The following is a 53,890-nucleotide window of genomic DNA, read 5'->3' as shown; positions in this document are numbered from 1 at the left end:
ACACATGCACAGATACTCGCTCGCACTGCCACTAGCCTCCTTGGTCGAGTTGAACACACACGCATGCACTACGTTTTCGACTCCCCCTCTGCCCCACCACCTCCCTCCCGAACCAAAACTCTGTGTGTGTGTGTGTGTGTGTGTAGAGAGAGAGAAGAAACATGCAGAGAACGGGAGAAGGAATGGAGGAGAAGGTGGAACATGTAGAGAAGGTCGACATGAGCAGCGGAGGAAAAGAGGAGGTAGTGGCTTTGCATTAAGCAAAAGAATGAGACCCGATTTACTCCTTCATAGCAATAAGAACAGAGGAGGGAGAAGATGCATCACTAACCAAGAACAAAAGCAAAGAAAAGATCGACAGTGGCACCAAGAAAATGGACCCATGATCTGTATCTTAACATGATGGTACACGAAGAGTTTGAAGCAGGGAAGAATGGAGGGATCGAGGCGTGTTGAACGGTGAAGAAAACAAAAGCAGATGGCAAGTTGCAAAGAGAGGGAGAAGAGAGAGAGGATAAACATATAAAAACCTAACACGAGCTCATAAGTAATATTTTATAATTAAATGTTAAAAAATTTAAAATTAAGCCCACACTAACAAACATCAGGACAAGATAACATCAGTAAAAGAAAAAGTCTTTTATATCAAGAGGAAACAAATAATTTGAGTTTAAAATTATTTATAATATTTCGTGCATATAATTTTTAAATTTTAATTTTTTTAAATATAATTTTTTTAAAAATTTTTACTTAAATTCACCAAACCCAACTTCAAATGATTAAATCCATAAAAATAATAATACTTTAATATTTTTAAGTCATCCTCTAAATGTTTTATTGAACTAAAAAAATTTTAAAATTTATTAATTATATATAAAAATTTAATAAATTATCAACTTATATTTTAATAATATTTTTTAATATTTATTAAAGGATAAAAAAATTTATAATAAAAATTTAATGATGTGATTTATAAATAAAATAAAAAAAATTTTATTTTTATCTTATAAATGTCAAGCGAGTGTATATTTATGATGCTCCAGCAAGCACTTCGCACGCAAAAGTTTTATAATTTTTGAGGCGCGTATTATTATTCAATGAATTTCTGATAATGCCACGTGGCAGACAAGTCGGGAACGCCAAGGCGGAAAGCAAAGTCCAACGAACCAAACAAAGGCATCTATCACTCGAGGTAATTTCGTTCCAGGATAACTCTATCCGCCGTTTGTCCCAAGCTAGGGCTCTATCTCTTCCTCCTGTTTTTCTAAGGGTTGCTTGCCTTGCTATTCTTCGCCTCTGTTTGTTTTTGTAAGTCTCAATTTTCCACCGCCGTTGCTTTATCGACTCTCTTTCAATTATTTCATCTTCTATTTTTTATTTTTGCCCCCTCAGTATTTAGGTAAAGCTTGTATTTTCCCCCTTTCTTCCTCTTGCTCAGGTTCCCAAACAAAGATTTAAGATTCTGTCAAATATCACTGTCTTCGTCGCCCTAATTTTTGGAGCAGTCTGATGTTTAGGATACGAGTTTTGATTGTTATTCATGATCTCTTGCTCTGTCTTCCATTTGACTTCTGACATTGTCGCGTAATCAAAATCCAAAAGAAAAACAAACCTTAAATTTGTAATTTCCGGCGAGGGCTGTACTCATTAAGTTCACTCAAAACAGATCTAATTGAAGAAATTAAACTTTCCAACTGATCTGAAGGCTTTAATTTTCCTTTTCGTTGCTTCATTATCTTGCTTTTATACAGCAGGAATTGATGGGTTTGGATCAGATATTTTGATCGCATTTAGTTGAATCCATTTAGCTGTTGGGAGCTGGAATGAACTGTCTCCTTAAATGAGCTGATGTCCTTGTGGTTGTAGACCTATTTTTACGATATCGGTCAAACTGATTTTGGAACAGAACATGTTATCTTGATAATTTGACCAACCTAATAAACATGTGTTTGTCGTAAAATTTTGGATGTACATCTCCCTCCTTAATCTTCAATGATGTGGCAACTATGGTGTGCTTAGAGGATGGGCATTTGATAATCAAGTTTGTTTTTTGTTCTCTCTTTTCTGTACTGGGTAAAAAGAATAGCTAGCATTATTACAGCTATTGGTGGTAGAAAACAATGTAGTAAAAGGATTTTCTGGACAGTGATAATGCAAGTAGTTGATTAGGTTATGGTAAGTAAATAACGCTGTGCTTGCTTTTTATTTTTATTTTTGCCATGATGTTGTGCTTCTTTTTTCTTACAGGCGTATCCATTTGAATTGCCGGTGATGAAATGGAGGACTGCTTCAGGGCTAATTGGACCCCATCTCAGGACCAGTATTTTCTTGAGCTTATGCTGTCCCATGTGCGCAAAGGGAATAAAACTGCCAAGGCATTTAGTAGACAAGCCTGGGCAGACATGACTGAAAAATTTAACATCAAATTTGGTTTTAAGTATGACGTGGATGTCTTGAAGAACCGACTCAAACGATTCAGGAAGCAATACAATGAGATGAAAATGCTTCTCAGTCAAAGTGGTTTTCGGTGGGATGGAACATTAAACATGGTGATAGCTGATGATAAAACATGGGATGAACATATTAAGGTACAACACACTTTCATCAAACATTTGCAAAAAACGCTTATAAACTTGACGTTGCAATTAGCTTGTGAGTATATATGCAGGCCCATCCTGACTTGCAAGCTTACAGAACTAAAGTCGTGCCCTATTATAATGAATTGTGCATAGTTTGTGGCCATGCAGTTGCTGACGGAAGATATAGTCTTTCATGCTTTGATGTAGACTTCGAACATGAAGGTAGGAACAAATGCCTCAATGATGAATTATATGTCTGTTCTAAAAGAAATATTTCTTGTTCAGTTTTAAATTATTACTGTGAATCGCACTCAGTTTGAACTATTGTGATCTATCATCAGAAGCTTCAAAAGAAATGGATGACCAGAGTTCTCCAAGTAGAGTCGATGGCCAGACCAATCACACCAAAATTGACTGGTCTCCAGTGATGGACCAATTCTTTGTTGAACTTATGCTGGACCAGGTGCGGAAAGGGAGCAAGATTGGTCGTACATTCAAGAAGAAATCATGGACAGACATGATAGCACTTTTTAATGATAGATTTGAATGTCATTACGGTAAGGTGGTCCTAAAAAACCGTTTTAAACGTCCTGAGGAGGCATTACTGCTCCGTAAAGGTCCTCCTAGGCAAAGAAGGGTTTAGTTGGGACAAGACGCAACAGAAAGTGGTGGCTGATGATCAAGTTTGGCATAAATGCATCAAGGTACATGTTCCTTCGGTCATTGTTTCTGAGCTTACGTATTTCTTTTTTGAATGATTCTACTATGATTACCCAGTCACTGTTGCAGGCACATCACAACTTCCGGCTATACAAAATGAAAAGCATGCCCTTTTATCCTGCCATGTGCATCATATGCCAGAATGAAACTACTCTTCAAAATGGATTTTCCGAGGACAAGAATTCTACCAGAGATGCTCAACCGCAACCTAATGCAAATAAAGGAGAAGAGCATATAAATTGTGACAAGAACTTCAGACGAGAAACTCAGATGCTCTCTAAATCAGATAAACAAGCAACGCATTTAAGTGGTGAAAAGAACGTTCCTGGTCATCAAAAAAGGCATAAGCGGGAAATGCCTCGGAACTTGAGCGAGTCTAAGAAGGCAAGAAATTGTGATGGGAGCTTGCAAAATGCACTGAAACATCGGATGGTTGCGATCTCGGTCTCTTCACTAGCAAAGAAAACGAAGAAAGAGGACAAGTTTTCTATGGATAATGTAATCAGCGTGCTTCAGACTATACCAGACATGGATGACGATCTGATATTAGATGCCTGTGATTTCTTGGAAGATGAGAGAAGAGCGAGAATGTTTCTTGCCTTGGGTACTAATCTCAGGAAGAAATGGCTAATGAGAAAACTTCGTCCTGAGTAATTCATGAACTAAGCATTCGACGTCAGTTGCCAGTTTTCTTGAATCTTGTGAAACTTATGCAAAGTATGGGTAATAAATTATAAATCCATATTCCACTGGTGCTCAGTGACTGAGCATGGTGGAGTGATTCTTTTGCCTGACTAGAATTTGTATTGAACCATGAAAAAAAAATTAAATTTATTTCTGGTTGATAACCATCTTGACTGAACAGAAAGAATGATACATTTGAACCAACAATTTTCTTACTCATCTCATGGGTGTTTCATATTTCAATCGGAAATTCTATACATCTATAATCTATGTAAAATAGAAACTAATTAATTTTAATATTTGAGTCATGAACTATACAACTAATTTTTTAAAATCTAGTAAGTATAAATAAAATCTTTACTAATTTAATATTAAATATATAAAATCTTTACTAATTGAATATTAAATATATGATTTTTTTTTTCTGAATATAAGTTTAATCCCCCTCAAAACAATGTTGTGAATTTAAAGCTTGGTCTGTCCCCCGTGTAAAATTCACTTAAATATCATATGGTTGTGATCTTGGTTTCTTCAAATTCAAGCTAAGATAATTGAATAAAGGTGTAAATTTAGCCATCAACTATTTTTTAAAAAGCGTTTGTTAGCCTATACTACGAGGTAGTGCAAAATAAATCTTAAGCTTTCAAAAACAAAGCATCAGGGCCTCCTGTTAAGTGTCACTGGATGGATATTAGTTGACTATATTTTGACTCAATCTTGCCTTATGTGGTTATACATGTGGCATTGTTACTTGCGTTTCTCTCCTCCATATCCCTGTCTTTTTCTTCTTCTTTTGCCAACAAAAGTAGAGGCTAGAGTTGTCATCATTGAAGCCTCACTTGGCGCTTGATAAGATATATTATTTATACACTTTTCTTAGCTAATTAAGGTCATTTTACACATTCATACATGTCAAAATGCATCCATATTGCAATCATAGTAAAAATGTGCTTGAGTGTTGAGATTTCATATACAAGGGGTATTTTGGTTAAAAATGTACTTTTCAAAATTTATATGTAATGCATTAAAATTATGTTTTTGATGGAAGATGATTATTGGGATAATTATTTTTTATTAATTCAACTTAATTTGAGAGTAATTAAAAAAAAATACAATATTTAATATTGTCTCTCTAAGGAGTTTTTATTTTGGCCTAACTTTAGTGTTCTTTTATGTGCACTTACACACTTGCTTAATGTGAGGCCTTTATTTGAATTTATCCTTGACCATTTTCTCAAATAATTTGCATTAATATTATGCACTTTACCATTAATTAATGTCACACTATAGTGGACTGATTTTATATAAAGTGTGACATATGTAAAAGACATATGTGACATGAAGGCGTAGATCCAAGCAACTTCAATATGACCAAAAGGGGCTACAAGTGTCGTGAATTATAAGGCATTAAGGTGCAACACAAGTTATGAAGGGGTGTGAAGCATGTGATTAAAGGTACAAGCATTGGAATTATCACCATTCTCTCTAAAAATTCCTAACCAATTTGGCCAATTGCATGTGAAAGGAGAAGACCCAAATTTTTATTTTATTTTCTTGTATTTTTCATCTCACATAATTCAATCACACAGCCCTCATTCAAATCTCAACTCATTTTTCTCACTCATTCATAAATTTTTTTTCACTTTCTCTCATTTTCTCTCTCGTTCTTCATCTATCTCACTTAGCCTCAAATCATACACCATTTTCTTCCTCTCCTCAAGGCTGTCCCATCCCTTCCATTTTCTCAAAAATCCAAAGCTTAAATTTCCATTCTAATGGCTTCCATATTAGGTTAAGTCAAGCGAAGCAAGGAGCTCATAAAGATAAAGATGAGAGGCTAGACATCTTAAAGGAATCTCATATGGAGGGAGATGTAGAATGAATCACGCATCACTTAGCTAAGGTTTCCTAATTCCTAGCTCTTCTCTTTTGACTTGATGATTAGATTCCTTAGTTTAGAGTTTTATCATCATGACTATACAATTCTAGTTTGAATTGAGTAATTTTTTAAGGAGAAGAAGCTTATGTAATTGATTTCTCTCTTATTGACTATTAGTGAATTTATGCCACCTCTTGTTAAATACATACTATTGTGTTTTTCATTTAGTGATTGTCTTGCATTGATTTTGCATAGTCTTATAAAGTTGTTGCTTGGCACTTGAGAGGGCTTAACATAGTCTTGTAGCTTTCTCATTTAAACACGTGGCCGAGAGTCATAAGGGGAAATTAATTAACATACTTGATCAATACTTAAAATCAATCAGGGAAATCACCTAAAGACTTTAGTTTAAATTAAGATTTAGGGAATTGAACTAGCTAGGTTCAGTGGTTTAGAATAATCTTCTCGAGTCACTTTCAATTCGGTCAAGGGGATTTACTAAGCATTGAAGCCTCAATCAAGAAGAAGATAATGATTCTTTCATTAACCAAACTCTAAGGTTCCAATAATTCATAAGGGAATTTTTACTCAACTTATTTTAGTCTAGATCTTTTGTACTTATTTTGTAGGTTGCTAGAAATCACTCTCAAATACTTGGTTAACTTTTTTCACTAAGCAACCTCATAATTAGATTGAGCCACTCACTAGGAAAATGACATAAGTTTGACCCTTTGCTATATTAAGGTTAAAACTAAAACTATTTTGAAGGTTGGATGATAGCTCTCATTATTGCTTGGGTGACAGTGGGTAACACTAAATCTATTGACTGACGGTATATATTCTCCCTCTCCTTATCTTCTTCTTCTTCTTCTTCTTCTGCTGATGGTGGGTACTTTCATAGATGAATCACAGGATTGGGTAATGGTGGGTACCTTTAGATTTGTTCCTCGTTTAAAGACATCCAAACCCTCTGCCTCATCAAACCACCACAACCCTTCTCCTGTCATGTTCGCGAAGCCAATTCACCTGAATAGGACTAAGTGGAATGGGTAGTTTTAATTATGGATCTAAGTGGAATGTTCCATGACTTTATTTTTCTTTTTCATTTGTAATTTGTACTTGATTTTGGCTACTTTTTTATGGGCATCTATGCATAGTTCACTATCACTCTTCCTATATCTATTCTTTGTATTGCCAATCATTATAATGGTGGGTTGGAGACACTTATATTTCTACATGAAGGCTTTAATTGTGATGTTGTTTTGGGTTTGAGATCCTAGTTTTGGTTGTTTGTTTAGGTTCTTGAAATGATGGAAGAATATCCCCCTTATTAGTTTGTCTTTGCTAAATTGTCATATGGAGAGAGTTAGATGCTTGAACCAATAGGTGTTTCGAGTGAAAATGGACAAGCGGGATGTGTCAATGGACATGGTGTACATAAGGGAGTTGAAGTCAATTATGGGGGGTGAAGAAGGTGACACTGCTATACATGTTCATTGGCAGGAGATACATCGGTGACGGAAAGGAGGTGAGGCAACTAAACGAGATAGGCGAGCGGCTGGATTTGCTTGAGACATTAGGCAAATTAATTTCACCACATGTGTTGCCACATAGATGGAGATTGGATCAAATTATGGCCAAGTAACGTCCGTCCAATAAAAATTAATAGGAGGCGTTAATTAAAAATGATTTATAAAAAGATAGAATAGAGTAATATACTTGTACACCTCACTAGTTTCTAGTTAAGGAAGATTACTATCCCGATAAGGAAAGTGAGCCATCTTCAAATCATAGCTTTCGACAACAGTCTTCCACGCTCTCCTGCTAGTCAAATAAAGTTACTATCTTGTTTATTGAGATTGAGGCCAACTATGTTTGGTTTAAACCCAAATTTTAAACTCAAGGCAAGGGTAGAGCCTTTTTTTTTTTAATTATTATTATTGACTTTTATCTTTTATTACTTATTTATCAATTTATTTCAACTTTTTAAAATTTATAAATAATGTTTATTTTAATTATATATGGACTCTTATTTTAAAATAGTAATTCAAAGCTTGCTATTTTTCTTAAAGAGATCAAATTATGCAAATAAATATATAATAAAATTCATATCATTGCCTGTCATTATACATGGAAACATGTTTTGAAACAAGTTTTAATTTGTTAAACTAAGATTTTTTTAAAAAATTCCAAACACAAATCAAGTCTCAATAACTTAACTTCTATCCTGACTTTAATTTATAAAAACTATATTTTATATCCACGCGATATATGGGATATTAACTTTCAGTTTTAATATAAGAAGTAGAGAGAACAAAATATTTTAATGAGGTCAATTTCTAAAAATGAGTAAAAGAATAAAATTTTTAATATAGATAAAATGCAAAAGAAATAAGCAAATAAAATTACTTGCAAAATTTAAACCGCACTTATCTATACAATTATAAAAATTACTCAATATCCTACATTTTAAATTAAGTAAGATTTTTAGATAATATTTTATATTATGATTTGGAAAGAATATTTTTTATATTTATTTCATATTGACCACTCTTTTTTTTTTATTGTAAGTCTGGTACCCACCTTATTACAAAACTTTTATAATCTTTTATTTATATATATATATAAAGGTCAAATGGTTACTGTAGAACCACATTAACCATCTGGCTCAAAATACAATAGTGAGGAGATTTTAGTTGTGTAAATTTTAATTGGGTTAAGGTAAGCGCACCTTATATCCTAAAATATTTTTTACCCTAATGTTCTTTTATTCAGACACATTATCGCGTTTTCCCTTGGCTAGTTTGCCTGTTATCCTTGAAATTTTGACCACTTTCTGCTATCTTAGACTGCCACCTCATGTTCCACGTATGTGTGTGTAAAAAAAAAAAAGAAAAAGAAAAAGAAGAAAGCTCCACAGAAATCACTTCCCCTCCCCTTCATCGTTCCTATTCTTCACTTTCTCCTTCACCTGCCCTTCTGAATCCATTACTCTGAACCCTTCCCCCTTCCCCATCTTCTTTGTGCTGCTCTCTTCCCCTTCCACATCTTCCCTATCTTCTTTGTGCAAAGCTATGAGGGAAATGAGAACATAAGAGTACGTTCCTCCTCCTCCTTTGGCGTTGACGATGAGAACGAGGTCAAGGTTGAGGCGAGCTTCACCAACGATGAATCTGGGGTCCATTTCAAAGCTTCGCCCCCTTCGCCTTTTCCCTTCCTTGTCTTAGAATCGCTGTGGTGATGGCGAGCTCTTTGCAGCTCCTCTAGGACTTGGCTCTTCCGGCGGTGATGGTGGGTCTTCTAAAGCTGGAGAGAAGGGTCAAGGGCTTCTTGACCAATGCCGACGCTTGGGCTGCTCCGGTTCTCTTGGATCAAAGGTGAGTTGGGTTCTTTGACTTGGTCTTCGTCTCTAGATTTTGAACGATAACAGATAGCTCAATCAATTTCTTGAAACAGAGATCTCTGGATTGCACCCGGGATTGATTCTGATTCTGCTTCTGCTTCTGGGTGTTGATAAGTTGGGTCTCTACGATTTCTTTTTGGAGTTAGAGAAATGGGTCGAGGGAAGATTGAAATCAAAAGGATTGAGAAAGACAGTAGCCGTCAAGTGTAATTCTCCAAGAGGCGTAATGGATTGCTTAAGAAGCTCAGGAACTTGCTATTCTCTGTGACGTCGAGGTTGCTGTGATTATTTTCTCTAATACACGGAAAGCTTTTTGAGTTTTCTCTAATTCAAGTAAGCTTTTCGAGATTTCGAGTTCTGGGTATGCGTTTGAAATCGATATGTTGTTTTATTTTGTTTCTGATCCAAATTTGTTCTGGGTTTGTTTCAATTTTATCTAGGTTGTTGTAAGGTTCGTAACTAAGCCAATAATTACCACAATCTCCTTAGTAATCATGTGACTAATTCAAATTGATCACTCAGCCATGGATGACAATTTGAAACATTACAAAATCAAATTGTAAATTTTTCGAGATTTGGAATCCTAAATTTATCATTTCAAAAACAATTTAAATATAATTTTAATAAGTCTAAATCAATTTAAATATAATTTTAATAAATCTAAGTCAAGGTAAAATCAAGTACAAAAGCATGAAATATTATCTAAAAGTTAAAGCCTTTTAAAAGTCAGTTAGAAATAAATAGCACAAAAGAAACAAAGGGTGCGCCATAGTCTATCCTCTCTATCCCTCTTGCTATGGCGCGTTATACATTTTTGACAGCATTAGCATTATCATTTGATAATATAGGGATAGACTTTTAGCGTGCTTCATTTCTTCATTCGACGTTCAATTGAAGTGATTTAGATTTCTACAAAAAGCTCATAACATAAATTAGCTATTGACACTAGTTTCAATCTCAAATAATTTCACATAAAAAAGTTGGACACCTAAACACATTCAAATTACTTTTTAACAATTTAACACAAGAGTGTCCAAAACCCAAACTATGTGCTAAAAATTCAACCTAATACATAGACTGCATTCAATAGATCTAAAACTACATATGCAATATACCACCACAATAGTAAAGCACATAATTTACATTTTCAATCCTCGACCTCTTAATCTCGAAAATAAGAGGGGGAGGTCAATACATTGCATATATTCAAAATAGATATTCATGAGTCTATAACACTAAAACCATATTTAAACTAGTATTTTGACTTTTTGAAAATAATTCAATTACATAATCAAGACTTTAGGGTCTAAAATACACAACCCATTCACGTGTAATCATAATGCAAGTATAACAAAAATGCTTTCTTAGCTGACAATATCATTATAATTACACATATATCCAAAACAAAGTATAGAGGTTTTAGAGTAAGAATTGTAGATTCTTAAGCCTTAGAAAATTTCTCTTTTATCTTGATCCAAGCTAAAGCAAGTAATATATTGAGAGAGAGGGGTATGTACGATTACTCAGCGACCAAAGGTACATCTACTCTATACAAATGCATATTATTTGATATTTAAAAACATGTGACATACATAATAAAACATGCAAACCATGATATAATATCATGCAATTCATAATATCACCACATGCCAATTAACTCCAATGATCACAAGCTATCACGGTTCTCACAATTTATCACAAATATTCATTATCACAATATTAATAACTATATGACAATTACAATATTGAACAATTGAAGCTTGCCATAAACTTAGCAACCATGTGACAAGTATAATATTATGCACGATCAACTCTATCTTTATATCCTCTTGATACCTCCGATTGAAACCATGAGTTATTTAACCAAATAGGGCTTTATTCGTGTGAATGTACTATTCAGGTTCACCAATTATGATGAGTAATCTAGTCAAAGGTCACTACACTCACCCTTGAACCATGATCTTCCCTATTCTCAAATTCCTGAAGTGTTATGAATCCTATGCTAGTCTCTTTAATAAACAAGTGAAGACAAGCTAGGTTTAAATTCCTTGATAAACAGTGGGACAGTTCTTTAACAAACAGTGAGACAAAGGCTAGTCTTTGGTTATCGAAAGGCAGCCATACCACGTGGATTTACCTACTCCCCTCATTAGGCAAACTCCCGCCAATATAATCATGTAATGATTCATGCTTACAGATATAGCATGTTATACTTCACAATGTACTCATTAATCACTAGCATACAATAATCTACAATCATGTGAGGATCTCATATATCTCAACATTATCCCATCACCTATAATCACTTATCAATACATAATGCATTCTAAATCACATATACCAATCTTTTCATAATTCTCATTTAGTTGGGTTTCAAGGGACATATACACAATTAATTCATACTAAGTAATAACAATTCCTAATGAATTTCACCCTATTCTAGCCAATCATGGCAATCAATTATTCATATTAGCTTTTTTATCATATAACAAAATATATGCTTAATTAACCTGACCATAGTCAGGCAAAACCCTTATTCACCATTTCCTTATTTTATATATATATATATATATGTGCCATAATGTCAATTAGTTTACAACTAAATTTCACATGTAAAATACATATTTAAAATCATTATCAACTAACAAGCAAATGCACACAAGTAGATTTCTCCTAATTACTTTAAACTTTTGAGAGATCAAAGGTTTACCCTTCAATTATAACTTGCTTTCAAGGCTATTACCAAGCCTAATAGGAAAACAGATGATTACTTTACAATTAATAATACCAAACACTATTAATATCATCGTATATAGGTTTTCAACTTCCTATTTCAACACTTTAACAACCTTAACCTCACAACTACCCATAATTACTCACACCCATTGGGTATATTAACTTCCAACAATTTCAACCAACCTTATTAACTCATTTAAAACCATTAATGGCTGTTGTTACTTCCCAACAATCTCATTTATGGCTTTTCAAACACTACTTTTGTCTATATTTATAAGTCCAAGCTCATAGACACCTAAAATCATAAATGTTAGGTTTGAATATCCTAAACAATTCTTATTAACTCTATTTAAGTTAATAGATTCAGACTCATAGCTCTTATGGACTAAAAATCACTTTAAACAACAAATATTAACCCTAATATCTATCAAAATAGGAAAGGGAAGAAGATTAGGCTTGGAGAACTTATATTTTGTAACATCCTAGAACATTAAACAAGATTAAGTTAAGTTAATTGAGATTAAATTGTGAATTAATGTGGTATATGGTTAAAGCAATCTAATAGGTGTTTTTGGCTGTAATTTTAATCCTAAATTTAGGTTCAAAGTAAAGTTGGGTTACTCAAATATAAAAAATTGAGAAAATCTAAGGAAGGAAGCTCTATGCCACCTATCACTATGTGCACCTCTTTTGCCACAGCTCATATGTGGCAAGTCATGAAGAGCCGACCTTTATGCATCATATGCTACAGCGTATGGTTAGAGTTTTATAGTTATAAGATTGCATTAGAGTTTTAAAACAGAAGAAAAATAAAGAGGGAAATGAAGACATGCAATTTCTCTTTTAGGGCTAGCTATATTGGAGGTTTAGGGGCATTTTTTTTAAGCCAATAAACATTTAAGGTAAAGTTTATAAACCCATTTCCTCCATTTTTCTTTCATTTTCTTGAAGAGTTGAGTTAGAGTTAGAGTTGAGGAAGTGATTTTAAGTTCATAATGGCTATGGCCGAACCCATGGATTTAAATAAAATTAATAAAAGTTGTTTAGATTATTTAAATGTATTATTAACGATTTTGTAAGTATTTGGTTGGTAGAGGTCATTAATGGCCAAATTTGAGTCACAAATGAGGGTAGGTAGAGGTGTTAAATGCCATTAATGATTTATTAATGATAATGTGAGTCTAAGAAAGCTAGTAAACCCAATGAGTATATTAGGAAGTGTGATATTGTGTTTTTGTGAGTTAGAAGGGTTGAGTTAAAGTTGAAATTTACCTTAATAGGATATTAATGATTATCCTTGTGATTTAATTGTAGGCTAACCAAAATTGGCATCATTCAAGATATTGAGAAGCTTTAGAAGTGCATGTTTTAAGGGGTGAGTCTTTGACCTTTTAAAAGTTTGAGGTAACTAGGGAAGAATTTAGTTTGTATAATTGCTTGTTAATTAATTATTTGTTGAAATAAATTGTTTGAAACTTGGGTATTTGTAAACTCATTTGATGAAATTGTGGAAGTTATGTGATAAGTAAGAAAAATGCTTGAATCCATGAAAAATAAAATGTATGTTTATACATGTATGTTTGATGTTAGAGTAAGAGCATATACATATTTGAAAAACGAATAACATAAGATGTGTACATTGAGATATGTGGAATATGTTGGAGATGAATCGTGATGAGTAAGATATGATGTGATGGTTATTAATAGTTTTGCATACTATGTGTTAATGTATGCATGGCATGATCATTTATGATGGGAGTTTGATGAGAGAAAGGAGTAATGTTAAATCTACATAGTAATAGCGGCTTACTGTTGGAATTAGAAGCCAACCTGGTTGTCGACTGTTGGAATTAGAAGATAGCTATTATCTTATGATTGATAAGGGACTTCCCTACTTGTTCTTCAAGAAGCTCAAACCTAACTAGCATCCACCAGTTTATGAGGAGACTAACTTAACGATATAACATCTCATGATTGTTAGTATTAGAGGAAATCGTAACTCACAAGTGAGTGTAGTAGTCTCGACCGGGTAGCTTCTCATGAGTAGAAAGTTTTGTTAGTCTGTATTCATGGACATAACCACTAAATAGTTATCAGTTTCATGTCAGAGGTATCAGGAGGGTATAAGATTGGCATTGATCATACATTTTATTTTTTAGTCACATAGTTGTTATTATTATGGTCAAGTGTGATTGGATAAGGGGCATGTGATTGTTAGTATTATAACCCCATATGTGTTTTACTTGTTTAAATATAAGGTGAGATGATTTGTGTTTGTACTCGGTGATATGGTTGTTAGTATTTTTGTTGTGGCAACCTTTGAAAAGTAAATGGAGTATTTGAAAGATTTGTAATTTCTATTTATATATATAATTAATTTACATGCATTTGTATAGGCTATAGTAATATTAATTATTGAGTGGTTATACTCACCTTTCACTTTTCAATATTACATGGACTAGCTCATCGAATTAGGTTTTAGAAAAACTACTAAAGGTATAGGATTCTGTGAAAATTTTACTTGTAGACTCCATAGCTTATTTATGTGTATTTTTGTTAATAGTTTGCTAACTAGGTTATCATGTGATTTATTTTGACTACTTGCACTAACTGTGAATTGATTTGAAAGTGTATTTTATGCCTTGAGCAGTATGTGATGCTGTACCATTTAAATAGAATTAAAATACTAGTACAAGTAGGGAGATGTGTAAATGAATGAGCATGATGACTTATATGTTGATTTATGAGTATTTGGCTCCCTTTTATATTTTTATGATCAAGGGTTAAGCATTAAAATTGTGTTATATGTGTGATTGAGTTGTTATGGTGCATTGCACAAGTCTATTGTAGTCCATTAAATGTGATTTAAGGGTTGTTCTGAGCTTTTAGCACTTGAATTGTGTAATGGACGCCCAAGTTTTGTAATATTATGTAAAGGAGTGAGTTTGAAAATGGGTGTCCAACTTTTGACTGAAAAACGATTTGATTGTGAAATTAGTGTCATTAGCTAGAGTTAAGAGAGAGTTTTTTATAAACACCTAGATCACCTTAATCGGATATCGGATGGAGAAATAGGATATGTAAAGGATAGTTAGATTACTGTCAAGAAATGTGCAATGCACCACGACGCATCCCTGTGACTTGTGTAGAAATAATGTTTTTTTTTTTTCAAAATGCAAATGTTTGTTAAAAATAAATATCCTATGCTTTCATGAACATTCTGTACTTTGATTTGTGAATGATAAAAGTATATGGGAGTGTCTTGAACTTCAAAAACTTAGGATATCGTTCATGAAAATTTTACAAACTCAGTAATCCTCTTGAGATTATTCCTGCGATTACCTTTGATTTGAGAGTAAATTGTAAATTAGTAAAGGTAACCTTACACGTTTGGTGTTCAAAAACTCCAAAATACTCCCAATGCTAAGAAACTCTAAGCCTTAGCAGAGTAAATGTCGAGCTCCTTCATTCCTCTCACTTTCCTTTTTGTTTTTCAAGTTGTCTCACACTCTATCTTATTCAGAATATGAGCTATGCATCACAATGAATGGCACAAAGAGGAACTTCTTCCTTTGCTATGTAATGTATCGTGGCTCGTCAACACTTGATGCAGTGCATGGTACAGTAAGAGGACTCTAATGTTTTTTTCCTTTTTCAAAGCCTTTTTCAAAGCTTAGGTGGTTCAACTTTGTTTCGGGTCCGATTCTCAAGCGACAACTACAAGCCCAAAGGCCCATTGGACTTCTCTAACTATCCCCTAATATGAGTCCACTTAAATTTACTTAATTATCCCCATCTAGTTTAATTTAATTAAGGGTTAGATTTTAGGATATTACAGTTGTCGACTAATCTAATTACTTTTATTTTTCAGTTGTTGATTTTTGATTGATCCAGTTTATGGTTTATTGATTTGTCTATAATTTCTCTTAGATCTTATTTTTTTTTGGTTTTTTTTTAGGGTGGGTTCCACTTGGGCCTGTAATTGATCATGTAAAAGTTGGTGTCATTAACTTCTTTTTCAAGCAATGAAGATAGCCAAGAGAGTCAAGAGAAATGCTTCCGTTTGCAAGACATGGAAGAAGAGGATGAGGGTTCACAAAGAATATCTGGGTTTGGTTTGGGATTCCCAATCTAGGTTCAGAGAGAGGTGAGGTAGCAGACGTGGAGGCCGTGACATGCTAGCAAGGCAATTAACAATCAACTTGCCAATTCCTACTGGCAAATCAAGGTTATACTAAATTGAAAAATGTTGACACGAAATTGCACCAAAAAAAGAAAAAAAAACATCAAAGATATGAGGTGCGCTTGATTGAAAACATTGAAGGTATGTATGCTCTAACCCGTTTTAATTCCACACAGTGAATTTCAGTTTTGTAAAATTTACTCCAAACACGCCAAATTCCCCAGCATAACAATCCAATTTAAGAGTTGTTATCGGGAGTATTGTAGTGGAAAGCAAATCACCCGTCATTGTAACTCTCTTTCAGGATCTGCTCCGAAAAAATTGGTTCATATTCAAAAATGGTTTATGTCTATATACATGGTAGCAAAAAGATTTAATGATCAATGCTGACATAACAATAAATGAAAAAACTTTTTAAGAACTACCCCTTTCCCCTGTGGCTTCTAAAGTATGTACAAGACTATATCCATTTTTCTTCCTTGTACACTGGGTGAATCCCAACCTACGGGTTTCTAAACTTTTCTGTAGAAAAGAACGTATGCAGCAGAAGTCTTTGTCACATCCTCACTGGCAGGGACAACCCTGCTATCATCAAACTCGTACCATTTATCATGTCCATACTGCATCCAATCAAATGGTCAAATACAGTTGAATTAGAGCAATTTCAATGAATATACCAAAATGCCAAAAATAAATTTAACGTTGATAAGCAATATGCACAGATGATTCTATAGAGCCAACAGCACCAAATAATTAAGAGTGCCAGCAACAGCTTCAATTTATAGACTTTTTCTGAAAAAAAATTAAGGAAAACCAAGGGTGCCAAAGAAATAACTTGATATACAGCCCATGAGTAAGAACATTTAGCCAACTAGCATGACAATAGGTGACAATCAAAATAACATGAAGTGTTACTATTTCATTCAGAAACTGACGAGAAACAATTTATGTAACAAATTTTTGAACAAAACTAGTAAAACATATAAGCTATGCTGCAGAAACGTTCCACTTTTTGCAGTCATTACGTGCCACAGCATTCATTGTAATTGTCCAAGTCTTAAATATGTGATAGGCTAATGAATATTTAAGTTTGTTTTTTGGTAGGTAAACAATCAAAAACTTAATTAAAAATGAAGAGAAATAATGTTTTAAATTAAACGCCATCTCCAATAAAAAGGTACTTACACGAACAAACGCTGTATAATGACCTCCTCCCAAGCCTCCATAATGACAGCTGATTGCATACAACTCGTAATGGCAGGAAGAGGGGCTATTTCTGTGGGCAACATACGTTGAGAGGTCCAAATCATTGATTGGGAAATCAACGAATGTTTCTAACTTGTTCTTGAAGTATCGACTGAATGAAAACCTCTTCAAATGAACAACAAGAATTTCAGGTAATCTCCAAAGATCTAGTTTTTTAGTCGCTTGCTGAGGTTTTTGGCATTTAGGACAGTACCTATCAGCACACCATATTGCAATATAAAACATGAGACAAGCTGAATTACCATTGGCCTTTTGGGCATAATGAACAAAAATTAACATAAAAATTTTTATGCTTGAAAATTGAAATAACCTGTTATGTGAATTTTAAATGCCAATTAATCAGATTTGATTAATAAAATTAAAATTTCAGCCCGGCAGTTGTCATGTCAGAGATATAACAACTTAATTAAAAAAAAAAAGACAACACAATTTAACAATTATAAAAAGACATGATAAAAGGGTTGAACCCTACTGATATGTGAAAAAAAAAACATATGCATAAATAAAATAACAGTCTCGATTTATCTACTAACCACATGTCCTCTGGCCCAAGAGGCTCCTCTTTCAAGAATGCTTCCAGGCACTTGTAAACAGAAACAGATTCTTGTGTTTTCTTGGAGAATAACTGCGGCTTGAAAACCTCAGGCAATGAGCTAAGTAGGCATGTATCATATTTTTTTATCATCTTATCTGACCATAAGACAGCAACCTCCAGCTTTTTAGGTAACAGCGTGAACGGTAATGGTTCATTCATTTTTATCTCCATAGTCTCCATTCGGAGTGGTGATGTTAAGTAGAATCTAAAGTCAGCCTCTAAATCTGAATCAGAATCGCCTTCCAAGCACGCAGAGTTAGTGGCATCACCCAACTCATTATCTTCACTAACCTCAATATCATCTTTTTTGCCATCATCATACTCATATAATAAATCTTCAGAGGGCATCAGAAATGGATTAATTAACTTCAGAAACTCCCTACGAATGTCACATCCAGAAGCAATATTGGGCAACCTTGCCACAATGGGAATGCCAAACAGACTTTCTACCAGCTTCTCCCTCCCAAAATTGCATTGTCTGAAGATAAAAATTTGCCCAGAAAATAAAGCAGACTCCAAAGATCAGCAAGGAGCATGTAAATGACTAGCAGTAGAATATTACAAAAAATGCAATCATGTACCAGATAAACACACCAATGATTAAGGAGATTTATACAATATACTAGAAGAATCCTCCATTATTTTATTCTGTTTCACTTCATTCTATTTGAGACACAAGCAGCACACATTAGCTCTCAGAAAGAATACAATGGCATGTATGAGTAGGACAATGTAAAGAAAATATGGAAGGGTCCTAAGGTTATGTCTAATATGTGTTAAAATGTCTTCAAAAGTTGAGCGTTGAATATAAAAAAGCCGTTCTACTCAATTTTTAGGAGTATTGTACAAAGGTTTTAAAGTAACTAATTGAGCATTAATGTCTTGCACAAATACTTCCTCTCTTGAAAGATTGGTACTTCGCAAATCCATAATGAGCATAATGGAGAAATTAAGACGCAATCCCTCTGGGAATTGTTAACAAGTTCTAACTTAGTACAAGTCATTCATGTTACCATCCTAGGGCAACTTGTTAGATTCTTTGATCATCTAAAATAGTAAAATCCACAAACAAAGCAGAGTAGAACCTCGAGTTCTTCATTTCCAGACTTAGATTGGAGACAGACATACAAACATACAGTAGGAACAAAACTGACATAAGTTATAGTTAACTGAAACATCATTATTATGCTAAGAAAGCTTACTTCGTCACCTGCTGATGCATGAAAACAACCAAGAGGCCAGCCTCATCTTTTGGCAATCGATAAGCAACTAGTTTGTCCTCATCTCTAATCAAGGCCAATGAATCAGATGGTTCCTCCAACAGACGACAGATGCAATTCCTGTATATCTGTAGTAAGCAAGTCCTTGACAATTGTTAGCACTTGCCCAGTAAACTAAAGTATCTCAAATATGTTTCATTTCACCAGTGACGTAGTGATCCTCTAAAATCCGATTCTACTTTAAAAAATACCACTTCTTACCTCAGCTACCAAGAGGGTCTCATCATCTCTTAAGGAACATGCATCACCTAAGGCCTCAATAAGATCCTTCAAGAATCCACTCTTGGGTAATGTTATGGTAAATTTGGAAGGCGGGTTGATCCCATTAGTGTTAAGGACAGTCAAAGTAATCATCCTCATTGTTGTAGAAGGTAATGGCAAAGATAGGTACATAAAAGGGTCAAAAGTGATAGAAACCTTCTTGCAATCAGGGCAAACCAATGTTGAACGGAACTGACCCTATAAGTAAAAGGAACAAAATAAATTTAGTTTTAAAACAGGAAACTATCCCATGTAAAGGAGCTTAGTATCCAAAATCAACCATGAGATAAATAAAATTATCCTCAAATCAATGCTACATAGATTTCTGGAAAAGTCAAATCTTGATACGAATCACAGGCAATTATGCAGTTTTCAATAAATCACTTTAATACCACAAAAATTTCAGGAGTTGATGTTGAACCTATTAATAGGAAAATGTGGTTCAGTGTTAACTAATTGCCGGTTTTACATTGCCATAACTTCTTCCACTACACCCACCAACTTCATGAGCACTAATCCAACATATTGTACTGAAATACCCTGCTAGGGACAAATAGATGGATTTTTTCTATCAAGACTCTCAATTTACCATCTGTCCTGGATACAGAAACCTACATGCCATTGAACACTAAGGGACACATCAAAGCCAATGAGCAATCAAAGAGGATACGAGATTTTTCACATAACATAGATGAAACAATTAATGAAGACTCACTTGGAACAAATCAACTATTATGGAGTCATTGCGGGCAAGGTGATTACGCCAATATTCTTCTGCCACTTCTTCATCTGGACGGCCATCTTCATCTTTAACTTCGTGATATGGTTTGCGCTTTACACAATTAAGGTCTTCATGGAGTCCATCTAGCAAAAAAGCAAGAAGTTCCTGCACAAGAGATGCCTCACATTTTAAGAAGTTATTTTATCTTGAAAATTATCCAAAATTCATTGATGATGTGAGTTGGGGGAAAGTAACATTGTCATAACATGCAAATCACATGGTGTACAAAAGGTACTAACTTGAGAATCATGCTGGTTATAACCACTAAACTGAGGGGCAAAATTAGCAAGTTTCATCTTGAACATTCTTGGTGACACAGCCCTTGCTCCAGGAAACCACAACTTTCTAAGCAAGTCCCCAAAAGCTAAAGCAAGTTCTCCCTGAAGAATTTTTCAAATAGAAACAGAGAAACTTAGGGATGCCAAAAGGAAGATACTTAAAGGGGGTAAAAATGAGCATGTGAAGCCAATAAAGAAAATCTCTGACATACATTCATTCCCAAGGGATTTTCATAATTTATTTCTTTCCGGTAATCTCCCAGGAAATAGTCAACAAGCTTGGGGGTGTGAACCAAACATTGGATGGCACTGTTCATAAAACAAGTGTTTCCAAGATTCTGTAATCCTGTCAGGCCCAAAGAAACAACTGCTTTACAGCTACTCCTTCGAAAGGAGTTGATAGTTGTCACATTGGAATTCACATTGTGAGAGGTTCCATTCATCATAACAGAGCCACTGTGAGATGAGCATCCGATAGTAGATCTATCTACAAATAGCTCATTGCTTCCATTAACCTTTATCGAATCAGAAAGTCCATAAACTTGCAGCTCCAAGAGAACCTGCATGAATAAGACGAAGCATGAATGCTATGGAAAGACTGAATAAAAAGAGATTCCCTATTTTGCAAACTATCAATAAATTTAAAACAGATATCTGAACTTTTTTAAAAATCAAATGCCATAATATTGTTAGGGTTCATCTGAATTCATAATCAAAAACCCAAAGCATGCTCTGCAAAATAACCCGGGACATTGACCATTTTTTCTACAATAAATACCACTATCAAAATTTTTGGAACATAACAAGTCAGATAGATCATCAAGAAGTAAGTTAAGTTAACTCTCACATATTTCAGTCCTAGTTCTCAATAAACAGTAATTTATACTTGGATTATCTTGATTAAAATCAAGTTTTTTGGTTGAAATGGTCCATGACATGGTAACAAAGCCCTTAATAACCAAATGGTCTAGAGATCCATCATTGCCACCCCATTTACATTAGTTAAGAATAATTTTGCGCACAAAGTTCAATGGACTTGTGCTTTATGCACACTTTAACCTGAAGTGCTTGTTGACATTCAAAAACTGAAGTCATTTAGACAATTTTCCAAGCTTTTTGAGTCTTTATTGCTGGTACGATATTGTACAAATCACCTCAAACTCTATACAAAGGCACAGGCCCATAATAGCTGGGGAGGCTTTTTTTTTTGGGGGGGGGGGGGTGTGGGGGAGATGAGTCCACAACTTACCCCTTTTTCAAAGCTCTCAGAATACTCATTATCGTCTTTGAAAAACTGAATTGTTTGGCCTGAGAAGTCCAAAATTTGTACCTGCAAATTCCGTATTATAGAATAAAATTAACATGGGGACACGTACAACCTTTTGCAAAATTAAGTGTGGGATAACTCACCGGGTCATACTCAGAGATGAAAATTTTGCAAGCTTTCATGTAGACATAAGCCATATTTTCCTGATACCATGATGTCTATTATTAGCCTTTGGCAGCATAGAGCTACTCAGGAATACATAGAAAATCAAATGCCATCTGCAGGGCAAGTTCCATCTAGAAGAAGAAAACAAGAACAACACTAAAATCAAACCTTTTGGCTTATCTTTGCTACCAATGAATTTGTTTCCCATGAAACAAATATCCTCACTTGCAAGGAGAACAAATCTGGCAAACAATCATCTGTATAGAAGAGGCTCCCAAAATCCTTCACTGCATAATTAGAATCACTACACCTACAAGAAGAGTGAAATGGACCCAGACTCAGTTTCTCAAAAATATGTCATTGTGAAGGACAATTCAGAAAAATATTGTAACTTGTGATGAAAAGAAATTCATCATAAAATCCTCAGCAGATAAACACTAATTCTAAACTTCAGTAGAGAATTCAGATTAATATGCAGATAGTGTCTGGGAAGAGGACACATGGAGCTGTCTATAAAAAAATGGCGTTGCATAATTTCCATTAGGATACCAGAAAATGGGGGCTAGAGAATCTGGACATGAAAGCATTATGGCTTCCCATTCTAATGGGCCTGATGGTCAATGCATCAAGTATAGCACTATAGTTTTATAAAGGTGTGCGCACCGAGTGAGCTACTGCTATCAAGAAACCCAAGCTGTGATTGTATAATTCATTTTCTCCGATATTTCAGTTCTGAAATCTGCTGATCGTTACATTTCCTGTTTTTCCTGGCAGACGAAAGGGCACTTAAATGCAAAGTTAAGAATTTATTGAGGTAACGATGATGATAAAGTGCCTGTGCTTATTATTAACATTTTTACCGTTTCTTTTCAAAACAAATTAAACAAACAATTCAGAAGTTATAGAAGGTAACAGCTACAGCCTCCTTCTTTTATGGGAGGGATTTAATATTTGATTAGGTTCAGTTCAGTGCTCAGCATATGTAACATGTTTAGCAGTTAAATTTACGAATCAGCCAGGTAAAAAAATAAAAATAAATAAATAATAATAATAATAAGGCACAGTTTGTGGAATGTGTTCTGAGTAAAAAATGTTTCTTATATGTCATAATTTCGAAATCACACCTACTGCACAGTCTTACATTGGAAAATTACCGCCTTGAACACAGAAAGAAAGAAGGCCACGATGAAGGCACTCAATAAGTCGTCAACATTTTGCTTTTCAATAAACAGCGAACTGAAAATCAGTTCAAAGGGAAAAGGAGAGGCAGAATGTGCGCGCGCATGCACGTGTGTGATTTCAAGACTCACCGTTTAAGAGCACGCAACCACAAACCTTCAGGAACCAATGCATATTGACGGCCTGAAGATCCCACCTCACTTTTCATCGTTTCCTCCCGGTTGTCTTCCTTCCTCAACTGAAGCACAATTTCTGAGCCAGACTCGAAATCAGAGTTCGTTGACACTCTGTATAGGACATGTTCTTCTCGATCAGCATCCCCTTGTACTTCCTTCCACCACCTGCAATCCCGGGAAGGAAGCATAAATAGAATAGCACGATTGTAGTGCGAAAAAATCAATCTTCAAACGACAGTTGAAAAGGCTAAAAAAATAATTAGGGCAAGCAAAGGAACATCAATTACGAATTCGTTCAGCATTAAGTTTTCGCCGGCGACTGGTATTCCAGTTGCTTAAGGGACAAGGATCCCACATTGACCACGTCTTTATCGACACGGAGACCTGACTAAATCTCTCAGGATACCCTCCCTCCCAGAAGAACGTTAGAAAGGCGAGGCCGGCAATACAGCAAAACAACGGCATGGCATTTCAGTCCCTAATGATTTTCCAATGTAATTAATCCAATTCCTGGCAGTCATGCAATGAGGTGACGAGTATACAATAAAAAGGGAATCACCTGTAACGAACCAAGTAGAGGGGCTCATTCTCCAATTGAGGCTCTCGTTCTCGAACGAAGCGACGTTGGGGACGGGAATCGAGGTCCCAGAAGTAATCGTCGTGATCCGAGAATAAACTATCCATGGTGAGGAAGGAGAGGGTTTTGGAGAGTAGGGATCGGGCAAGGGACTTGCAGAGATCGAAGGTGGAGAGACAGAGGATAGTAAGCCTCTGAGAGAGAAAACGGGTCGGTTTGACGACCAGGGAAGAAAGGCGGATCTTCTCTGAGAAACGGGTCATAGCCTTTAAGCTCCGTTGCCTCGCAGGCCGCACGTTTAAGAACTCTGGTGCCCCAAAAAATTGGAAAAAAAAAAAATTAACTGGAGGAAAAATGGGACCCGCACGGCTCGAACTTGGGAGGTGGCGTGGAGATAGAGTAGCGTGCAATACGCGTGTGACGAGTGGGGGTGGATACGACAGGACAAATCTCATCTGGATGGTTCCAATGGTGGGTGTGGCCCTCCGGTTACAGATTTCACACACGCCTCGGGTCTGATGACTCTGTGGGCCGTTTATTTTCTGATTGGGTTAGTGGGCTTGATGCTTTTTGCCTAAACAGAAAAAGGCAATGGCCCTTTGTGCCCGGCCTATAACGAAAGAAGGAAACCAGGATCACTTTGAAAATGACCCTGACCAACAATAAATAAATAATGAGACGATGATTATTTCATGAATTAAGTTTCCACTGTTGATTTGGTCTTTTGAATTCAATTTTTATCAATAAATTTCTTAAATTTTTATAATTATACACAATTAATCTTTATGAATTCTGATATTGTTTTCTCTTCAAATCAAAATAATTAATTGTGTGTGTTTTTAAAACTTTAAAAGCCTGCATGATAAAGATTAAACATTAAAGATTAAGTCCCGAGACAAGTTGGATGGATCAAAAGTTTTATCATTCCTAGATAAATTGTCAACAAGACTAATCACTGCCAAACCATCAATTTAGCAATTATAATATTAGGTAAGATAACAGAGTGTGGACGTTTTTTAACCTTTTAAATTTATATTTTCATTGTCGATATGTAATTATTTGATATGAAATAATGCTGTACTGAATAGTTAAAATAGATTAATAATTTTTAATTCAATCAATATAATTTTTTATTGTCAGTAAATACAATAGATACGCTGAATTGAAGTTGCTTTTTGCCCAGATATGGGATCCGTTTTCAAAAAAAAACAAATACAAAATAATATGGGTTTTTTTTATAAAATCTTTACAAAATATATCTCTAAATTATTAAAAAATATTTTTATTTTAAACAATAAAGTGATACTTAATATATATATATATATTTGACTTTGACTCAAAATAATGAACAGTGATTAATATTTAATTATTTTTAAATTTTATAGCACTTTCATGTTTCTTTACATTTTTATAATATTATCTCTTATTTGCTATATTAAATTATTTTTAAAAATTATTTAAAGTAAATTATTAAAATAATCATGAATTTAATGTTTTTTATATTCTAGTTATTTATAAAAGTTCAAAAAAATCATAAAATTTGATAAAAGAATATTTTCTAAAACAATGAGTACTTTTCATGAGAAAAGTTTAAACAAGCAGTCCTATTAAAAGGTTTGATCCATCTCCTTTAGTTGCCAAAAAAAGGCAAATATTAATTACCTATTTTCCTTTTATTTGATAGCAAGAGCGGATATGAATTGGGATATTATTATTATTATTATTATATACTAACTTTATATATATATATATATATAAATTATTTGCTATGTCTTTTTGTTACATATTGTGCACAAATTTTTCACTACAAACAGGCTAAATATTTGGTCTGGGCTTTCAAAAAAAAAAGGGAGAGTGCTAAAACTGGGCCTGGATGCTCTTAATTCGATACCCAGCTAAAAAGCCAGAAAAGAGTAGAGGTCCTTACAAGGTCAAAAAACCCCCGAAGTGGTGCTCAAACTGTCAAGTCCATCACGTTATCCTTTTCTTGATGCCTTCAAAGTCTGGGCTTGACTCCCAGGTCCCAACCCAATCAACAAGCTTAGCTTCCCTGATTCTCTAGTCCACAACTATACAAAAAGGAACCGCTCATTCATACTCTAGACCCAAGTTTGAGTCAAACAATAGGGATAAGAAGTTCGATTTGTCCAGCACAGATTCGCTTAAAGCCACGTGTTCGCTCTTTAGTGAAGCAAATCTGATCACATGAGCACGATAGGAAAGAAGAGAAAATTGTGTTGATAATATTGCTGTTGGAGCAACAGGAGTGAATGTGATAATGATATAGTACAGGTCCATTTTTTTTTTTTTTGGGTAGAATTAGTACAGGTCCATTTTGTTAACGAGACAAGACTACTGCTAAAGCATGCTGGAGAGTAGATAGACTGAGACGTTGCATGTGTAGTGTGCAACATGCAGGTGTATTATCCCAAGTGGTGTGCGTGCCGCTTTATCATAACGTGTTCTGAAACTTGTTCGAATGCTCGCTGCCAATCATGACACCTAGGAAAACAAATTCATAAAGCTTATCATCAACGTTATTCATGGCCTTCCTTCATTCCTCCGCCTCCTTTCTAGTGTAAAGTTAAATCTCACTGTCACACAAAAACCATTGGTCAAGCTACTCAGCCCCGCTGACATAATTTTGCTGGTCTCTGATTGCTCCAAGAACCAAGCCCCACATGCAGATGCATATTGTGGATACATAGCTATTAACAAAGCTGATGTCGTACAGAGATAGAAGGAGAATGCAAATGGAGTGTGAAACAGGAAGAGCATGAAAGGAACATGTCGTTGATAGGGAGGGCATCGCTTCTGGGATTCCCTCGCAAAGTTTCTGTGTGGAAACTCAAAGTGGAACTTGTGGACCTGGCCATGCCTTCTCATTCTCCACCACACTTAATGGCAACTATCATCATGTCTCCGTTTGAATTTTGAATGTCCAAATTTCCACACCCTCGCATAACAGTTCCTCTCCATTCTCAATCCTTTACTTTAAGTTAATTACGTTCACTAATTACTTAATTAGTAATTGTTTGATTCACTTCTCCTCAACCATTGGATTACACGCACTAATATTGGTTTATCTGGCGTGCCTCTCGTGTGATATTAGTCACCGCATTAGCCATTCCCGGAGCTGGCAAGTTCTGTTCGGTTGGATTTTAACTTGTGACTCGCTTGGTGATCGATAATAAATACTACATATAACAGCATCCTCAATTTATAAAGTCAACAAACCTGTTAAATTGAACTTAACCGGTAAGTAACTTAATTAACTTTTCAACCAAACTTCCTTTACGTTTAAAAGTTCCTAGTGCGTGTTTGAAATGAGATTCATAATTGATTTAATTTTATCGTCATTATTATTTTTTTAATATATATTTAAAACAGTGAATTACATACGTTGAGAGCAACATTTTAGAAATCAAATCAAACCTGTTAAATCGAACTTAACTGGTAAGTAACTTATTAACTTTTCAACCAAACTTCCTTTATGTTTAAAAGTTCCCAGTGCGTGTGTGAAATGAGATTCATAATTAATTTAATTTTATCGTCATTATTATTTTTTAATATATATTTAAAATAGTGAATTATATACGTTGAGAGCAACATTTTAGAAATCAAATCAAATTAACCGACGTTTTAAAATGAAGGGAATTTAAGTGACCATATACATTTAAAATTTATTGACCTCACATTTGGCTAATGCAAATGCCGAATTTGCAACAAAATACAGAGCCCATTTAAAATTCTTAATTTAATTCAATACTTCTTGTCAAATTCATTCGGTTCGAACATATTTTTCATAGACTAGAGGCTTGTTTAAATTATTTTTATTTTATTATTTTCATAATTAATGTTTGTAGAATGTTGTAAAAATAAAAAATAATAAAAACAAATGTTTTTCACATTCTTTCTTATTTTCCAAAATAATAATCACAAAATATAAAAAAGATATTTTTGTTTTTTTATTCTCAAAAATACTTTTTAAAAATATCTTATCAAACAGTTTTTTGAAAAAAATTTTATTTTAAACAATAAAAAATTATTTTAAAAATAGGTTGCCAATCAAGCCTTGAAATTTTCAGTTGAATGCACAAATTCCGTCGGATTATTCAACACTTGGTGTTGAGGTATTAGTTGGCCTGCTGAGGGCCAATTACTTTAATGTTTTCTTATCACAACCGATGATGCTTGACATATATATACCTTAATCAATCATCAATACTTAATTAATATTGATTTGCAGACCGAATTTTAGGATGGGTGGGCAATAACATCGCAGTGTTTGGTTTGATGGCCTAAGATGGCAGACGGCCCAGGCCAGATTATGTATTATATAATGTAATCCTTTTATTTTAAATTATAAGACACTTTTAAAAAAATTCAAAATCTTAAAATAAAAAATATTTTGATAAAAATAAAATTTTATTTATGATATTTTTTTAATATTATCCTTCTCGTACATTTTCCCTCTTCAACAATCTTTTATCAATAAAATATGAAATACATAATATTTTTAAAAGTTTATATTTTTGATTTGAAAAAAATAAAGTTGTAAAATGTATTTAATGAGCTCTACTGATATGTGAAATTTTATTTAAAAGTGTTTTATAATTTAAAATGGAGAGAGTAACATATATTTGTTTATTATTGTTAAATTAATTGTTGCTTTATTGTTTAATTATTTTTCGGCCTGCCCTTTAATTAGGACTTCGTCCCTTTCTTTGGTTATTGGGTTCTCAATAAGACACCATTGGAATTGCATTATCCGTTGCTTTCAATATGTCTCTCACCTTTTCCATAAACACACGGACACGCACGCACTCTGTATTTTATAGAATTACGATCTCTACCTTAATAGCTTTAGCTTTTGCTACGCCTCGGCCTGACCATGGATAATGATTTGTCCTTTAATATAATTCGAATCCCTTCTCTGTTATTTGTAAAGCGAAAACAACAAAGTTTGCATGATAGTATCTTATTCAATTACTTATTTTTTATTTCATCTCCCCAAAACCTTTCAATCCCGTGCAGGAATAATATAGTGCACGTCTCTCTACGTTTTTATTTACAGGAGGAGGAGGAATTTGCATGTATCAGTCTAAATTAATGTCTAATGAATCATGAGAGGCGTATTCATTTTGACCATTTAAATTAAGATTCCCATCATTAAATTTGCGTTTGAAAAATGTTTTTAAAATATATCAAATCAATGTAAGGCTACGGTTTTGAAACCTCGCTAAGAATTAATATAATCAACATGTCACTTAGTTGAAATTAGTGAAATTGAAATTTAAGTACTCATTTCACCCAAAAAATAAATAAATATTTATGAATTTGTTCGACAAAAAAGGAATTTAGCTTGTTGTCCCTGGAAGGAAAACATAATATAAAGAGTACTCTGGTCTGGTAGTCTGGCTCAATCCAAAACTGTCAATTAGTAAGTCTTGGCTGAAAATTCATCATTAAAAGCGGAGATTCGTAATATGTTTGGCCACTAATTTGTTACAGCAACATTTTATTATATGACTACATTTTGAATGAGGCAGAATTGACCACTTAAGAATCTTGACCCTTAAATGCCAATAATTCTCACTCCAACTCTCGTCCCGGGTTCATTCCCCTATTCCTTCCGCTAGAATCACGGAAAAGTGAAAAGCACAGGAGATAGATTTTTTTTTTTTTCAGCGACCTTATAGTTCTTTTAATAATAAATACATGACGAAATTAATAATGGTTAAAGTTTGTTGAGCATAGTAAACATGTTTTTCAATTCTATTAAGACTTATTATTGCTGTATTATTTATATCGATTAAAAATTAATTCAATCGATGAAGAGCTATTGTCATTGTTAGGATATGTATAAAATTACTATTCAGTAAAATATTATTTTAGATTATACTAACGAGTACATTATAATCGTGGTGGATAATATTACAAGAATCAGTATTATGATATTATCCAGTTATTTTATTTTTATTTTTCAATATAGCCATATCAAATTAAAATATTTTGTACTTGAGCTCTTTCTTTCTTTTATTTACACTCGCACGCCTTCCTTTGCCCGCAATGAAGATAACTCACATTCACCGGACAAGTGACAACCCAAACAAGGTTTGAAGCGGCAAATGGGCACATGCACATAACATTTCTTGGATTCTGAGGCCATGAAAGAAATTAGGTGCCCTCACCAACTGTTGATTTGCTGCAAAGAATATTACTTTCCTTCACTCTATCCCTTTCTCTTCTTCCCCGTCCCCCGTACTTGTCACGTGCCTTCTTACTCTATTCCTCTCCCTCACATCATCCATGTTTCTTCCCTCAGAATTCCAATCCCCCCAGATTCACGCTTTTCTCCTCCCTCATTATTTTATTCCCCTGTTCTCACCTGCGTTCTTGTTTTCAGTCCAAGATGTGTTGATGGGGTTGGCGTGGTGCGGAATCTTGAGACTAAGAGACCACCAAGCTGATCCAACAATAATAATATGCATGCTTCATCCTTAATTATAATCAATTTTTAAAAAATGATTGGCGACAAATCACGGCCTTATCAAGGGTCTTGGATTTTTTGACGGAAACATCAAGACATGATCAATAGGAGGAGTGTTTGAACTCCATACCTGACCCGGACATACAATTAGTGAAGTGAATGCGCATGTTTGGCGACTTGTTACTACGTTTAAATTAAAATTAAATTAAAAGAGAGGGCGTGTCAATGACAATAAAGCTCCCGTAAGAGCCCTGCGACTCATGAGCTCGTGCCCAGCTGGACTTCGTTGTCGTTTTGCCTGTCAGCACATTCCCCTTGTTGCAGCTGGCATCATTCCCCAAATGACCGACTTACCCCTCGTGTGACATTTTCAAAACCTCAATTCTAATGCACTTGCACTTGTAGTGTTTTTTAACTACTCTATTATATTTATCGTTCTCCGTTCAGTTTTGAATTTGACAGCATTTATTTTATCGTTCTTATTTCTTAATCTTAATGGATTTTGAAACTTTATTCCGTGAGACGCTGCGCGGCAATGGGATGGGTAACTGCTTTGAGTTTAGCGGAAAACGACGTCTGCTTTGAGTTTAACGGCCTCAAAACGACGCGCAACCGTGATGGGGTGGCAAAACGCAGGCGTTATGAATTGTGGGGTGTGGTCGTCTTTGCTCGAAGTTTTCTTCTTCCTGTGGGGTCCAGGAGACCTTTTATCTTCTATTATTCAATTATCCGCGGCCATCTTTTCACACGTTGCTTTCATGTGGGTTTTAATTCTCAACATGTATTATTAGGGTCTCAAATCTCCTGTGAGATGTCTTTCATGCCTCATGGCTCATGCTCTTATACATGGTGCGCTTGTTTTAAATCGAATTAATTAATAAAACAAAACTACATACATGTGTTCGGGTTAGCACAAGATCATAAAGGAAAAAACAAATTACCCAACATTTACTAGTTTAGGTAATTAACTTGTAAATTAATACTCAAGACATGCAATATATATATATATATATTTTAAATGGACCGGGGTCAGTGTCCTCGGGCAAAATCTTCTTAGATGATCAGAGTACATCTAAGCTTTTATCGGAGGATGAAGAGTGAGGATATTGTGTACTTAATTTGATTTTGTCCTCGATAGGAAGGTAAAGAGTTTACTCTGCTTTCCTTCAAAGACCAGTCTCACTGATTGTAGCATGGCTATGATTGAAAACAACAACACCACCCACCACATCATGCAATGTTAGTTTATCTGGTGAAGTTACAATTATACTCCAATTTTTTTACGTTATATGATGTATTGAAAAAGTAATATTGTTACACTATTGGTAATACAAAAAAAAAAAAGGAATATAATTCTGCAATAAGCCGCGTTGACATATTCCCCTCGAGTGGGTGTGTATGTCTTAATGGGATAAATTCTAAGATTTCGCTCTCAGATGTTGGACTCGGGACAGGTATGATGTAAAATGAAAATCCATGAGCAGTTACGTTGTTTATTTGCACAATTGAATTCATTGACTTCTAATAACGCCGCATAAATTAAAAGTGCCCACCATTTGACAAAAAGGGGCTTGCGAAAGTTTTCCGTCCTTTTCAATTCACAGGCAGGCCAAGACAGCATATGATATATGTGTAATTTGAAATGTTTAGATTGGACTATTTGTACATATCCACATCCTCCTCAGCTCATCCATGGCATCATCATTCCACCCACATGCCAGGAATCTAATTTCCATCGCTGTTAGCTTTCTATTTGCTTATTAAAAATGAAAGGAATCTCAATCTCAATTAACTCAATTTCACGCCCCCCCCCCCCTCAAAATTACTTGTAAAAAACAAATTACACCATGCATCCCAATTATTCCCAAGACACATGCCGACGAGAAAGGTAAGCTATTTAGAGAGACAAAAATGAAAACGGCGTTATTTGACTTGAAGGGTTGATAAGAAAATTCTTTCAATTTTTATGCACGTCTGTGTTTAGTATAGAGATGACATAATACAGATTAATATTCAAGGGGAAACTACTTATAATTAAACACGCGTGGAAATTAAAATTATTGATATCGTGTGCGACATTGGCTAGTGGGGGACTTGGATAGGAGGCTAGCGAATCAAATTAAAGAAACAGTTAAAATGAGACTTTTCAGAGCACCCTAGGTGTGGCTACGCAACGCATCATCATGTAACACCCCTAGGCGAAGGGTTTCCCGACACGCTTTGTGTATGCTTGTTTACTAAGAGCTATTGTTTGCCATAATAAAAAAGGAAATTAATCATACTATATTACCAAACTCTTGAAAAATTAAAGATCGAATACATCAGAAAGTTGAAAAATGAAACTTTAATAACTCGATCACGTCCCGCATATTAGTGATACGAGCTGAATATACACAGGTACATATTGTAGGCGCACAATTTGTTACAATTGATGCACGTTTTTGCGCCTGCCAGTGATGGGTCAAGACTCATAGCTATATGTATAAATTCGGGGGAGGTTATAACTAATGGCCTCAATCAAAGACAGCTTGTTAGGTTTGCTGTAATTAAATCAAAATCCAGTCTAGCTAGTTAGTTAATCAACGTACTTCTCCACAATTAGTGAGCACTGGACCCCATCATCATGTCAAGATATATATACACTACATGTGATCTTTTATGGCACGGTTTTGAGATACTATTGATTACTTTCGCAGGTCTCCGACCAAGAGTATACATATCCTTGAAAAATGAGAGCTTGTTAATTAACTAACTGGGTCTCCCCGTGTTTGATCACAACATCTAAATGCTTAATTATTCTATAATCTGAGTAACAGAAATAACGACAGAGAGGGGATCAGATATGAAATGGAGTGTAAAAATGAAGACAAATACGAAAGGTGCATGAAGGGGTTTGAAAGTGAGGATTGTTTCTGTGTAGGGAAGTTGATAGGAGAGGCCAAGCTGTAAAGGGAAGTTCAGGTGTCCCACGGAGGAACAACGTAACGACGAGCGAGTCTTTTACAGAGGGAATGTGCGGCCAAGAGGATCCCAATCCAACTTTACACGCATAGTTTTAAATATCTCTAACTTCAAATTCCACACGCTACCCATGTGGTGCACATGAAGCTAGACCTCGCTCTCTCTACAAGAAAAACCCAATATTAAGTCGAGAGTCCTCCTCGTGACTTGATATGTAATGGCAAAGAAAGCTACAAGAAACGGCAATGGATGGAAGCAATTCCATTGTGACCATAAAAAGGCAAGCATGGCCAGTACATATACTTTTGTTTTGTTGTTAAGTTATTTTGTGTGTGGCTTTGGATTGAGGCAGTGGTGAATTAGCGTCTAATTAAGGATACCTAGCTAGATTAGTAAGGGTGAGGGAGCACAGATTAATGTTAGGTCTTAGGTCCTTGATCATGAACCTCTCATCGAGATATTTCTTAACTGCAATTACTTTCTCAATATGAGTTCCAGTAAGAATCACATCATCTATATAGATAAACGCAACAATAAACACAAAACACTATTAAATATCATCATTGAATGGTCTACCCGTGATTGAACTAACCCAATGTCTCACAATGATACTGTAAACTTTTGGTACCAATTTTGAGAAGCTTGCTTTAAGCCATAGAGTGACTTCCTCAGCCTACATACTCTAGTGTCACCCTCCTTGAAAAATCCTTTTGGAACCTGCATGTAAATCTCCTTTTCTAAGTCGCCATGTAAAAATGCATTATTCACGTCAAGTTGGCGTATAAACCAATTTTGTTTCACTACTACAACCAATAACGTTCGCAGAATGACTAACTTTGCAACTGGTGAGAAAGTCTCACGATAATCCACTCCTTCTTCTTGAGTAAAATCGCTTACCACTAGACATGCCTTAAACTTGTATAGATCTTTAATGCTCTGAATTTTACTTTAAATGACCACTTTAAGTCAATTATGTTCCTACCTAATGGTATTTCTTCTAAAGTCCATGTCCCATTTTACTTAAATTCTTCTACCTCTTTTATTATTGCTTATCTCTAATGTTCATGTTGCACTACCTCTTTGAAACTTTATGGCTCTCTTATTTTATCAATCACGATTAAGAATGCCTTATGATTTGAAGAAAACCTGTTGTTTGAGACAAAATTTGCTATAAGGTGTGTAGTGCAATCTTCAATGGGCAACTCATCTTTATTTCTAAACATTGAATGTGGCAACTCTACCTCATAATCAATGAAGTGTTTAGGAACTTCTCCAGTACGTTGGCTTTATTGTACTTCCCGTACACAAGTCTCTTCTTGATTATGATCATCCAGTTCATTCTCATCTATTGGCCCAATTTTACTTAATGGCCTAATAGCATCAAACTCATGAGCATCTAACACTCAAGACCTTTGCAAGTTAAAATCTTCATTTGTTGTCTTAACTGCTCCACAAACTAAAACTATTGCTTAAAAAATGTAACATCTCTGGAAATGATTACTTACTTCTTTTCCATGTCAAATACCTTGTATCCCTTTTGTTTAGTTGGATACCCAATAAATGCATACCTTCTCCCCCTCACTTTGAACTTATTAGTATTTGTTAAGTCCTATGCATAAGTAAGACACCCAAACATTTTAAGATAACTATAACAAGCTTTCTTACCAGTCAGTAATTCATATAGCTCTTTATTTCTTGTTGCTTTCATTGGCAGTCTGTTAATGATATGTATAGCAACTAAGACACATTCGCTCCAGAATTGCTTTAGCATACTTGTATGAATTCTTATAGTTTGAACCATCTTAGTTTTGTGTTTGTGTTTAAGCTCAGCCACTCTATTTTGTTGTGAAGTATAGGCACAAGATGTTTATATCATCATTCCTTTATCTTCATAGAATCTCAGTAACTCAAGTGACTTGAACTCTATCCCATTATCCATTCTTATCTATTTAATTTTGCCATTGAATTGCATTTCAACCATATTTATGAAAGAGATCAACAATTTGCTAACTTCAAACTTGTGTTTCATTAAATAGACCCAATTAGTTTTGCTAAAATCATTAACAATAGTGAGAAAAAATTGTGCACCAATTATCAAAAGTATTCGATATGGTCCCCGCATATCACAATGAATTAAATCAAAGCAAAGTTTACTTTTTATTGAAGTATCCCCAAATGGCAATCTAGTGTGCTATAGGAATCACAAAAATCAATTTGCTTGTTCTTATCAAAATCTGGATTTATTAACTTCATCTTTCTTCTTGAAGCATACCCAAGTTTCCAATGCCACAGCTCTAAATCTTCAGGTTTCTTTGCCATTAAGGCAATTCTTTTCCCTTATGTTGATTTTAAGATGTAAAGACCATCATAGTATCTCCCCATCCCAATTGCCTTGTTTATATGCAGGTCTATAACTATGCACAAGTCCTTAACAAAATTCATAGCAAAATCATTATCATGAGTAAATCTACTTACTAACATTAGATTGCACTTAAAATTTAGTATTCTTATAACATCTTTAAGTAAGATGGTAGTCTATAGTTTAAGTGTCCTGATGTTTTGACATGAATACCTTAACCATTCAATATTTGCATGGGTAGATGATTAACCCTTTTTTCATTGAGTAAAGGCCTATCTTCACAAATTATATGCTCATTTGCACCGGAGTCTATTGCCCATATTTTTATCAAAGGTAATTGTGCATTTACCTACAATGTTTATAACCGACTGCTTAGATCCTTGTGAAACATTTTATGTCTTAACTTTATTACTCAGGATCTACAGCAAATGCTCATACTGCATAGGCATAAGACTAGGAATTGGGCTTTTATTAGAACTTACACATACTGCTTTTGGTCTATTTCATTTGTCATTCCAATAATTTCCTCTTCAATCTCTGTTAGACTTCTTCTAATTTGGAGGTTGCTCGATCAACTTGTAGCATTTTTCTTATACATGCCCAAGCTTATTACAGTGTTTGTAACAGCACGGAGTTACCCCTTGGGCCTCAACTTGATGCTGGGCGTGCCTCCCCTTATGGGATGGTCGCCAGCTTTCCCACTAGCGGTACAACAGTTATTCCTCACCCCACCCTCACGAGGGTCTTTTGGAACCTCTCTAAACTTAAACCCTTAAGGTCTACCACCTTAAGAAAGTTAAGGTTAAGTCTAGTACCATTGAGACCCTTGGGAGGGTAGGGTGAGGACTGTTACGGTGTTTATGTTTGGGCTTTTCCTGTTGCTCATCCACTTCTCTGCCTGCTCTCTCACCTTGAACTTGGAATGCCATGGTCTCAGGGTTACCTCTATGTATGATCAATGCTTGCCTTTATTTCTCATCTTTTTAAAACAAGATGATACATTGCTTTGAAAGTCATCAAGGGCTTCATGCTCAAGATGTGTGTTTTCACTATTGCAAACTTGTCATCAAGTCTCATGAGAAAATCATATAGTTAGTCTTTGTCTCTAGCTTCTTCAATGATCCTACCTACATTGCATGTGCAATGACCATATGAGCACTTAAGTAGAAGAGCTATTTGTTATGATTCATCCAAGAGTGCCTTCAGTTTGGTGTAATATGTGGCCATCGGCTACTTGCTCTGTCATTAACACATAATTTCTTGTCAAAGTTTGTATGCTTGTGGAGTACTGCCTTGCTTATATCACTTAGATAGGTCGTTCCATATCTCCTTTGCCATCTTCTCATACTTGATGGTTTTTCGAAGCTCTTTATCCATACTGTTCTTAAGCCATCCTTTCACCATGGCATCAAATCTGATCCAGTATGAAAGGTTTGCAGAATTGACCCCCAATTACTTTGTAGGTCTATCAACAAAACCAAGCTTATTCTTGGCTACAAGTACATTAGTCACATCATTGACCCATTTTGAATAGTTGTTCTCATTGAGAAGTTCACTAACAAAAATTTATCCAGGGTTGTCTAATGCATTAAGGTAGTAAGGTGAATTGGAATCGGGGCTGACGTTCAAATTATCGCTTGCCATTCTCTCTCAGTGTTTGAAACTTACGTTTTTTGTTCAGGTTTGTAACCTTGGAGGTCTAATACCATAATAAATTTTGTAGAAAAACTCTCAATTTATTCATCTGTGATACATGTATATATACATTTTGTCATTGAACGAGTTTCTCATAATTTACAAAATAATAACTGAAGCTAATATCTTGCTATAACTAAGCATTATCTGATCCTATCTAGATTGTACAACTAAGAAATAAATAAACAAGTAAAATAATATCTTTTAATATCACTACATGAATAGTTGTTCTTAAGACGAATGCAATAGTTAACATCATTTTTTATTGGCATACATCTCACTTCAAATATTAGTACAAAAAAAGTAGAGTTATTAATTAGGACCGGCTCTTGAAGAGTCAGGGCTTAAATGAGATAGCCCTAATAAGCTCAATTATGCTGTAGGATTTTATTTTACAAGGGTCGGCCCTAGCCCTCAGGGCCTCAATCCTTTTTTTATACCTTTTTCAATTTAAAATTTTAAAAAAAATATTTATAATTCTAAAAAATGTTATTATACATAAAATTAAATTTAAAAAAATAAATTTAAATCAATTTACATCACAATAAATAAAAAAATTTAAACATTCAGGTCTAATATCAAATAATAACATCAAAATTAATACCAATAAAAATTAGACTTAGCTAACATTATTAGCTAAATCTTAATGAATGAATGAACGAAGGATGAATGAGTCTAATATGTTCATTTCTTTTAGTTATATATTTAATCTTTTATTTTTTTATATTACATTAAAAAAAAAGGCTTAAAAGGGCCGGCTCTAACCCTAAAGAGCTAGCCTTTTTATTTCGGAACGACCCTTTTAAGTTTGAATTATTATTTTTTCTTTCAAAATAGAGGCTCGACCCTAATTTTTTTCGAACTTAAAAGGGCTAACCTAATGGACTCCATCATGATTGACAGCTCTGCAAAAAAGTCTTGCTCCTTTTGGAAAAAAATGTCCTGCTAGTTGGATCGGATTCTTAATCTGATTTTTGTGCTACCCTTTATTTTCTAATATTTTTAGAAATTTAATATGGCATTTTTTTTAAATGATCTAGTTAAAAAATAACGTATATTTGCTAATTAAAGTTTGTGTGAGTTATAGTTGGAGGTTAAAATTATAATCCTATTATATTATATAATAATTTTAGTTAGAAGAGGTTTATTGACTACTTTCCATATCTCAAGTGAAAAAAGAGCCTCAAAAGTAACAGCGTGACATTATGATCTTTCCCAATGCTTGTTAACAAAAAGTCGAAGGGAAAAGGTTGCTCAATCCTCATTAGATGCATTGCTCTCGCTAAGCGGAACGCGTGCTAGATATCAATCAGGCTAAGAAAGAAATAATGATAGATGATGAGCTAATGAAGATGTAATTTTGATTTGTATCTTGACCTCAATATTAATATATAAAATATATAAAAAAGTGAAATGGTTTACTCTAAGATTCTCGCAGAATAAAACGAACGAAGACAGTTAGGATAATCTCTAAATATACTGCCCTTCCCTCTTTCACGGAAAAGGAATGTAGCCCGGAAAGGGAATAGATGGATTTTTTTTTTTTTTAACACAAGCACACAAAAAATTAAAAAATTATTTCTATACAAGGTATTTTTCTAAATAAATAAAATTAATTTAAAACAACCTTCTTTAAAAAAATATATATAGACATAGAAAATGTGAAGTCTTAGTCTTTTTATGTTATTATTATATTCTATCCACACAACGGGGTCGGGGATGTAACGAAACTTTGTTGCACTTAGAGCGAAGTGGGGCAGCAAAGATGGGAACACCAAACAACCCCAAACCTATGGCCATTGTAGAATCCACCCTCCGGGGCAGGTTTCTCGGAGCGGTATATGCAAGTTTAACCCAAGTTAACTCCCTCCCCTACCCTTACCCTTACCTGCTTTAACAGTTCTCTCTATTTCACACTCTCTAACGGCATCTTCTCCTTCATCCCCTCCCTCCTTTCCCCCTCGATTTCTGTGGAGATTTTCTGGTTACGCTTTTCTTAGTTCCTTCCATTCTCTTCCTCCACCTATCCCCTTCTCTCCCGATTCCTCAAGATCCGGTCATTTCTTCCGGATCCCCCATTTCTTTTTGTTTTAGCAACCCTTTCCCTTTTGAAGATTGCTTTCTAGTTTCTCCCCGAGACCAATAACCCGCAAGGGTACCTCAAAATGGTGGTCAAGATGATGAAGTGGAGGCCTTGGCCTCCTCTTGTTTCCAGGAAGTATGAGGTCACGTTGATTGTCAGGAGGTTGGAGGGTTGCGATCTGCTGCGGCACTCTTTGGAGAAAGGGTCTGATGGACTTCGCAAATTGACGGTTGAGATTAGGTGGAAAGGTCCCAAATTGACCCTCAGCTCCTTGCGCCGGACTGCCGTCGTTAGGAACTTCACGAGGGAGGTGGGCGTCGACGTTGTCGCCCCCGACGCCGTCGTCGTTTGGGACGAGGAGTTTCGTAGCTTATGCAATCTATCGGCATATAAAGACAATGTGTTTCATCCCTGGGAGATCGCTTTCACCGTTTTTAATGTCAGTCTCTTTCTTTCTCTTCCCATCTCCTCGCCTTTCTAACTTCCCCTAATTTATCGGTTTCAAATATTTACTGAGTTCTGATGAAGAGTTGTATTGCTCAAATCAAAATTGAAGAATTCTTGTTTTATTATGTTTTTTTTTTCTGTTTTTGGTCGGGCCGCTGTTCACTTTTGGTTTGGTTTATCGGTTGTACCGCCCCCCCCCCTTCTTTTTTACTTGTGTCTTGATTTTTGGTTGGGGATGCTTTTGTGCATATGAGCCTTAAAGGACAATCTCTTTCATTTATCTCTTGTTCGTCGGATGTTGATGGGGTCGTGTTAATTTTTCCTACGATGCTACTGAGGACATGCCTATTAAGGTCCTTTTAAATGCAAAATAAATGATCGGAGGCTTCATGGTTTTTTAGAAGTGAATTTTCGGAATTTTGTTGAATGTTTGGTCATGATAGTTCTTCTCCCAAGAAAATTTCAATGCTGTTTGTTTGTCTGATATACATGGCAACTATATTGCTCTAATTCGACAGGTTTAGGGGGGCAGAGGATCTGTTTCATTCTCAAAAATAAAATTTGGATGTATTTTGTGTACCAGGGATTGAATCAAAAGCCAAAGAGCAAGGTTCCTGTCATTGGAACCGCATTATTGAATGTTGCTGAGTTTGCATCTGTAGCTGATCAAAAGGATTTTGATTTGAACATCCCTCTCACACCCCCAGGAGGTTCTGCCGAATCTTCTCCTTCACTTTGTGTATGTACATCTCACCTTTTACCTGATTTTCCTCCCACTTGAGTTAGACGATGTGCAGAATTTGTAATCTTTCCATATAGGCTGCTAGGATTATCGGTCACAGTTTTGTGCTTCTTTGTATTTTTCAAATCATGGATGACATTTCCTGATCCTGCAGATATCAATTAGCTTGGTAGAGCGAAGAGCTGCTCAAGAAAACACAGAGATGGTTCAAAGATCCATAGTGCCAGTAACATCACCAACCCAGTCAGGAGAAACTACATTGGCAGAAAAAGATGACCTTTCTGCAATCAAAGCTGGACTCAGGAAAGTAAAGATTTTGACAGAATATGTATCTATTAGGAAACCAAAAAAGGCATACCGTGAGGATGAGGGCAGTGAAGGCAGGTGCTCTGTGCGTAGTGATGATGGCGAGTACAATTATCCTTTTGACTCTGACTCTCTTGATGATTTTGAGGAAGGAGAGTCAGATGAGGGAAAAGATGGCTCCAGTGTCAGGAAGTCATTCAGTTATGGAAAGCTGGCCTATGCAAATGCTGAAGGATTATTTTATTCAAGCCTGAGGGTAAATGGTGATGATGAGGATTGGGTTTACTACAGCAATCGCAAATCAGATGTTGGGTGTTCGCAGATGGAGGATTTAACTGTGCCAGCCATGGAACCTTCTTTATTACAAAGTTCAAAGCGCAGCATACTTCCTTGGAGGAAAAGGAAGTTGAGTTTCAGGTCTCCTAAAGCAAAGGGAGAACCCTTGTTAAAGAAGGCTTATGGAGAAGAAGGTGGTGATGACATAGATTTTGATCGTAGGCAACTTAGCTCTGATGAATCACTTTCTCTTGGGGTGAGAATCTACTTCCAAACTTATTTCCTCTTAATTGTCTCCGTAAGCTATCTGTTTTACTGTCACAAAAATGTGCATTTCTGAATGACACTGAGGACTTTGCAATTGTGATTGGTGACCAGAAATTACATGTTTGCTCTTTTCTACTTGGCTGGGGAATAAGTTTTGAATCATATATTTTTCTGAGCTTCAGTTGCAACCCTGTCCATCTTAATCTTCAGAGAATCAACTTGTTCTTCATTTTCTAGGTCTCCACATTTAAAAGTAGTGATGAAGTTTTCTGAATCTTCATTGTGTAACCTTAATCTTTAGAAAACCAACATGCGCCAGATACTCCTGCATTTAAAAATATCAGTAGCATTAATTTAACCTTTCTGCTTTGCATACTGTTGTTGATAAGTTTGTCAATGATTATATTGTTTCACACTTTCTGCCAGTGGTACAAGACTGAAGATGACTCATGTGCAAACCGGTCATCAGTATCTGAGTTTGGGGATGACAACTTTACTATTGGAAGTTGGGAGCAAAAAGAAGTGATAAGCCGAGATGGTCTTATGAAGCTTCAGACCCAGGTCTTTTTTGCCTCAATTGATCAGCGTAGTGAACGGGCTGCTGGTGAGAGTGCATGTACAGCTCTTGTTGCTGTAATTGCAGATTGGTTTCAAAACAATCATGAACTCATGCCTATAAAATCCCAATTTGATAGCCTAATTCGTGAAGGCTCATTAGAATGGAGGAATCTGTGTGAAAATGAGACCTACAGGGAGCACTTCCCTGACAAGCACTTTGATCTTGAAACAGTTATTCAAGCTAGAATTCGTCCACTTTCTGTGGTTCCTGAAAAGTCCTTTATTGGTTTCTTCCACCCTGAAGGAGTAGATGAGGATAGATTTGACTTTCTTCATGGTGCCATGTCTTTTGATAACATTTGGGATGAGATTTGTCGAGCTGGACTGGAGTGCCCTAACAATGGTGAGCCCCGTGTTTACATTGTTAGCTGGAACGACCATTTTTTCATCCTCAAAGTTGAAGCAGATGCTTATTACATAATTGACACATTGGGGGAGAGGCTTTATGAAGGATGCAACCAGGCATATATTCTGAAATTTGACAGCAGCACTGTAATATACAAAATAGAAGATGCTGCCCAGACATCTGAAGAGAAACCCGGCAGTGAACGGCAAACTGTTGCGGCAGTATTAGAGCGGGATAATGAACAGGTGCAGCAAGTTAATGGACAAGAGGTGGTTCCTGTGGTGGAGGCTGAAAAGAAGTTGAAGAACAAGGATGAAGAGGAGGTTGTGTGCAGAGGGAAAGAAGCTTGCAAAGAGTATGTCAAAAGTTTTTTGGCTGCAATCCCTATCAGGGAATTGCAAACAGATGTGAAGAAAGGTTTAGCAACATCAGCACCGCTTCATCATAGACTGCAAATCGAGTTTAACTACACGCAGCTGTTAAAGTCGAATTTTGTGACTCCTGTGGCCGAAGAAGCAACAGACTCTTTGCTGTCACAGTAAGCGAGGTTTCTAGATAAGCTTCTCACTGTTGACTCCAAGTGTGAATGTGTGATTGTTCTAACATGTTCTGAATAATATGGGTGTTCCCTGATGTGAGTTGAAATTAACAAAGGGAAACCCCGTTTGAGCTTTTTGGTGGTATAGGCTTGGCCCTTGCCCGTGATTTGCCCTAATGTTTTCCTGGTAAGTATGAAATGTAAATGACTCTCTAATTTGCTTTTCAAGTGAGCTCAAACTTTTTGGCATCTAACAAGTAATGGAAAGATGCTACTCGTGAGTAGCTTCAAGCTTTTAGCTTTTTGTATCCTCTTAACACATGTTCTCTCTGCTCTGCACCTTTTCTCTTTCTGGCCGGAATTTTTATTTTAATATTTCAATTTTCTATAACTGAATAGGGTTTACTTTGGTGCTTTCTCAGTTTCTCCCATGTACTCCCGGCCTAATTTTTCCCATTCAAAGGTCTGTTGTCCCCTTGTGTTGGAAGACTGGTTACTGGTTAGACAAGTCTATATTATAAAATTTTGATTTAACATTAAGCTGAATTATATTTTAAATAAATAAAAAAATCAATTGACATAAAATATGCTAAGCATAGAAAGTGCTATTGTTCACAAGATGGAAGCTCTTTAGGATCACTCTAGTTATAATTATATAATATTTACAATTTTGCATTTAATATTTTAAATTAGATGAAATTAATTTAAAATATTATGCACACCAGGATAGATTTATGTAAAATAAAACTCTTAAGCGTGAATAAGTTTCCTCCATAAATTTACAAGCACAGAATTGAAAGTTAAACCGGTTTTTATTGTTTTCATTGATTTTTTAGCCGATTGTTGTTGTTTCAAAGTATTCAGTTTGGTTTTCTCAACCACAGTAACTAATAAAATGCACAAAAGCTTGGGATACGGATTTCATTGGCCACATTTCATGAAATTTGCTAATATGTTGTTCCAAATGGAGAACAATCTTGATAACGAAGCTGAATCACATCTCCCTTTAAGATTTGAACCTCCAAAAATGTTTCTTAAAGACGAAAAAATAGCAACATTCAAAATTGTGCGTTTGGGATCCATTGATAGCAATGCTTGTTTCTTTCTTTTTTTTTCATAATTTTCCATATTTTACTCAATAAAACTTAATATCCAAAAAAAAAGAAAGAAAGAAAATGCTCGTTTCACGGCAAATTCTTTTTCTTTCCTTTTTGATGCATTAGTGACTTTTTCGCGGCAGACATCCCCAGTTCTCACCCCTCAGAAACTTTATCTTTATGGGCTTCGTTAAGAGGTCAAAAAATGGGCTTTGATAGATGCGTTGGTCAAATGGACTTTTAGAACCTATTTATATCGTGGTTTTTTTTTTTTTACTTACAGATATTCTTCTATTAAAAATAAATTTATTTGAAATAAAAGATTTAACCTCTTTTGTTAGATTCAATTTTTATTGATTATATTGTTTTTAAATTTATAGCGAGTGTATAGTGTATACTGCTATATATTAATTGCACAAATCACTAACCCATGAGGATATTTAAATGACATCGTTAATGATACTCTCTCCATGCTCATTTGTAACCATGATTTGTTTCTGATAAATAGGTTTAAAGGAAGCAATACATTAGGAATAACAATATATAGTAAACAGTAATTATAGATAGATATATCAATGAAAAAGGAGTCTTATCCACCAAAAATAATAATAATAATAATAATAAATCATTTTCGAAAAAAGAAACCTACACGATTAAGGTTTGAACTTGTGATGGCAAAATTCACTATCACTCCTTGAATAATGTCTTGGCCATTGAATATTAATTTTTCATACATTGAAGACATTTTATATTGTCTAGGACTTCAACAACATGAAAGTATGTTAAAGATTTCACGTACCTGATATAAATATGTCTTATAACTTAACATCCAAAAGAACTGAAATTGAATTATGCATGCACCAAAAAAAAAAAAATCATCTAATTTGTCTTACACCTTCACACCTTTGTATTGGACCTCTTAGAAGTCTTTGTACTTATATTCTTCTCATTAGCTTATCGTACAATCTAGTTCTTCTTCCAAGAAACCAGATTAGACTAATGCACTTAAGCCAGTAATAATTTAAAAGTTTAATTTGTCTGGCAAATTTAACAGGGCACTTTTGGCTAATCAGATAAAAATCATGGATGATCTGCCTTTTCTTGTATTCTTTTGAAGACTGATTAATTTTCACCAGAACGGTTAATTACATCTCATCTTTTTAACTCATCTACATCTCAATTGTTCTTTTTCTGCAAATTTTAATTGCAACAACTTTTCTTTTTCGTTTTAATTATTTACAATCATACACGTTCTGCTTTTCAGCATCTAGCTAGCGTGATGATTGACAAGATTAGATTGATTACCTCTAGTTAGTTGATACATCAACCATCACTTTTTTGCAGCAGAACTTCTTATACGAACCATTTGAAAACATCTCACAAATGCTATCATAAAACACTTATTCTTTGCCACTAATTTTATTCCGTGCAACCCAAAACGACAATATTGAAAGAGACCGACAATGATAGACCAAACATGTTTTTAAAGAAAGATAAGGCGTCACAGATTCATTTAGGTATTAGTGCTTAGGTAACTATTGGTTGGGCATTCTGTTCAATCTTTTGCAAAAGTATGTACCATGTAGAGGCTGAAGAATTAATGTCTTGTATCATCTTTTCAAAAGCCATCATATGGCTTTTGCATTAATCATGGACACTTGGTCGTATGCCCCTATCATCTTTATGGTACATAGCCTTTTTACGATACGAAATATTTGCTTTCTTCAAAATTCAAGGAGAGCCATGTGCATACTTCGGCCCATGAATAGGCAATTATATGCGCAAGCTAGAGAGTTAGCTTAGCTCAAACTTGGTTGCATTTATCAGAAACGGATAGAATCATCTTGCCCCAACTTTTATCCACAACATTTTATGCGCTTCAATCTTCTGTGATCTTCGTCTAATTACATTTTCTTTTGTGATGGACAAGAACCTAAAACGATTATTATACCTTATTATCTGCCCCAGATATTCAAAAAGACACTATCTTCTAGTGCAAATATCAAAACCAATCATCTATGTAACCCGCAATCAGAACTAATGTCTCCAAGTATCATGTTTATTTAAATACTTAGCATCGGCTTATAGTCAATCCATTGAAATAACTTCAGTACAATGCCACTCTAGGGACTGCTAGATTACAAATATTACACATAGAAGACTAATAAATATAGAACACGACGGTTATACAATACAGAGATCAAGACCAAGATGATCCTAGTTAGAACAATGTTATTCTAGCTAGCAGCAAATTGGGCATTTGACAAGCCCATTCTCGTTGCATTCTGGACATCTGAGGCACAATTCATCGTTTTCGCCATTGCTGGTGAAGACTTTGCAACTTCCACAGCAGTTGGAGCAAATGGAAAACCCCATGTTAGCACAGCCAGTGCAAGGGCGATTGGCTGAGTCAATTGGTATTCCTTCCAGAAGCTTCCCGAGCCATCCCATCTCATGCAACCCAACCACTTCGTCAGCTCCTCCGATGTATCTCCCTTTGATGAATAGCTTGGGAGGAATCACTTTGCTGCCTAAGATCTTCCAAAGCTCCTCTCTGTATTCCAAGTGCAGAGACACATCCCTTTCAAAGTATAATACTTTAAAGCTTCTCAGCAAGAAATGGACTGTCTTGCAGTCCTGATAGGTTTTCCTTATGCCTCTCAGACTTGTAGTGTAGAGAATTACCGATTGGGTTCCCCCTGGTGGGCATATCTCCTCAAAATCCGTCAGAGACGGGTATAATTTACTGTCTTGAGTGATATTACTCTCCATTTTGGTCTCTGGCAAGGTAGGAGCCACTAGGCTTTGCTTTTCAAGCTGTGTCTCCTTGGACCTTATGGTGGATGTGACCTTATCTCTGTTACTAGGACTGAATTCCAATTCCATTTCTTCTTTCTCAGCATGCTTATCATCTTCACTGCCATTAAGGGTAGCATCCAGCTCAATCAGGTGGTTGCACTTGAGATCTTGATCATCATAAAAAGGTGGTGGGGTTGCATATTTCTGGGTGCAGAATATCTCTGGAGGATTATGCTGAAAAGCCAGGCCTTGTTTCAAGTTGCTCAAGGTTGGGGCGACTTTCAACTTCCTAAGGAACCTGCCTCTCATTGTTTTCATGTCTTCTAGCTCTCCGAACCGAGATGGCATGCGTTGTTGCCCACTAAAAGGAAAGAAGAAAAGAAGAGGTGAGAATGACTGATCGTGTGAAACACTATATAGAGGACATGGGAGATCGACGATCAGCTCTCCTTTGAGCCTTCCAATGGCCGTGATATAAAGTGGAGACTGAAAAGCTGTTTAGTGTTGGGTAGCTTTACTAAGTAATGAATTATCACTGCATGGTGTGGGGACAAAGCTGACTTATCTCCCTCCCCTCTTTTTTATCTGATTAGAGTGCCATGACCTATTACCTACCATTTGGTGCCTCAATCATGGTATGATCCATGAAGGATACTTGTCAACTAGAAACAAACCAAGTGGCTAAAATTCCCCCATGATGAGGAACCGAGTTAGTCTCAAGCTCAATATGACAATGTAGCACATGGTTCTCTGGGTTAAGTACCCACTAACACATAGGGAGCCCATGGACCACCAGGTCCACATCTCATTGCTTAATTCAAAGGAGACACAATGTGCCAGTGGCCATAATTAGGCCCCAGTTTTGTTAAATGGCTACATCCTTTATCATACTAGAATCCTTTCCTCGAGATGAGCATTTAAGAAACCGGATCGAACCTTCTTTCTCAAAGCATCACCGGATTTCCAATCTTAAAATCCGCAATCACATGCAACTATCACGCGCAAAAGATCGTTTTGCAAGCAAAAATGGTAAATAAAAAAAAATAAAAATAAAAACCAATCATGATGGTCAATGTACGTCCATTCCCAAAAGCGCATCATTAACAACCAACCAATATTTTAAACTTGAAACATGATTGTGATAATAGGTATTAACATCATGTCTGGTATGGATGCGCTTAACGGTTGCAGAGCAGAGGACATCGAATATGGCGCCAACTTCTCCACGGTTCCACTGGAGCAGAGTACGATTATGTTTGGTTAACATTTCAACCTAAGTATGTGATTGGTTTATATTTCGACCGAGGTTAGAATTGTTCTAACCTCGGTTGGGATACTTAAAAGCTCATTAGAACATTTTAATGTTGTTTAGATGAGAAAATATTGAAAAGAGCTTTCAAGCAAAACGAGTGTTCAATCGAAAGTGGCAAAAATGAGCTTCTCAAAGATCAACGCGCTTTTCTCTCTCCTCGCCCGTCATCCCTCCTCCTCCAAAGAATTATTTGTGGGACCATGTTACAAATGCAGTTCAGCTTTTGGCGTAAGAAATTGTAAAACAAAAGGGTATGATAATTTCTTGGTCACGAAATATTTAAAATTTCAGATTTTTTAATTTACCAATCTATTTAAAAAAATTTATTCTACTTATTTAAGAAAATTATTATTTAAAATTTTAATATTCCTAAATATATCAAATTATTTATAAACACATATATAATAAAATTGATATATTTTTTGTCATAGTATAGTCATGTGATGTAAAGTTGAGACACATTTAGTCATTCATTATTAAAATTGAATATTTTATAATTTTATTTTATTTTTTAGAATGAAACATTTTGTAATTTATGAATTTATTTTAGTTTTTTATAATTGAATATTTTATAATTTTTTATTTAATCTATCTTTCTAAAGATTAAGATTTTTGAATTATCAATGTATTTTATATCTATAATCTACTGTTAAAAAATGTAATTTTCAGTTTAATATTTTTCCCTTAAAATATTAAATTAGTCATTTTTATTCTTATACATCTTAACTAACTTTTAAATTAAATTATTCAAATAAATTTTAATTTATTCAACTTACTTTTATGACAAAAAAAAATATTCCAATGTAAATTCCATTAAAGTCACAGGTTTTTCTCTTTAACATCAATTTTGCTAACTTAAGTTGATTTTAATATTAATTATAAATTTTTTTAATTTAAATATACTTTAAATTAGAGTGGCTCAAATTTAAGTTGGGATGTCAGAAGTTCATGAGGCCTTGTTTAAATAAAAATAAAATTAAACAATCAAGAGAATGAGAGTTTTCGACAAAGTTAAATGAGGCAGCTTTTGTACCAAACATTCACGGAGAATGTGCATTTTCACTTTTCATCCTCTCATTTTCTCTCTCTTCGTTGCCCTTTCAAGTTGCTTTCCTTCCCTATTTCTGACGTTCATCCTTCCATTTTCATCCCGTGCTTGCTACACGTTTTTTTTTCCGCTATTTCTCATCACAACTTTTTTGCGCTTCCATTCTTCAAATTGACATGCCACATGCCTTTTTTCTTCTTTTGCAATTAATTCATTGGATTTTTTTAACAAAAAATCTGTTAAGTCTCGAACCGATGAACAATTTAAAACACTTTTTAAATGATAAAACATGCAAATCGGGACATAAAAATAGAATAAATGCCATGGCCAAGCCCAGTACACATCGCATCATTCATAATTTAGAGTAATACAATTTTTTTGACCAATAAGGTTAGAACAAAATTTTATATTTACACAAATATATTGATATTCATAAAATTACTATACCTGACTATTTTATATTTGTAATCTACTTTTTTAAAAAATTATAATTTTAAGTCCAATATTTTTTCTAAAAATATCAAATTAATCACAAAAATTTATATAACAAAATTCAAATTCATTTTTTTTTATCATACATCTCAATTGACTTTCAAATTAGATCACCCAAACATATTTTAATTTGGTCAATTGACTTATAAAAAAATATATCTAAATATAAATTATGTTACAATTACAAAAATTTTGCAAAACCTCAGTTTGCCAACATTAATTGATTTCCAATTTTAATTGTAAATTTTTTAATTCAAACACGCACTACATCCTTTGAGTACGGTCATAATAGTTTGTGAACCACTAACTGCTGGTCTGAGAGTATTTTACAAGGATCCAAGTATTGTTACAAATAGGTTATATGCATGTTACCGACAATATATTTCAGGATCAACACTGAAGTTCACTCAGATATCAGCCACGGAAGAAACAAATCCAATAGTAAATCCGAATTGGATGCAAGTCAGCTCATTTTTGTTTCCATCGTACATCTTCATGTTCAAAGAGTAAGAACCCTGTAATCAGCAAATGTGAAACTATGGTGAGAGCCATGATGTAGCGAATTGACGTGACACTTCAAGCGCTTGATAGAACGTCAGATAAAGAGATGATCGAATAAAACCTTATAATTCAGAAACAAATTACCTCCTAACAACAAAATCCATCTTTCATCAAATGTACCTAGAATGTCTAGAAACTTTAACACAATGAAGGATGCCCTTTGGATATTCGACAATTGGACAAGTAAGCCATTGGAAAACACAAGTCTGAAATGATAACTGACAAGATGGAGAAAACTGAAAATGAACAGTGCGACCTAAATGATTGAATGATACATCTAATTATCTAAATCCAAACATCAACTTTAAACTACCATCGTCCCTGGCCAAGGGAAAGGACAACTACAAACCAATATAAGGGGCCTAAATTTAAGCCGTATCACAAGGGTTAATTCAGGACAAGTGACAAAGGTGATAGAAATAGCGGTACCATGTGTTAACCAAAGTGAAGTAATGTGTAAGAGACAAGCAAGAATGTGCGCACATTCGCCACAAGGGATGGAGCTAGAAAGAGCTCAAGGAGGCACTTTGTCTTGTCATAACAAGGCTGATAGGCGACTCGCAGAGTTTTAGTAAAGAATGTGGTGGAAGTGAAACAATGATAAGACTATGCGAGGATGGAGGCACCAATTAAAAATGTTGCAAATTATAGTTGAATATCATGCTGATACCATTCAATAATGATAAGATGAAATACAAAGTTTCATCAGAGTCCGGCTGTGTTCCAACGAATGAAATTACATAGTCAATGCTTTCCTTAGATGTGAACAAGTAATTATAAAATTTGGGTCACTAAATGAGGATGATGCTCTCTTAAAATTTATATAAAAGAAACTAACAAACCAGCAAAGCAACAATGCTGCTAATTACCTAATTTCTATTGACTAGTTGAACATTTGTACTCCCAAAACAACATGCATCTATAAAACAATGACTTACAGGAGGAGTGAATCCAGGTAAAACTTGTGTATGAGCAACCACAAAATCACCAACTGAAACAGGGCAAGTTGTCTCTCCACAAAGATCATGGGTCTCACTGTGTATGTGCCACCCAAAATATGCAACATCGATCACCAGTTTCCCTCCAGATATTGCCTTCTCTGGGACAGGACACGAGTTTTGATGTGAGATTCATAATTCAAGGCTTTATCTTTAGTTACCTAAAGAAATACTTGCTAGAGTTTAATACTGTCCACTTGTTAATTACGCAATCTTAGTCCTGTCATATAGTTTTTGATATAAAGAGAGGAGATATGTGAAAGGAAAGAGAAGGGCGCCAACAAAATGTAAGGTACAAATTACAATTTTCCCTCCTCAAATAGTGATATGTTTTAAAGCTTGGGTTAAAGAAAAAACAAGGACATCCTGTTCTTCCCAAGACCTCATAATGTTGAAAATCCTCGTACAATTGGTAGAGCAATTAATGGTACAAAACTTCAGACTTCCAATTCAACATCGTATAGGAATTAATACTTAAAAATTACAATTACTCAATTCCCAAGCGCACACAGGTTCAGCTGAATTAAAAGAAACAGGAAACAATGAGCCAAAAAACAAGCGAGTAAGATGTGATAGTGCTATTCCGAAATACCAGTGGTAGCAGCAATGCTGAATGTGGCAGGGTGGCCTCTTGCAATGGGGTTAGGAGATATCTCAACTCCTTTGACTTTGACATCATAATCAGTCTTATCTGCATTATGATGAAAATCTAAGTAAAATAAGGTATGAATTTGTTTAAAAAATGTAACGCATGAAAACCGCCAGCAAAACATTTCACTAATTCAGCTATTAGGCCGGGGGGTGCGGATTCTACAATACAATCCGTCAAAACCTAACATTGATGTCAGATAACAAATAAAGAGATCATAATATTGGACAAGATGAACACCAGATCACAAGATACAAACAAAACTCTATAGGAAATGAAGCGTGTAAATTTAAGTTTCTGGGGTAAGTTCCATTCATTCATTCCAACGGGAAGAATCCTTTAGTCGAGTGAGAAACCAACGCATAATCGGGGGGCCCAAAAACCTATCAGATATTGAAATGGAAACATGAAGCAGACAGTTTAATGTAAAAAATGTCATGTGGCAAAGCAAAAATTCGAAAAGCGGAAGGGTAAAAGAGAGCGACCGCAGTATTTGACGTCGGTAGCGTGGGCAAACGCTGAAATCAGACAGAGCAGTAAACAGAAGGGAACCATGAGCTTAACGGGCAAAATCTCCATGGATTTTCTGATTCAGCAACGAGTGATGAGCACAGGCAAACACAGAAAGATGAGGTATATAGGGGGAGAGGGAGAGAGCAGTGCTGAAACAAAGAGAGACCGACGGCTCAAGTTATAGAGTGGTGGGTGGCCGAAGAACGTTTGGTATCTTCTCAACAGGCTTTCCTAACCTGGCGCGGTTCCTTCTGGTCTTCAAAGTAACCGCCGACTTCAATATTGTTTCCCCCCCTTTTTTAAGGCTGAATCATACATAGTTTCCATGATTTTCTTCAATCGTAACTTTTAAAACTTCACAATAAACCTCTTAAATTTTTACATTTAGGCGGATAAATCTCCTATAATTAATTTTATTAATTATTAATATGTACATAACTTAAAATTTAAGAAATTTGTATAATAAAACTAAAAAAGTTCATCCAAAAAACAAAGAAAAAAAAAAGAAAGTCATATACATAAAATTAAAATTTGAGAGGTTATATGTAAGTAAAAATAAAATTTGAGAAAGTATATAATTAATGGTTATGAGTTATCTAAACACACACCATACCTCTCCATTATCATTCTTTTTTAATTTTTCTAAACTTTGAATCACACATATAAAACTTTCCTAAACTTTATGATATTAAAATGTAGAGGTTCCACATTTTGTAACATGCTTAAAAGTTTAGAGAGATTCACACAGGATTCAATTTAGGAAAGATTTGTGCAATTAACCTTTCTGTATATGTAATTGTAGTCTCCCTATCTCTCTCTCTTGCCTATACTTGTTATATTTTTTTAATAATATTTTATCAAATTTTTAATGTTTTAAGTTGATATATTCTCTTCAATTTACCAATGAAACTGATAGTTAGCAACAACGTTGAACTTGAAACATAATCAAAATCCCATTTTAAAAAATAAATCATTAAAATCTAATTTGCAATCATAGCCATTTTCCGTCGTCTTTTTAATTTGATGTTGGTTTTTTTTTTTTTTCACGGAGTGTTGGTGTTTTTTTTCTTGCTTACTCAACATTAACCTTGTCCCCGGGTGTGGCTAAAAGCTAACCTGGTGGCATAAGTTAAAAGGATTCTATTATGAATTCACATAAGTTAATGACCTTTTCTTGCTTAGCAACAAAAGTGTGGTTGGAGGATGGCTTTATCAGAAGATACAACAAGAGGTTTTATCTTATTAATCAAAGTTGGTCAGATACATATATTGTATCTTGTT

At 34.9% G+C, this 53,890-nt stretch overlaps 4 protein-coding genes and 1 pseudogene across 6 annotated transcripts; 2 read left to right on the top strand and 3 right to left on the bottom strand.

The window, feature by feature from the left end:
- The first annotated feature begins 1,407 nt into the window (after positions 1 to 1,407).
- Positions 1,408 to 4,150, top strand: LOC129307662 (L10-interacting MYB domain-containing protein-like; annotated as a pseudogene).
- Positions 4,151 to 16,492: 12,342 nt separating this feature from the next.
- LOC129316198 (ubiquitin carboxyl-terminal hydrolase 8-like) lies at positions 16,493 to 24,287 on the bottom strand. Of its 2 annotated transcripts, XM_054960508.1 has the most exons (14): positions 23,992 to 24,129; positions 23,720 to 23,910; positions 23,388 to 23,597; positions 22,246 to 22,387; positions 22,056 to 22,115; positions 21,895 to 21,975; positions 20,858 to 21,205; positions 20,607 to 20,747; positions 20,302 to 20,472; positions 19,527 to 19,784; positions 19,248 to 19,393; positions 17,984 to 18,523; positions 17,370 to 17,643; positions 16,493 to 16,804 (listed from the first exon to the last, which is right to left on the bottom strand). In XM_054960508.1, exons 3-14 carry the CDS (start codon positions 23,462 to 23,464, stop codon positions 16,697 to 16,699), a joined length of 2,346 nt encoding a protein of 781 aa, XP_054816483.1. In that variant the 5' UTR covers positions 23,465 to 23,597; positions 23,720 to 23,910; positions 23,992 to 24,129; the 3' UTR covers positions 16,493 to 16,696. The 2 variants fall into 2 exon arrangements, with proteins under 2 accessions (XP_054816483.1, XP_054816477.1); XM_054960502.1 differs by lacking the exon at positions 23,720 to 23,910 and having other exon boundaries at positions 23,992 to 24,287.
- A 14,979-nt stretch (positions 24,288 to 39,266) lies between these two features.
- LOC129289430 (uncharacterized) lies at positions 39,267 to 43,457 on the top strand. The gene is made up of 4 exons (XM_054926205.1): positions 39,267 to 40,039; positions 40,631 to 40,786; positions 40,944 to 41,627; positions 42,065 to 43,457. Exons 1-4 carry the CDS (start codon positions 39,683 to 39,685, stop codon positions 43,142 to 43,144), a joined length of 2,277 nt encoding a protein of 758 aa, XP_054782180.1. The 5' UTR covers positions 39,267 to 39,682; the 3' UTR covers positions 43,145 to 43,457.
- A 2,801-nt stretch (positions 43,458 to 46,258) lies between these two features.
- On the bottom strand, positions 46,259 to 47,527 carry LOC129292151 (uncharacterized protein At5g39865-like). Its single transcript, XM_054929688.1, has one exon. The coding sequence runs from the start codon at positions 47,382 to 47,384 to the stop codon at positions 46,479 to 46,481; it is 906 nt and encodes a 301-aa protein (XP_054785663.1). The 5' UTR covers positions 47,385 to 47,527; the 3' UTR covers positions 46,259 to 46,478.
- A 2,567-nt stretch (positions 47,528 to 50,094) lies between these two features.
- LOC129287160 (uncharacterized) lies at positions 50,095 to 52,874 on the bottom strand. 2 transcript variants are annotated; one of them, XM_054923335.1, is made up of 4 exons: positions 52,582 to 52,874; positions 52,040 to 52,138; positions 51,388 to 51,548; positions 50,095 to 50,403 (listed from the first exon to the last, which is right to left on the bottom strand). In XM_054923335.1, the coding sequence occupies exons 1-4, from the start codon at positions 52,673 to 52,675 to the stop codon at positions 50,296 to 50,298; spliced, it is 462 nt and encodes a 153-aa protein (XP_054779310.1). In that variant the 5' UTR covers positions 52,676 to 52,874; the 3' UTR covers positions 50,095 to 50,295. The 2 variants fall into 2 exon arrangements, with proteins under 2 accessions (XP_054779310.1, XP_054779320.1); XM_054923345.1 differs by lacking the exon at positions 52,582 to 52,874 and adding an exon at positions 52,280 to 52,533 and having other exon boundaries at positions 52,040 to 52,156.
- Between the last annotated feature and the right edge of the window lie 1,016 nt (positions 52,875 to 53,890).

Source organism: Prosopis cineraria, unplaced genomic scaffold, assembly GCF_029017545.1.
Source record: "Prosopis cineraria cultivar Desert tree isolate PC_DT_omini unplaced genomic scaffold, ASM2901754v1 PC1, whole genome shotgun sequence".
In the NCBI taxonomy this organism is placed as follows: domain Eukaryota; kingdom Viridiplantae; phylum Streptophyta; class Magnoliopsida; order Fabales; family Fabaceae; genus Prosopis; species Prosopis cineraria.
This window is presented reverse-complemented; position numbering and strand designations above follow the sequence as displayed.

Excerpts from the sequence above, each read along its gene's own strand:
- LOC129287160 (XM_054923335.1), bottom strand. The coding sequence starts at position 52,675 with ATGGAGATTTTGCCCGTTAAGCTCATGGTTCCCTTCTGTTTACTGCTC. Across the intron at positions 52,139-52,581 it reads TACCGACGTCAAATACTGCG|ATAAGACTGATTATGATGTC; the intron begins GTCGCTCTCTTT and ends ATCATAATGCAG. Across the intron at positions 50,404-51,387 it reads TACCTGGATTCACTCCTCCT|GGTTCTTACTCTTTGAACAT; the intron begins GTAAGTCATTGT and ends TGCTGATTACAG.
- LOC129316198 (XM_054960502.1), bottom strand. The coding sequence starts at position 24,272 with ATGACCCGTTTCTCAGAGAAGATCCGCCTTTCTTCCCTGGTCGTCAAA. Across the intron at positions 19,394-19,526 it reads AGACCCTCTTGGTAGCTGAG|ATATACAGGAATTGCATCTG; the intron begins GTAAGAAGTGGT and ends TGCTTACTACAG. Across the intron at positions 16,805-17,369 it reads ATTATACAGCGTTTGTTCGT|TATGGACATGATAAATGGTA; the intron begins GTAAGTACCTTT and ends GATTGGATGCAG.
- LOC129289430 (XM_054926205.1), top strand. The coding sequence starts at position 39,683 with ATGGTGGTCAAGATGATGAAGTGGAGGCCTTGGCCTCCTCTTGTTTCC. Across the intron at positions 40,040-40,630 it reads TCGCTTTCACCGTTTTTAAT|GGATTGAATCAAAAGCCAAA; the intron begins GTCAGTCTCTTT and ends TTTGTGTACCAG. Across the intron at positions 41,628-42,064 it reads ATGAATCACTTTCTCTTGGG|TGGTACAAGACTGAAGATGA; the intron begins GTGAGAATCTAC and ends ACTTTCTGCCAG.
- LOC129292151 (XM_054929688.1), bottom strand. The coding sequence starts at position 47,384 with ATGCCATCTCGGTTCGGAGAGCTAGAAGACATGAAAACAATGAGAGGC.